Source organism: Saccopteryx bilineata, chromosome 3 (assembly GCF_036850765.1).
Source record: "Saccopteryx bilineata isolate mSacBil1 chromosome 3, mSacBil1_pri_phased_curated, whole genome shotgun sequence".
NCBI classification, from domain to species: Eukaryota; Metazoa; Chordata; class Mammalia; order Chiroptera; family Emballonuridae; genus Saccopteryx; species Saccopteryx bilineata.
In genome coordinates this window covers 254,610,804-254,678,536 of record NC_089492.1, presented here as the reverse complement: position 1 = coordinate 254,678,536, position 67,733 = coordinate 254,610,804, and the positions used below count along the sequence as shown (strand labels likewise).

At 49.9% G+C, this 67,733-nt stretch overlaps 2 protein-coding genes and 1 long non-coding RNA gene across 3 annotated transcripts; 2 read left to right on the top strand and 1 right to left on the bottom strand.

Moving 5' to 3' along the window:
- Positions 1 to 12,739: 12,739 nt before the first annotated feature.
- On the bottom strand, positions 12,740 to 42,416 carry LOC136329069 (uncharacterized). The gene is made up of 4 exons (XR_010730150.1): positions 42,079 to 42,416; positions 33,524 to 33,593; positions 20,215 to 20,347; positions 12,740 to 13,519 (listed from the first exon to the last, which is right to left on the bottom strand). It is a non-coding gene; the product is annotated as an uncharacterized lncRNA (long non-coding RNA).
- On the top strand, positions 26,247 to 27,848 carry FOXE3 (forkhead box E3). The gene has a single exon (XM_066265018.1). It carries the CDS (start codon positions 26,256 to 26,258, stop codon positions 27,171 to 27,173), a length of 918 nt encoding a protein of 305 aa, XP_066121115.1. The 5' UTR covers positions 26,247 to 26,255; the 3' UTR covers positions 27,174 to 27,848.
- A 502-nt stretch (positions 42,417 to 42,918) lies between the features above and the next one.
- Positions 42,919 to 45,501, top strand: FOXD2 (forkhead box D2). Its single transcript, XM_066265017.1, has one exon. The coding sequence runs from the start codon at positions 42,958 to 42,960 to the stop codon at positions 44,470 to 44,472; it is 1,515 nt and encodes a 504-aa protein (XP_066121114.1). The 5' UTR covers positions 42,919 to 42,957; the 3' UTR covers positions 44,473 to 45,501.
- Positions 45,502 to 67,733: the final 22,232 nt, after the last annotated feature.

The following is a 67,733-nucleotide window of genomic DNA, read 5'->3' as shown; positions in this document are numbered from 1 at the left end:
ACTCAGTGTGGCCACCAAGGGGCGCCCAGAATCCATCCTGCATCCACCTTTCACCGCTTCTGCCAGAGCAAGGATTGTTTCTGTACACACAAGCGAGTACTTTCCTGTCTCAGATCCCTGCGTAGAACTGGAAGGCTCTTTGCTCCCAACCTTCTAGGATCCGCTGTACTCATTCTCACCTTTTCCCTCCCCCAAACTACTGAAACCACAATTTCCCATCTCTCCTCCCTCCTACCTGAGTGCATACTTTAGAGCCCCTGCTCAGTCCCGGGACTGCTCCTTGGAGAACTGGATCTGTCAGGTCTTGGTTATAATATGGCCTCTACAGGAAACTTCTCTTCCAGGAGCAGCTGTCAAAATCCTACCTATTTTTTAAAGTCTGTATCAGCACCTCCCAATGATGGAATGTGAAAGTTAATGTTAAAATTATTGAATGAATGAGTTAATGCCCAGTGGAGCATTTGACTCTGCCTTCCTCGCTAACCCCAGCTGGAGAGAGCTCTCGCCCTTCAGCACCTGCCTCCCAGCTTTTCCGTGTGTGGTTCTATGAAACAAATCCTGCTTTCAAACACAAACTAGGGTAGAAAGACCCAAGATGTCAGGAAGTCAATCCATTTCAGCATCCCTAGGAACAGACAACTCACCCTCCCTGAGCAGTCCTCACTGGGTGGCTCAGACTTCTAGAAAGTTCCTCTATATTCCTTCTTTATAAACATTCTCAGAGCTCCTTCTTCATAATGGGCCGTGGAAGGCTCTGAACAGACTTTTGCCCTTCAACAAGCTAACAGCCTGGGGTGGGCATTTAACTAGCACGGCATGTAGTACACATGCAACAAGTACAAAGCGCAGGGGAGGGTGTAACAAACTTTGCAGAGGAGTAAGGCAGGCAGGAAAACATAGAGGGAGTGAGAGCTGAGCAGAGACTCGGTGAATAAGAACAATAATTACAGTTCTGTTTGTTGGATGTTTACTATGCTTGAGACTGCTAATCCTTACGGAAGAAAAATTCTAAGCCAGGTCTGCTTGTGTGCAGTTGAGAGCTTAACCACTGGGCCAAGACGCCTCTTAGGACATAAAAAAATAAGAGATTGGGGCACACTGGGAGGGTAAAAACATACCAGGTGTATCAGTTTTCTATGGTATAACAAGTGATCGCAAACTTTGCAACTTTAAACAACATCCACATGATAGTTACGTCACAGTTGTGTAGGTCAGAAGTCTGGGTTCTCTGTTCCCAGTATCACAAAGTTGAAATCAAAATATCGTCTGGGGCCCTGGCCAGTGGCTCAGTGGATAGAGCATCAGCCCAGCATGTGGATGTCCCAGGTTCAATCCCGGTCAGGACACACAGGAGAAGTGACTATCTACTTCAACCCCCTTTCCCTCCCCCTTCTCTCCCTCTTCTCCTCCTGCAGCCAGTGCCTCAATTGGTTCAAGCATGGCCCCGGACCCTAAGGATAGCTCAGTTGCTCCAAGCACGGCAGCCTCGGGTGCTAAAAATAGCTTGGTGCTCCAGCATTGGCCCCAGATGGGTTTGCAGGGTGGATCCCCATTAGGGTGCATGCAGGAGTCTACCTCACTATCTTCCCTCCTCTCCTCTACAAAAAAGAGAAAAAAGAAAGAAAGGATATCATCTGGGCCTATTCTTACCTGGTACTTAGGAAAGAATCCACTTCCAACATCATCCACACTGTTGGCAGAATTCTGTTCCTTGGGATTATAGGACCAGTCATGCTTCTTTGGCCATGCTGCTAGTGCTCAGGGGTGCCTGGTTTGCACTGAGGAGAGGAATGGTATATACCAAGCCACTAGAGTTAGTGGGGCACTCTTGGCACTAGACACTTGCTCAGGTCCTTTCCATGTGCACCCTCCACTTTTCAGATAACAAAGGTGAATAGAGTCTTCCTCATGCTTGGAATCTCTGATTTCCCTTCTGTCACCAGCTGGACAATCGAGTCTTCTGTGCTTTGTTTACAGATGCACCCAAAAAGTTAGAAACTAATTGTTGGGGTTTTTTTTGTGTGTAATTGTGTTAGAATTCACAGCAGAGCTAGTAGTTACTAAATTGCATGCCCTTAATTTTTTTTTTTTTTTTTGCAAGAGAGAGACAGACAAGAAGGGGGAGAGCTGAGAAGAATCAACTCATAGTTGTGGCACCTTAGTTGTTCTTTGCTTCTCATATGTGCCTTGGCACGGGGGACTCCAGCCAAGTGAATGACCCCTTGCTCAAGCCAGTAATCTTGGACTTCAAGCCAGTGACCTTTGAACTCAAGCTAGCCACCATGGGATTACCTCTATGATCCCATGCCCAACCTAGTGACCACGTGCTCAAGCTAGGGAGCCTGCACTCAAGCCAGCAACCTTGGGGTTTTGAACCTGGGACCTCAGCATCCCAGGTTGACACTCTATCCACTGCACCACAACCTTGTCAGATGCATTTCCTTAATTCTTTTTTTTTTTTTTTCTTTTACAAAGACACAGAGAGAGAGGGATAGATAGGGACAGACAGACAGGAACGGAGAGAGATGAGAAGCATCAATCATTAGTTTTTCATTGTGACACCTTAGTTGTTCATCGATTGCTTTCTTATATGTGCCTTGACCGTGGGCCTTCAGCAGACTGAGTAACCCTTTGCTCGAGCCAGTGACCTTGGGTCCAAGCTGGTGAGCTTTGCTCAAACCAGATGAGCCCGCGCTCAAGCTGGCGACCTTGGGGTCTTGAACCTGGGTCCTCCGCATCTCAGTCCAACGCTCTATCCACTGCGCCACTACCTAGTAAGGTTCCTTAATTCTTATATCACTTTTTTCTTTCCTCAGTTCCTAACTGCCTTTATCTTTCCCTCATATTTATCCAGTCTCTCTTTCATCCAGGCTCCCTCTCTCCCCAGAGACCTCCTTCCAAGGCCTCTGTTCTACTCCAGCCTGGTCTGCTAGTGTCCAAGCCTGCTGGACATCTGTCAGCCTGACCTCATTTCACATCTTTCTGCACAGGCTCCTCTCTTTTCTGAAACTCATGTTTTTCTCTTTCCTGGTTCATTTCTGTTTGTCTAGAGCACACCCTCCAAGTTACCACCTAAGGGTGCATGGGACATAAGTATTCTCATTCCTTATATGTCTCCGCATGTCTTTATTATTTCTATATTATAATTGATGGTTCAGCTTATGTGGACTTCTAGGTGGAAAACTATGTTCTGTCAGCACTTTGAAGCATTTCTCCAGTGACTTAGCATCTAGTGTTGCTGCTGAGAATTCTGAGGGCATTCCAATTACCATCCCTTTGCGACCTTTTTTTCTTTATTTTCATTTTTCTCCCCTCTGAAAGCCTTTAGATCTTTTCTTTATCCCTGTGTTCAAAAATGTCATGAGTTGACTTCTTTAATACAGAGACTTTATTAATTTTGTTAATGGAGAATTTTGCTATGTAACACTTAAATAATTATTTCAATCTGCTTTTGCTGGAATTTCAATTTGTTGGATTTTTAACTTCCTTTATGTCTCATATTTTCTATCTCCTAATCTTTTTACTTTATTCTCTGAGAAATTTTCCTAACTTGAAAACATTCTATTATCTATTAATTTTTAAAGCATATTTGTATATTAAACTTAAATTTTCAAGAGCTCTCTTGTTCTCTGGTTGTTTCTTTTTAAGTCATACCATCCAATTTTTTTTTCAGAGACAGAGAGTCAGAGAGAGGGAAAGATAGGAACAAACAGACAGGAACAGAGAGAGATGAGAAGCATCAATCATCAGTTTTTTGTTGCAACACCTTAGTTGTTCATTGATTGCTTTCTCATATGTGCCTTGACCGCAGGCCTTCAGCATACCGAGTAACCCCTTGCTCGAGCCAGCGACCTTGGGTCCAAGCTGGTGAGCTTTTGCTCAAACCAGATAAGCCCACACTCAAGCTGGTGACCTTGGGGTCTTGAACCTGGGTCCTCCGCATTCCAATCCGATGCTCTATCCACTGTGCCATCACCTGGTCAGGCCATATCATCCAATTTTTGTGGATACAATACCTCCTTGAATGTCTTGAGGATTTTAACAGAATGTAAAAATTTATTGTTTTCTGTTTGTTTGTGTTTTTTTGGGCATTATTTCCATTTCCTCTGAGGTCATTTTATTTGTTTATCTTACTGTTCCAATTGGAGGCTTTCCTCACATGTTTGGCAATCTTTGTCCATTTATATCTAAGAATGAAGAACTAAAAAGCTTTCTGATTAGCTAGTATGCCTCAGATTGACAAGGCTTCGCTATAGCATGGGACTTCCTTCCCCCTCCCGCCCCAATGCCAGAACATGAAGGTCTTTTTTCAGGGGACACTAGATTTCTCCAGACACCCCTTGATCTCTCTCTTGGAGAGCATATCCTGGTCTCTTGGTATTCTGTGCCCAGGAGTGGGGAGAGACTGTCCAAGGTACAGATTTGCAGTTATCCCTGTTTTTAAGCTCTTTGTCTTGCTGGTTCTTCCAGGGCTTCCTTCTCTGTACCTGCTACATGTGGGCTTTCTCTGCTTGCTGCCTCAGTTACCACTCCTCCATCTGCTTTCTTTCTTTCTTTCTTTTTTAAAGACTTTATCATTTTAGAGAGTTGAGAGAGAGAGAAGGGGGGGGGCAGGAAGCATCAACTCCCATATGTACCTGGACCAGGCAAGCCCAGGGTTTTGAACCGGCAACTTCAGTGTTTCAGGTCCACGCTTTATCCACTGTGCCACCACAGGTCAGGCTGCCCCATCTGCTTTCTATTGTCCTGAAATTTGATGTAACATTTTGTCTACTGGTGTTATTTCACCCATTGTCTTTATTGTTCTGGGTTTATATCCCTTTCATTCCTCAACAGTCACTTTAGAGAGAGGGATGAAACCAGCAGTGCATTTATCATCCCCCAGTGACACGTCAGCCTGAGCTTTTTCCTCTAGCCTTCCCATTACCATGCTGGCCCTATCGATCCCAACATCCTCAAAGTGTGCCTCAGGACTACTGTGTTTACTCCCTCCTCCCCTAGCCCCAGGCACCTCTTTCTCATCCTTCAAGGCTCTCTCCTCCTCTGGAAAGGACTGGAGACTCCTTTACTCTGAGGGTGCATGCGATGTGAGGACTTCTGGGAACACAGTCCTTGTTGGTTCAAACCTAAGAAATGAAGAATGAATAGTGAGATTTCAGCTCTAGGACTTGCTTTGGGGAAGCTATATCTTATACAGTTCTTATATGTTTTAAGCCCTTAAAATGATCCCATGTTACTCATTCATGATAATAGCACAAAAGTGACTCTCTTGGCTGAGACAGGCCAGCTATGGCTGGAGTGAGGTGCTGCTATCCCATACTACACCCTCTGTCCCCAGGCCTGGACATGATGAAGCTTGTGATTGCTGAGGGGCTGTTGCTGTCCCTGACCTATGAGACTGTAAATACTGTTTGCCCTGGAGTTGGCTCTGCAGCCCAGGCCTCCATGGGACAGACCTGCTGGACCTGGGTGATATCCCTAAGACTGGCTCACCTGGTGTCCCAGAGTCCAAGAGGGCTCCAATAGGATCCCCAGCCAATAGAATATGACCAACTATCCTGTTTTGGTCACTGCTGAGGGTATCCCTGGGATGTGAGATTTTCAGTGCTAAAACTGGAAAGCCCTGGGGAAAATGGGAAGAATTACCCTACCTGCTGAGTACTGTTGTCCCCGCCCCCTCCCCCATCGTCTACTCCAACCTTAGGCAGGTTTCCAGAGGAAGGTTTGGGGCCTCACTGATTGTTCTAAGCTGATTGGTCAGGATCCCATCTAGGATCCTCCCACCAGCTCCCAAATTACAGGCTCGCTTCTACCACTCCTCACTGTGAAGGACGGTCCATCTTCTCCCAGGAAAGAAGCTCCTCTGCAGCCTCTCTCAGGGGGCCCCTCAGCTCACTTGTGCCCCCAGAAATGAAAGCTGGGTGCATCTGGAGACAGCTATGTCCCTCACAAAGTGCTTTCCTGTCATTTTTCCTCAACGGTCCCAACCATGACCTTGGGAATTACACAAATCAAGTTGGGCTCCCCTTCCTCATCTCAATAACATGATAAAATAATGAGGTTAAGTAATGCTTACAGGCCATTTATTATGTGTTAGGTCTTATGTTAAGCTCTTACTATGTATCATCTCATTTTATCTTCAGAATGACATTAGAGACAGGTGTGAAAATCCTATCTTATAAATGAGGAAATTGAAGTTCAGAGAGGCTAACTTCCTCAGAGCCACACAGTTGAACTAGAACTCTGTGGGTGGAGCACAGAGCGCATTCCTAACAGCTCTGGCTGATGCAATGCTGTGAGAATACTCCAGCTCCCAGAAGCCTCCTGGGCATACCCAGGAAGAAGCTCGCCCCCCTATAAGGAAGTGACTTAGCGTCAACCACACAGCTCCCTGATCTTTTCAGCCATTGGCTATGAAGGACATGCTGTAACATCCTATTGGCTGAACCCATGTATATAAGCTAGTTTACTACCTGAATAAAATGGATCTGCGTCACTGAACCTGGTCCCTGGAGTCAGGTCTTTGCGTCTCCGTTGTCTTCACCCCCGGCAGGACTTGTCCACAGAACTCCAACTTAGGAGCATCTGATGCCACAGTCTTAAGAATTTTAAATGGTCTTGAATTGTCCTGTTTAAGTCCCACCTCCTCTAGAAAGTCTTTGACCGAAAATCCCAGCTTATAATGGTTTAACCCTTTAGGACACCTTGTGTTTATTTAAGAAATCCGGAGTGTGTAGTGCCAGGACTGGTGCAGTGGCTCACGGATAACGAGGACCACGACTCTTGACACCTAACCTAATCAACATCCTCAGGGTGCGGGTATGGTGGGTTACATCTTCCAAAGATGAATAGGACAGTATCTCCCATGCTGTTAGCTTTCTGCAGTGCAATCTTACCCTTCAGTCATCAAGAGGTAGAGTTCAATTTTATTCCCCTTGAATCTCAGAGGGCCTTAGTGACTTGCATAACCAATTAAATGTGGTGAAAATGACTGAACTTTCAAGGTTACATCATCAGATTTGTAATATCTGTCTGGGTCTTTTAAAATGTTTAGTGCTTAAAAACTTGCCCTGAAAAATCAGTTACCGTGCTGTGGACACTCAAGACACACGGAGAGGTCACATGCAGGTATCCTGGTGAGCCCAGCTGATTTCCCACTGGACGTCCAGCATCAACTGCCAGCTATGTGAGTGTGCCATGCAGGACACTCAGCACACTCAAGCCTTTAGATGACTCCTGCTCCAGCCTCCATCAGACTACAACCATATAAAAGCCCTTCACTGAGAATAATCTAGTTGAGCTCAGTCAACCCACAAAACACCGAGAGACAATAACAAATTATTGTTTTATGATACTGAATTATGGGGGTGATTTGTTACACAGCAATAGATAACTAGAATAGTTAGCTTCCTTCCCCAAGCACGTTGCCTCAGGTTACAAGATGGCTGCTGTAGCTCCAAGCATCGTTCCAAACAACCTCACTTCTAAAAGCAAAAGAGAGGGAGTGAGCATGAGCAAAGGCTCTCTCCTTGAGTGACTTGAAAGGGGAGGAAAATCTTACCCAGAAGTCCCCCAGCAGAATCTCCTATGTATTTCATTGGCCAGAACTGGATCATGTAGCCTCTCCTTCCCACTAGAGAGGCTGGGTACAGTCTTCTTAGTGAAAAGTAGAAAAAAAAAAAAAAAGAGGCTGGGGATGACTATTGAGTGGACAACTAACAACGTCTGCTATACTTGATGTGGTTGTTGTTCTAGGAGAAGGAAGAATTAAGTGGAAAAATGACCCCACGCTAAAGAAGGAGCTTTCACTGCTCCTTCCAGAAGCGAAGCTGCCTCCGTGGGAACAACTTGATTGAAAGCTCCTTCTTCCCATAAGAAGCATTGTGTAATGGCTGGAGGCTTGCTCTGGGAGGTGGAACCTGGCGCTCCCGCTTGCTAATGATGCAATATTGGCGAGTCAGATCCCCATTCTGTGCCTTAGTTTCATTATCTGTACAAGGAAAGGATTCCATCCAACTCCTTCCGGTTAGGAAAAGCCAGGGAAGAACAGAAGTGTTGGATGCTTATGTGCATAAAGGCTATGCATTGCCCAAGTCAAACTCTGCAGAGCCCGCCTCTAGCCACACATGTTGGGATTTGCCAAACAAACCCTAATCACTTAATGAGAAATGAAAATGGTGTCTGGTTCCTCCACTTAATTGCCCCTTTGAAAACAACATATAGTAATCACCATAATCGCCTCATAAAACCCGAGAATTTGATGACTGACATGGCTCATTTCTGGGAGGAATTATAGGCAAAATAGAAGTGAGGAATTCCTGGCCTTCCTTGGCCTTGACTCTGTGGAATCCAGGCCTTTGCCCACAGAGAGCCTGCCACCCTGGGCAGCCTCCTGGCCCCAGACGAGCAGCACTCCGAAAGCCCCACTGCCAGTTTCCTAGCAGGCCTGCTCCCTGGGCCTCTTCTGTCATTGGTACTGCCTAAGGAAGAAGACCAGACATATCAGGACAGCCGGCCATGCCCAAGGGTTGGATGGAGGACCTGCAGAAGACACGGGAACCTTGATGAATCTACTTGCAACATCTGAGCTCGAGTACAGGAGAGACAGGTGACACAGGCTGTCCCTGGCCTACAGAAGCTCATCAGTTCTGAAGCCATCAAGGTTTGGGCTACAAGAGGTGTTCTGACCTCTGGAACATTTACTAAGATACCCCGACAGCAAAAAGGTTCACACTCGGCTCAGCAGACATCTGTTCCCTTTCACTCCCTCACAACTGGACTCAGAATCACCGAGGGCAAGGTGAGGAGGGTCCTCCAGGCTTGCCTCTCCAGCTCCTCCCCGTGATGGTGACCCCTGTGTCTCCTCCCTCTCACTCTCCTCTTCATTCGAAAATATCTCTTAAACCCCTAATGTGTGTCAGAAACATCGGTTCTCACCACAGTAGCCAGAATTATCCTTTTCAAACCTAAATCGGATAGAGTTGCTCCATCACTCTCCAGCTGCCTCCCCAATCAAAGGGAAGGCCGAGCCTCTCCGGTATGCTGCCTGACTCTGGGCCCTGCCCTTTGCTCACTCTACCTCCTTGCTGTTCCCACAGGATGTCAGGGACTCTTCTGCCTCAGCACTTCTTCTTTATTTTTTTTTTTTTTCATTTTTCCGAAGCTGGAAACGGGGAGGCAGTCAGACAGACTCCCGTATGCGCCCGACCGGGATCCACCCGGCATGCCCACCAGGGGGCGATGCTCTGCCCATCTGGGGTGTCGCTCTGTTGCATCCAGAGCCATTCTAGCGCCTGAGGCAGAGGCCACAGAGCCATCCCTAGCGCCCCGGCCATCTTTGCTCCAATGGAGCCTCGCTGTGGGAGGGGAAGAGAGAGACAGAGAGGAAGGAGAGGGGGAGGGGTGGAGAAGCAAATGGGCGCCTCTCCTGTGTGCCCTGGCCGGGAATCAAACCCGGGACTCCTGTATGCCAGGCCAACGCTCTACCGCTGAGCCAACTAGCCAGGGCCAGCATTTCTTTAAAAATGTTTATTTTATTGATTTTAGAGAGAGAATAAGGGAGAGAGAGACAGGGTCATGGATCTGTTCCTGTATGTGCCCTGACTGGGGATCAAACCAGCAACTTCTGTACTTCCAGATGATGCTCTAACTAATTGAGCTATCTGGCCAGGGCCTGCCTCAGCACTTTTGTACTCGCTGTTCCCTCTGCCTGGAATGCCCTTCCCCCGTGCACCCAAATGCTTCCCTCCCTTACTTACTTCTAGGACCCTCCTGACTGCCTTATATAAAATTGCAACCCAACCTTCTTTATTACCCTCCCCTATTTGTTTCTGTTCATCATGCTTATTACTTTAAAAGACTATAAGATTTTCTTATTGCCTTTCTTTCTTTACTAGGACATAAGCTCCAAAGAGCAGGATTTTTTGTCATTCTTATTCTCTTTGTATCCCTAACATCTACTAGTGGCTGTCACATAGAGGACACTCAGTAAATATTTGTTGAGTGAGTGAACAACTGGGGATAGAACAGTGAAAAAGATAAAGCCCCTGCCCTTGTGGAACTTCTGGTGGAGGCAGACGTTAGGGAGACAGTCACCCACAGGACTAAGAACTACACCACATCAGCACTGAGGGGAAAGTGCAGGTGAGTGAGGGCGGTCAGACCGTGGAGCCCAGGAGACCTGTTCGAGAGGATGGGACATGTCGCGTGATGAGAGTTCGGGACCATGAAGTTTGGGGAGGAAGAGTTGCTGGAGAAGCTAAGGATGCCACCCCTAGATCCTCTACAGACAATGGGACTCCATGATGAGAGGGCAGTCATCTGCACACCAGGTTCAAGTCCCTGCTCTGCTACTTCCCAGCCATCCACCCTGGGCAAGCCACCTCAGTGCTGGAGTCCTTGTTTCCTTATCTACATGATGGAGAAGGAATACGTAGCTCTTAGGCTATTGGGAGAAACAGGTGAAATATTTGTTAGAGGTGGAACCTCTAGGGGCTCAGTAAGTGATAATTAACATCCTGTTCCGTTTTCTTTTGTCAAACCTTTTAACATCCAGTCTCTCTTCATCTGGCCCCATATGAGCTGTGGGGAGTGGTATGAGGAACACATGCAAAATCAACCTAAATGTAAAACCCAGGGGAGGAGGTACCTCCCCACCTCTATCTCTGCCTCTTTGTTCTATCTCTTCCCAGACTGGCTCCTTTGCCCCAGTGATCAGATGGGGGAAGACATGAGTGGACTCACTGCCTGACAGGTCCTAAAAAGAATTTCTAAATTCCAAGAGAAGGGGATTGGCCCAACTGAAGCAGATGTTCTACTCTGGCCCAATCAGCTTTGAGAAGAGGAGTGGGGTCTCATAGTACTAACATGGCTGCAAGGCTATGTCACTGGGGGTCATTCACTATAATCATGGGGATTGATTGGGGGAGGGATGTTCTGAGAAAGAGAAATTGTCATGAGCAGAGCAGGTACCCCAAAGATGCCTCTTACATATCTATAATCAGAGGCGGATTAAGGTTGGTTGAGGTCCCTGGAGCAGAAGAAAATATAGGGCCCTTACATTAGAAAAAAGTGTAAAGTTGGGGTTTTATGGGGTCCTTCAGAAGTCGGGGCCCAGGGCATGTGCCTGGTGTGCCCACCATTAAGTCCACCTCTGTCTATAATGTTATGTGGCTAAATGCTCTTAAATTCCAGCTCCAAGCTATCCTACTGACCTACTCTGTGACCTCAGGTAAGTCCCTACCTGCTTGGGGCTGCAGTTTCTTAATTTGTACACAGAGGAGAGTGGGACCAAGTGTTCTGTTGGGCTCCTTAACTCTCTGGGACTTTGCCGCAATTACTTATATGTAAATGGGAACAATGATTTCTACCTCACAGAGTTATTGTAAGACAGAAGGCATGAGAATATCTAACACTGGTTGGGTGCAGAGATGCTCAAGAAATGCTAGTGATTTTAGTAGATTTAAATTGGGGTTCCCAGCTCACCAAGATCTCCCCCCAAGAGTCCTGGCCGTGATACTCCCAAGTGCCTGGGAGTGCTTGTTCCTCCTCTAATCAGGAGCTGTCCTCCTCTGACAGCGGTTTTTCAAGGGGTGAGCATGGGTCTCAAATTGGATCACTCAGAGCGCTTTCCTGGAGCTTCTGTCCTCCTGCAGCTCTTCTGTCTCCATTTGCAGCACTGTAGGGATGGGAGCACGAAGCTGCCAACACCCAGGGTCCCCAGCCTCGTGGAGAAAGTGGTCTGTGAAAGTGAATCTGATATGAAGAGGCTGCATGAACACTTGCTTCCAGATTTTTCTAAATCCAATTTCATCCTTGCCATGATTTATGAGCCAATATCCTCCCTCATTTTTCTTACGTTAGTTTGAGTTGGTATTCTGTCATTTGCAGCCAATGACTCTTGATAATACCCTCTCCCTCTACTTACTAAGTCTCTGTAACCTGCCCCCTTCATCTCTGATCGCTTTATTACTGGAGTCATCAATTTATTCTTTCCATAAAGTAATCGGCAACCATTGTGCACCTATTCTGTTCCTGGCCCTAACTTGGCCACTGGGACTCTTGCTTGAGAAATAATTCACATTCCCATGTCTCAAGGCTAACAGAGTTCGACTGGGGTGGGAGCTAAGCAAGCCTTCGGTACTAAGTGTGGTAAATGGCTGTGACTGAGGAAGGCACAGGAGCTGTGTGTAAGTCAGAGGAGGAGTTGTATCCCTGTTTGGAAGGCTTCTTGGAGGAGGTGGCCCAAGCTGAGTTTTTCAGAAGGGGGTGGGTGGATGAAGGGCCTTTCAGGCAGAAGAACCTTTGGAAGGGCCCAAAGGAGAATGAGAGAAAGCGGCAGCCTGGAGCCAGAGGAGGGGGACAGAAGAAATGAACTTATTTGTATTTTCCACCCATTTAACTTCTGGAGAAAAAAGAAAGAAAATAAAAAAGAAAGAAAGGAAGGAAGGAAGGAAGGAAGGAAGGAAGGAAGGAAGGAAGGAAAGAAAGAAGGAAGGAAGGAAGGAAGGAAGGAAGGAAGGAAAGAAGAAAAGAAAGAGAGAGAGAAAGAAAGAAAGAAAGAAAGAAAGAGAGGAAAAGAAAGAAAAGAAAGAAAGAAAATAAAACCAAAGTGCTCCATTTTTTAAGCTTGGAAAGACCTCAGGGTGGAGTCTTTGAACAGGGATGAAAATAAGGGACTCCTGGCCACAGTAAAGCACTGGAGCAAATGATCCCCCCCACCCCACCCCCTGCTGTCGGTTGTCCCACTCGTCTTCAGTCCCATCAGAAAGCCATGCTCACAGTCGCATCCAGCAGCTGGTCCCATGTCTGTTGGACTCATCTAAAAATAGGAAGGCCGGGAGTCTATCACCAAGCAGACAGCAGAAAAGCAGCCCAGGCAGGCCCGGGAGGAGCACAGATACCCCCCCTATGTAGGAAACTTACTCATTACATTCTGAGCAAAGGCGGTTCACAATGCACCCTGGAGAAAATATGCAGTTATTGCCCCCAAACATGCCAAAGTCCTACTAATGACTGCACGCCTGCTCTGAAGGCTTAAACTCTTCCAGATGCTGCTTATTGCCTTTGGGAGAGCTCTTCCTTCTTCCCGTCTGAAGAGTTCAGGACTCGTCTTTGGGATCTAGTCCTTTGGGGGAACATATGGTCAGCTTGGGGTAGTAATTGACCTTCTGGGCTTCATAGGGGCAGTCAGAGCATCTCTGCCTTATCTGACTGTTGTGGAGACTGGGCCTGCCTGCCTGCAGGGGTGGCACGAGGAGGGTGGCAGGCAGGAAGTCGGGGCTTTAGGTGACTTGTGAGGGAGTGGGCTCTAAACTTGAGTGTTTTCAGTTGCTGCATCTATCAAAGGGTAATAAGTCTGTAGGGAAGCAGTAATTCACAAACTCAAAGCTCCAAAACACACTCAGGTATTGGACACATGCTGGAGCTTGGGACTGTCTTCTGGCTGGGTGACTGGGACTGTCTTCTGGCTGGGTGACTGGGCAGCCTCCTCCACCTCTGTGAAGCTCCAGTCTCTCATCTGTAAATTGGGAATAATTTCTGAAATTAGCACTTTTCCCCACTGATTAAAGAACTCATGTATGCTTATCGCCTATTCTTAACAGTTTAATCAACCCATCTTTGAATAGGTGATATACTCATACAATTCCAAGTTCAAACGTTATAAACAGTACAAATTTAAAGTCTCCCTCTCACTCTTGTTCCATAACCAAACTGTTTTCTTCCACTGAGTCAGCCATTGTTGTTGGTTCCTGGTATATCAAATATGTATAAAATTAAACAAAAAATACATTCATTTTAACACATATGTACACAGCAAAGTGCAAATATCTCAAGAGCATAACTCAGTGAATAATGTTCATAGTTATAATTCCTATAAAAAATAAGAAAAAAGAAAAATCACCCCAAATCCATCCCCTAGAGATAAAAGCTATTGGTATTTTAGTGATTTTCTTCCTGTTCTTTACATATATATACACATTGACATCATCTGTGTAATTTTGTACCTTGTTTTTTTTGTGTGTGTGTGTTTTTTTTTTGTATTTTCTGAAGCTGGAAATGGGGAGAGACAGTCAGACAGACTCCCGCATGCGCCCGACCGGGATCCACCCGGGACGCCCACCAGGGGGCGACGCTCTGCCCCTCCGGGGCGTCGCTCTGTTGCGACCAGAGCCACTCTAGCGCCTGGGTCAGAGGCCAAGGAGCCATCCCCAGCGCCCGGGCCATCTTTGCTCCAATGGAGCCTTGGCTGCAGGAGGGGAAGAGAGAGACAGAGAGGAAGGAGAGGGGGAGGGGTGGAGAAGCAGATGGGCACTTCTCCTGTGTGCCCTGGCCGGGAATTGAACCCGGGACTTCTGCACACCAGGCCAACGCTCTACCACTGAGCCAACCGGCCAGGGCCTGTACCTTGTTTTTTATATTTATTTATTTATTTATTTATTTTTCATTTTTCTGAAGCTGGAAACAGGGAGAGACAGTCAGACAGACTCCCGCATGCGCCCGACCGGGATCCACCCGGCACGCCCACCAGGGGCGATGCTCTGCTCACCAGGGGGCGATGCTCTGCCCATCCTGGGCGTCGCCATGTTGCGACCAGAGCCACTCTAGCGCCTGAGGCAGAGGCCACAGAGCCATCCCCAGCGCCCGGGCCATCTTTGCTCCAATGGAGCCTTGGCTGCGGGAGGGGAAGGGAGAGACAGAGAGGAAAGCGCGGTGGAGGGGTGGAGAAGCAAATGAGCGCTTCTCCTGTGTGCCCTGGCCGGGAATCGAACCCGGGTCCTCCGCATGCTAGGCCGACGCTCTACCGCTGAGCCAACCGGCCAGGGCTGTTTTTTATATTTAAATTTAACATAAATATTTCCTTGTCATTAAAAATTCCTTTAAAAAATTCTTATTTCAATGTTTTCCTAATGTTTCAAGGAATGGACCCAACCCATTATAGGATATTATGATCCATTTTTCCCCTGTTATAAATGGCACAGTTGGCCCTAGCTAGTTGGCTTTGTAGAAGAGTATCAGCCCAGCGTGTAGATGTCCAGGGTTCAATTCCCGGTCAGGGCACACAGGAGAAGCAACCATCTGTTTCTCTACCCCCATTCCCCCTTCTCTCTCTCTCTCTTTCTTCCCCTCTTGCAGCCATGATTTGATTGGTTCCAGCGCATAACCCTGGGTGCTGAGGATAGCTCCATGGAGCCTCTGCCTTAGGCGCTAAAAATAGCTCAGCTACAAGCATGAACCTAGATGGGCAGAACATAGGCTTCAGACCAGGGTTGCCAGGTGGATCCCAGTCAGGACGTATGCGGGAGTCTGTCTCTGTCTCCCGCCTGTCACTTAGAAAAGAAGAATGAATGAATAAATAAATAAATAAGTGGCACAATGGTGAGCATCTTTTTTTTTTTTTTTTACAGAGGCAGAGATAGACAGGGACAGACAGACAGGAACGGAGAGAGATGAGAAGCATCAATCATCAGTTTCTCGTTGCGCGTTGCGACTTCTTAGTTGTTCATTGATTGCTTTCTCACATGTGCCTTGACCGTGGGCCTTCAGCAGACCGAGTAACCCCTTGCTTGAGCCAGCGACCTTGGGTCCAAGCTGGTGAGCTCTTTGCTCAAGCCAGATGAGCCCGCGCTCAAGCTGGCGACCTCGGGGTCTCGAACCTGGGTCCTTCCGCATCCCAGTCCGACGCTCTATCCACTGCACCACCACCTGGTCAGGCGTGAGCATCCTTGAACATGTATCATTGAGCATATCTGGCAAGATGAATTCCTAGTGTGGGAATTATTGAATCAAATACTGTGAACTATAGTCATGCACTGCATAACAATGTTTCAATCAGTGACAGACCACATATATGACAGTGGCCCCATAAGATTATAATGGAACTGTAAGAAATGGAAGAATATGTAGTTGAGGAGGAATATTTTGTCTGATGGGAGCAGTAAAGGCAGTAGATTCCCTCTCACTCGCAGCACCTCAATTCTCAGTGCACACATTACAGCCCAACCTGCCAGCCACTGAGCTGTTCCGCACAGAGGCGCCGTCCCCCCAGTGCACCGTGTCCAGAGGGCGCCACAGCCCTCCCAGACCCAGCTTCCTGGTCTTCAGAGAACATTGCTGTCCACTCTTTGCTGAGGAACTAACATCCTGTACAAGGACACAGGTCCACAGGAGCTGCCTTAACAGGTATTAAGGGTCACTGCCACTTTGGTGAGAGCTTTCTGTGGCAGTGTGGAGCCAGCCTGTCCCTGTCCTTTGGAAACAGTTTCGGGTTGTAATGATGTAAAGCACAGATACGTTTTACTTCTTCCATAATGTCAGAGAGCACTCTGTGCCAGATAGGATCAATGGAAGCAATAACAAACTCTCAAAGTCAAATATTGAGTCATCAGTTCTATACCCTCTTCATGTTCAATGCCCCTCCCCCATTTTTAAACAAATACAACAAAGTTCCTTAATCCCACAACTGTTCCAACATGTAATGGCTAAAACCACATTGCCATGATAATCCCCCACGTTCCTCTATCCTTGATCTCTCCATCATCCTGATGTCTTATTCCTCCTGGGCCTCAAGCCACCTTTCACTCCCTCCTGACAGTGGCTATATGGTGATCTATGTCCTACCTAGCCAGTTTCTCCTTGATATTTCCAATCAGTCTAGCCCACATCCCTGCTCACGAAGCAGCACTGACAGCTTCGATGTTCCATTTCTGATCCTGTCAAACGTAGGGAGGGGCTTGTGAGGCAGTGTTTATTAAATCTGTAGTACTGTACGGTAAGTAACATCCTTGGCATTCACATTATCACTCCAGTCACTCACCAACTCACCCGGAGTAACTTCCAGTCCTACAAACACCATTCATCTTGTGCCCTATATAGGTGTACCATTTTTTATATTTTATACCATATTTTACTGTACCTTTTCTATGTTGAGATTTATTTAGATACACAGATATCATTGTTTTAAAATTGCCTACAGTATTCAGTACAGTAACATGCTATATAGGTTTGTAGTCTAAGAGCAATAGGCTATACCATACAGCCTGGCTGTGTAGTAGGTTGTGCCATGCAGATTTGTGTAAGTGCACTCTGAGATGTTCATGCAATGATGAAATCACCTAATGATGCATTTCTCAGGATGCATCTCTGTCTTTAAGAGGACAGCTATATACCTGCTGCCCCTCCCTCTAAAGGCCCTGTCCTCTAGGCCCTCCCTCCCTGGAGTCTCTTGATAGCCAGAAAGAAGAGTCTTAGACTTGTCTGAGCTTAATTACTTTAATCATTGGAGTCTTGTCAAGTGGTGGCTGGTGAATGTTTAACAGCTGGGTATGGGGGGAGGAGGGTTAGGTTCTGATTTGTAGTGTTTGCCAATTTCTGTGGTGTAAAAACTTCCACCATGGCTGATTTCAACTATCAACATGTCTCCAAAAGCAGAGTTGGGAGGAGATGCACTTACTCTCACAAGCTGGTCAGAGTTGGCTCCAACACCCCGGCTCCTGTCTTTCAACCTGCCCAGTTCTCCTTCTTCTTAACAGCTCTCCACTAGTCCCTTACCCTGAGACTCATGCTAGGGGACAGAACATACATTGAACATTTTGTGGGAGGTGACTATTCCTAAAGAATGAAAGCATCCTCTCCCAGTTCTCTAAGGGAGAAACTGAGGCTAAAGTTGGTCAAGATGATTGCCCAGGTCACCAATCAGATGACCTCTCACAGGACCATTCCATGGTCCCTGCTTGGGAACTTCTCATATGGAAACCTATGCTTCCCACTGTGGAAATACACTGTCTTGGCTAACCACTCTTCTACTTCCTTGGGGACTCCTGTGCCCGGATCCACACATGACGAGTTCCAGGCCTTGTCCTCAAGAAGGTGAGAGAGAGCCCAGTGAGGTGGTAGATGCCTAGGAGAAGTTTTTACAAGGCAGAGAGGTGAGTGCTCTACAGAAGCTGCCCTGTTTAGTAGCCTCCAGTCTGGGCTGCCGGCCTCCTCTCTTCTCTCTTTAGAGCAGACATTGCTGGGGATCCTTTTCCTCCTCTCTAAGGGAACTCATTTCCCCCAGTATCCACTCTCTTCCACAAAGCAACCTGTGAACTGAGAAAGTGACCCACAGCCAGTTCCTGGAGTAAGTAAGTTCTGATTGGTTCTGGTCAAACCTGTAATACTTTCCTCCTTGCCAGCGATTGGGTTAGGAACAAGGAAATGACCCAACTCTGGCCAATGAGAGCTGAGGAGACATTGGGGAAGGCGAGCTTTCCTCTTCTAAGAGATGTAGGCACAGAAAAAGACACCTGTCTTCTGGACACTTGGAACTCAGGTGTTGTAGTTCTGGGTGCTGCCAGTATCTTGTCTCCAGCCTGAAGATGAAGCCAACCCGTGAGGGACAGCACAGACCAGAGAATCACACAAACAAGGAGCTGGAGCCCTGACCTAATCCTGCCTCTGACCTTCTTGTTAGGGAGAAAATATATATATTTCCCTACATCCTAACTTATTTTGAGTTGAGGTTTTCTGTTACTTGAAGCCAAAAACAGCCTGAATATTAAAACCCTTCTGGTTCATTGTCCACATTGCTGATGCAGTGGTTATTATACCACAGGAATCTTATCACATCACTTCCTCATTCCAGTCCTTCAATGGCTACTTTTTAGCAGTAAGGATAAAGGTTTTGTTCAATGTCTTCCCTCTCTGCATAATACCTACACCGTCCTAGACAAATGTCAGCTCCTGAGAGTATGATGCTTGGTTTTCATCACTGGTCCCTGGTGCTGAGCATATATAGTCTGCCACAAAGCAGGTACTTAGAAATATTGTGGAATAAATGCAGAGAAAAAGGAGCTGAGGGGTGAAGCCCTACACTCCCCTTTTGGCTTTGCACTGACTTGCTTGGGGACTTCAGGCAAGTCACTACCCTTTCTGGACCTCAATATTCAAAACTGTAAGAAAGGGCCCTGGCCGGTTGGCTCAGTGGTAGAGCATCGGCCTGGCGTGCGGGAGTCCTGGGTTCAATTCCCAGCCAGGGCACACAGGAGAAGTGCCCATCTGCTTCTCCACGCCTCCCTCCTTCCTCTCTGTCTCTCTCTTCCCCTCCCGCAGCAAGGCTCCATTGGAGAAAGGATGGCCCGGGCGCTGGGGATGACTCCTTGGCCTCTGCCCCAGGCGCTAGAGTGGCTCTGGTCGCGACAGAGCGACGCCCCTGGTGGGCAGAGCATCGCCCTCTGGTGGGCGTGCCGGGTGGATCCCGGGCGGGCGCATGCGGGAGTCTGTCTGACTGTCTCTCCCCGTTTCCAGCTTCAGAAAAATACAAAAAGAAAAAAAAAACTGTAAGAAGGCATATTGGACTAAAGCAGTAGTAAAAAACGGGATTAAAAATACCTCTCAGCTCCTCTGTGTGATCCTAGTTGAGTTTTTGGTATCCACTAATGAGTTCAAAATAAAAATGACTGCAAAGTGTTTAAATTAAATGTGGGCACTTACCAGTCACAGTATCATCAACTATTTGAAAGACATTCATACTTGTGTGAGAGAGACACACTGCATCTTTTTACTAACAGCCCTGGGTGCCACGTGGTGTCCAGATGCCTGGATTTTGCTAAGGGAACCCATCGTTAGGATTCACTGGCCTAGATCATCTCGGAGTTCTTCAGGCACTGAAGACTGATGTGTCTAACAAGGGCCACAGGAGTTGTACAACTTGCTCAAGATCTCACAGCAAATGAGTGGCAGATCCCAATGCACTGTCTTCCAGCGTGGGCGCCCTCAGCTCAGCCTGCCTGGCTGGCAGCACCATTCCCCCCCCCAACCTCCCTGGAAATGAGTAGCAGGGAAGCCCAACAGCCCTGAGATTGCTTAGAGTGCAGGCAGAGGTAGATGGCAGAATGCAGTACGCTGACAGCCCAAAATGACATGGAACATGTTTCAGATGCCTGTGTGTGGTTTAAGAGTGGCTGGAATTACACCCTCGGGCTGAGCCAACGTTGTCTGAGTCTGAGCCTAAGCTGAGTCAGGGCCTTGCTGAGGCAGGGACTGCATGGGACCGTCTCGGGCCCGAGCCACAGAGCTGAGTAGCGATATAGCGAGGGCAGGAGGCAGATTCCCACCTGGAAGTCAGGCAAGGGGACCTTTTGTCTTTCCAGACACGTGTAGGCATTTGTTAGCTCGTTCATTCATTGATTCATTCCTTCATTCATTCAGCAAGGTGGTCAGTTAATCACTTACCAAATGCTCAGAGATATGCAGCTCTACAGTCTGGCACAGGGTCCAAGGATGAACTGTGCACAGAGCGAGGCACCAGAGCATATGCTGAAGTCTCTATGTATGGTTGGGCCAGGGGCACTCGCCGGCCTTTTGCCTGGAGAAGGAGAAAGGAAGGAAGTGTTTTTTAAAGAATAAAGTGGTTATTGCTGTGGGTGGTTTTCATAGGACAAGGAGAAGTACACCAGGTAGATCAGAAAAGACTGGAGCCCCTGGCAGAGGGGCAGGTGGGAGAAGCAGTGAGTTCCTTCTCTGCATCTGGATGCGAAACCCTCAGGGTTTTTGTTCACCTGTTTATTTAACAATGTGAAGGCGCAGTCTTTCAGAGGGACAGATAGGCTTCTTGTGAAGTGAGTATCTTAGGAGATCAAGGGGTTGGTAGGAAAAATAACTGTGACTGTATTTTTATGGAGAGCTGGCAAAGCGCGTTGTGCTCATTTGGATTTGCAAAGGCTCAGAGTGGAAGAGGACTTGGCATTTGGCTGAAAGTAGCTCTGTATAGACAGTGTGTGTGTTTCAGGGAAAGCAAGGCACAGGGGGTAGTGAGAAATGAGGCAGGTCAGGTTGTGTGACAACTGCCAGCTGTGTTAATGAGTGGGTCTGACTCCTGAGATAATGAAGTGTCACTGTGGGTGTTTAAGTGTCCGTAACATCCTGGTAGCTGCTGAGTAGAGAAAAAAATCAGAGGGGGAGGCCATGAGCCAATGAGAAGGTGGCTGCAGTTGGCAGTGGGTATGGATATTAGGCTGAACAAGGACTGAGGCACGGGACAAGAGAAGAGAATGGAGGTGGCTGGAGAGAGAGAAAGGAGTAGAGAGCGGTGGCCAGTTAGATCCTGGACTGGTGACAAAGTTGGTTTTAATCCATTCTCTGAAATGGATGGCTAGGGGTTCTCTCTCTTTTCTGGTCTGGAGTGAATGGAATAAAGGGTCTGGCGCCCCCCCCCCCCAGAAACAGAGCCTCAGTTCACACCTCATCACATGCTCAGCCTCCCGTCTTCTCTCTCTAACCTATCTGCTGCCCCACTGATCTCAACAAGGGATGTGAGATCATGTCATTCCCCTGCTGAAGAATTTTCAAAGGCCCCCGGTTGTTTCTAGAGAAAGATCTGAGCTGCATAGGCTGGCAAATAAAGTCAGCTACAGTCTGACCTAATCTACCTTCTTCATTTTGGTTCCTTGACCCTCTCTGTTAGCCACAGTGAATAATAATGGTAAGAACAACAACAAAAATAATGGCCTACTCGTACACAGCATTGTTACATGCCTGGCAGTGTCCTAAGATCGTTAAACACCAAAAGTCTTACCCTTTCCAGTGTAAGACTGGACCATATTCTCTTTTGCCTTCAGATCTTACATCCCCAGTTCCCTTGTCTTGGTATCCAACTTTCAGCCATCTCATACATATTTATTGACCATCAACTTGTGTTAGGTACTATACTGAGTGAACCATAGTACCTGAGTCTAGGGCAGGAGACAGACACATGAAGAGCCAATTAGGTTAAGTGTAACTGTGGAGATATCATAAGAGCAATGAGAAGGAACCTCAAATGCAGCCTGGCATCTGTCCCACCTGGCCAGCTGGAGCTTTACTCCTCCAAGAAACTTTCCTGACTTCACCAGACTAAAGATCCCTCTTCTGTGCCTCTCTGCAAGTTCCTTCTCTGCCCATATTACACAATGAGCACCCTGTATGAGGAGTGACTGTGCGGCTGCCTGGCTCAGGTCCCCCATCCCAGAGGGTGCTCCCTCCACAGGAATCAGGTCCTGCCGGTAAGGCTGGGGTTGCTGCTTCAGGAGCAGCCTGGTTAGGAAAGGCCACACCAGAATGGGGCCCAGCCTGCCCACCCCCCACCAGCCAGGCTGGATCTGTCTACCCCAGGCTTCTGAGGAAGGAGCAGTATCTCAGGCAGCTCTAGTTGTGGGGGTCGTGCAGCAGCCCTCAGGGTCCCTGGATGGCAGGGGGTGAGGAGGGGGTGTCTCTGTAATTTCCTTTGGTTCCTGAGCCCCTTCTGCAGCCTTTGTGCTATGGGATAAGTGGGATTTACAATGGGAGGGGCGCTTTTAGGAATAAATGTGTATGGAGCAGTCTCAAACTAGAAGTATTTGAGGAATAGCCCAGAAAGCCTTATGGGGTCTGGCGACAGCTGAGGCTGGCCTCTTGGACCCTTATTGAGTTAACATAGCTCTTTCTCTCCAGAGCTTTGGAGGGGAAATCACAGAGCTCTCCTAGAAGGGCTGCAAATCTCAGGGTAAAGACCTGAACCAACTCTCAGCCTAAGCCCCTCTCCCAGTCAGGGTGCTTGGGAAGCCCTGGCCCTCAGGCTCTACTTCTGGCCTGGTAGTGCATCCTGGCTGTGGTGCTTTTGTTCAGGTGGGGCTAGGGGCAGGGAGCCTTGGGGCTAATGCTAACAGCTTTGCACAGGGTGGGAATTTCCACTCCTATCTAGGGAGCCATCTATGCTGTGTGCCCTGACCTGGGCCTTTGGCCTCTAAAGGGCAGTGGGAAGGCCGGCCCCAGGGCCAATCCCTGGCCATTAATCCCTCCTGCCAGTCCGAATATCCACCCAGCATGGTCAGACAAAGGACTGTGCAGCCCAGCCACTGTGTTCCTCCCGCCCCAGGGGCTCCACTCAGACGCTAGGCCGCCTGGAATCCAGGCCCATGAGAAAGAGGCCGCCTTCACTGGCCGTCTTATGCCCGGATGCTCAGCCGCATCCCGTCTGGCCCAGGTCCTGTGAAAAGAGGGCCCAGCCACGCTGAAAACATGGATTAGCCCTTGGGCTACCCCCGACCACTGGCCTGCTCGGCTCTGGGAAGCAGGCCCAATGGAGGGGGCCAGGCAGGCACAGAGAAATGGTAAAGTCTGGGTTCTCACCCCTTTGGCCCAGCTCCCTGCACCTCTCCCTGCCCAGGATTAGTGCAGCCAACCACACATGCAGTATCATTTACTGAACATATACTGTGTTCCAGGCTCTGCACATGAACTAGGAAATTGAAAGTACAAGAAAACTGCAGTCTGCCATGGGACATAATAAGAGCCATTCTCTCTACCCCTCTGGTCCCACCACATTAAAGGTGTGAGACAGAGGGCGTGGTAGGGGTCTTCAGCGGGGCTTCAGCCCCAGGGAATACGGGAAAGATGGTAGCTCTCATTCTGAGCCGGAGTCTAACTGCAGCATTATGCTGCACTTGGCTGAAAACATACAGGCTCTGGAATCACTTCTCTGGCTTTGCCTCTCTCCTTTCCCTCCTGGTTTAACTCTGGCTCTCCTATTACCAAGTGACAGTGTGGGCCAGCCCTTTCATACATGACCTCATTTAAATCTCATAACAATGCCGAGGGTTCATTATGGTCCCCATTATGGTTCCTCCATTGGCAGAGGAGGAAACTGAGGCTCATATGAGCAACTGGCCCCAGGTCACTCAGCTCTAAGAGCAGGATCCCACTGCTGCAGTTGCTTGTCTTGCCTTCTTTGGTGAGCTGTTTGTTGTGACAACACTGCCTTGCGTTCCCTATGGCCTGCGCTCAGGCAGTAGAACGCAAGGTGGAGAGAGTATGAGGTGGGACCTGTCCCTGTATAAACTGGCTGACTCTTCAGTGTCATAGGGTGGAAAATTGTCTTTAGATCTCCAACTGCCATCTCCTTCCTCTCTCCTTCTACAGCCCCCTCTGCCCACCATTCTCATAGTTGTAATTGGGTCCCACTCCCCACCAGACTGAGAGTCTCTTCTTCTCTGTCTTTCCTGAGTGCTGGCACAGGAGTGCTCAGGGAATGATGTGGGCTAAGCTGAGGCAGGAGAACTGAAGGAGGGATGGATTTGGAATCCATGTGGAATTGACAGGACTTGCTTGGGCATAGGGGAGGGGAGCCAAAGATGATGTCCATATTTCTGATCTGGGTAGTGAGGGGCAAGGAGTCCATTTGCTGAGATCCAATGCAGGAAGGAAAGCAGGTTGAGGCTGCTGGGAACACTAGGTTGAGGGTGATGTGCAGCGGAAACTTGGAATATGCTGACTAGGGGGTCAGGACAGTGGCTAGGCAGCTAAAGTTTTGAGGGCTGAAAGAACGCTAGTAAATTATTTCTACAGTCTCAGCTTCAAAATATGGTGTTCTTAGAAGGGTCATGGTGCTGGTGCTCTGAACTTGGGGTTTAATTCCAGCTCTGCCATTAGCCGTGTGAAGTCAGGTAAGTCACTCAGCCTCTCAGAGCCTTAGTTTCCTCATATGCAAAACAGGGATAACAGTGCCTACTGGCACAAGGTGTTCATACTTAAGTGGGTGATGGGATAACATGTTTACCTCATTCAAATGCTCAGTAATGATAGCTATTATCGCTGAGACTGAAGCTCAGAGAGAGGGGCCCTTGAGCCTTCAGTACGAATTTTGGGCCACAGGGGCATTCCACATCAGGGTCAGAACTGGGGAGAAGCACTTAGGAGCCCGAATTTAAGGAGACCCTGACTCTCAAGTATTGACCCTGCACTTGCACCACCCTGAGATTGTGTCCCCTTAAATTTAGGCCTTGGGGATGCCACGTATCTGTCCTACCCCAAGCCCTACACTTTGATCGCGCCTGTACCCAAGACAAGGCTCCTTTACCCTTTGTCTCCAAGCCAGGGCTGGCTCTCCCATTACTTTTAAGAGTTTTCCTGAAATAGGCTCAGGATAGCATCACCTCTGGATAGTGGTGATAGGTGGCACTTTCCAGAGTGAGTTTTTTCTTTTGAATTCTTTTAAATCTATTGAATTTAGAGAGAGAAGAGAGGAAGAGAAAGAGGGAAAAAACCCCCACACAGATTTCTTGTTCCACTATTTATGCATTCATTGGTTGATTATTTTATGTGCCCTGAGCAGGGATGAACCTTTGTATATAGGGATGACACTCTAACCAATCGATCTACCTGGCCAGGGCCCCAGAGTGAGTTTTTAATAAAATCTGCTAAGATCTCACCCCCCACCCCAGCCCCACTGAGATGTGAGTGTGGCATTTGTGTCAGTAAGCAGCTCTCTCAGACATCTGGTCTGTAGAAGCACTTGGGGTCTCTCTCTGACCAGTAATGGCTCCTTGGAACTTTGGGCTGTGCAGGTGTGTGTTCTGTGGCCCTCTCAGTGTGCATATTGTGTGTGTGTGTGTGTGTGTGTGTGTGTGAGAGCAAGGGAGCCCCTTTTCTAAAACAGAAAGGATATAGAGAAGAGGCAGCCAGAAAGCCAACTCCAAGTTTTTTACTTTTCAGGGCTCCTGATTTAAAGCAGTCAGTCTTCTGCCACTTTTCAAAGGATGCTCACAAGTGTTCTGGATGGGACAGGCTTGTGGGGCAGATAGGAGAGAGATGGTGACTGTGCAGCCACCAAACAACTTGCCGCTAGACAAAGTCAACTTCCTTACTTCCCACCCTACCGTCTCTATTGCCCAGTTTCTGAGTGTGGTCCAACACTTCCCTGCCCAGCACAGCGTTAGGTCGTTGAAGGCTGGCGAGGCAGCCCTGGGTGGCTCTCATTTCTGTCCCAGCTGGGGTTGGGTGGACAGGGAGGAGGCTGGGAGAGAAGGATGGAGGGGACCAGACTCAGCTGGGAGAAGCATATTGGGAGGGAGCCCAGAGAGTGCGCTGAATGGGTGGATTTGTGATTGGCATTGACCCAAAAGTAGGAGGTTGAGGGAGATCTGAAAGTAAAGGGAGCTGATGAATTCGGTGGGACTGATGAATCCGCCAGGGGCCAGGCACTGACCCAATGGAGATGGGGCAGAGATGAGGCTGAAAAAGACTGACCGAAAGGGAGGAGGGGCAAAATGTAGGGCAGGGGGCTGGAAGCATGGTAAGGGGATAGGGAAATCACGAAGGGTGGAGGCGCTGGCCAGTGGGAAAGGTCCGAGCCTTCTGCCCTGGTCAGGGGGCGGAGAAGGGAGCTGTGCCCATATAAGGCAGGTCAGCGACCCCTGCCTTCTCCCAGCAGCGCAGCGCGGGCAGGGGGCCGCCGCCTCCCCTCGGCTGGGCGCAGCGACATGGAACCCCCCGTCGCCTTCTCGGGCTTCCAGGCCCTGCCCTCGGTCGCGCCGTCGAGGCCGCCGCCGCCTACGCCGCTCGCGGGAGCCGAGCCCGGGCAGGAGCCCGAGGAGGCGGCTGCGGGCCGCGGGGAGCCGGAGCCCGCACCCGGCCCAGGCCGGCGCCGGCGGCGGCCCCTGCAGCGCGGGAAGCCGCCCTACTCGTACATCGCGCTCATCGCCATGGCGCTGGCGCACGCCCCGGGCCGCCGCCTCACGCTGGCCGCCATCTACCGCTTCATCACCGAGCGCTTCGCCTTCTACCGCGACAGCCCGCGCAAGTGGCAGAACAGCATCCGCCACAACCTCACGCTCAACGACTGCTTCGTCAAGGTGCCCCGCGAGCCGGGCAACCCGGGGAAAGGCAACTACTGGACGCTGGACCCGGCGGCCGCCGACATGTTCGACAACGGCAGCTTCCTGCGGCGCCGCAAGCGCTTCAAGCGCGCCGAGCTGCCTGCGCCCGCGCCCAGCGCCGCCGGCCCGCCGCCCTGCCCCTACGCGCCCTGCCAGCCCGTCCCCGCGCTGCTCGCGCCGCCCCCCGCCGCCCCGGGGCCCGCGCCGCCCGCGCGCCTCTTCAGCGTCGACAGCCTGGTGAGCCTGCCGCCGGAGCTGGCGGGGCTGGGCGCGCCCGAGCCGCCCTGCTGCGCCGCGCTCGACGCCGCCTTCCCGCCCTGCGCGGCCGCCGTCTCCCCGCAGCTCTACGCGCCGGCTCCGGACCGCCTGGGGCTGCCGCCGGCGCGCCCTGGCCCCGGCCCGCTCCCCGCCGAGCCGCTGCTGGCCTTGGCGGGGCCGCCAGGCGCGCTCAGCCCGCTTGGCCCGGGGGAGGCCTACCTGAAGCAGCCGGGCTATGCGCCGGGACTGGAGCGCTACCTGTGAGCCCTTCCCCCACGGGCAGGAACCGCCTGGGGGTCCCCTCGCCTCCAGGACTGGGGCGCTGCCTGCGAGAGCCCCCACCTCTTCTCGTGGCTTGGGCCCACCTCCGAGCTCCCCATCGTCGCCTCTTGGACTGGGCACGCCTGTTATCTCTTTCTGTGTCTCCCATCCATGGGGAGAATCCCACCATCTCTCCACTGGCTTGAACCTCCTCCCCCAATATGTGACTCCTCATTTCTTCCCTTTCCACTGTGAGCCCCCATCTCTGCGCTTCCACAGCGCTGTTTTGGGTTCCATGTACCCGACCTTGATCACCACCCAGGAGCCTTCACCCCAGGGTTTCGGTGAATTCCAAGCCTTGAGAAGCCAGGCCTTTGCTCTCAAGCCACCTCCCCAACTGTATCCTTATTTCTTCAACCTTCCCTCGGGCTTTTAAAACACATTAGAGGTCAGACTCCTGGGTTGATGATTCCCTCACTCTCTTCCCTTCCTGTCCCATAAGTTTGATCTCCACCCCCACTTACTTGTCTGTCCTCAGTTTCTTCTCCCCCCTTCCACACAGACACGCCTGGCTGCGCTGTTCCAGGCCCCACGACAGTTCTTCAAAATTTCTGAGACAAGCAGCACCAGGGGCTCCTGATTGAAAGGGGAGTTAGTGAGCTACCCACCATCTGGAAGATTTAGGACTGACTCATTAGGTTATTATTTTTAAATTAAAAATGGTTTGATTAAAAAGAAAGAAGAAAGCTTTCTCTGGGCTCAGTGTGCTGGCTGTTGACTTGGGGGAGTGGCCCGGGAAGATAGTGAGTGAGCTTTGTTTAGGATCTTTGATTGTCACATAGCATGAGCCCTTTGTGAATTATCAGGCAGAGAGGTTCATGACCTAGGATTAGGATGGGACTAACCATAGCTGTACACACAGTAGGTCTAGTAAACTGCATCACCTGCAGCATCCCAGAGGCTGGTAGAGATGAGATGGATGTGCACATGAGTGTATTTGGCCAGTGGGTATGTCTGCTATGTGTGATTACTCCCAGCTTCCATGCATAAGAAAGCATTAGCCACTCCTCCAAGTACTTACTGAATGTGCCAAGTGCTGTGCTAGGCTTTGGGAATAAATACACCACTAAACAAATAGCCAAGATCCCTGCCACATAGTGCTTAGGAACCAGTGGGGAAGAGACATTGCCATTCACTCCTCAGAGAATTAAGTGCTCTGTAGCCTTGGCCTCAAAGTGCAGTCCATGGACTTTCATCAGCTCCCAGGATGAAACGCATCATCTTGTTAGAAATGCAGACTCTCAGGCTTCACTGAATCATTAGATTCTGCATCTTAACAAAATTTTCCTGTGATTAGTATGCACAGTATTCTGAAGAAAAGGCACTAGGCTAAAGCTGAATATTCAGTTTAAAAGGCTAAAGCTTCCTATTTAAAGAGTGGTACCAGGCTGCAGAATCACAGTCCACCCCCCACCCCCCACCCCACACACATGCACACTTCTGGAGTTAGGGCCCTGCAACATCAGCTAGCTATGCCCCTTGTCTTCTTTTACTAAATTGGGAGCTGGGGTTGCAGGGACCTGCGCCAATTCAGGATTGTCCGCAGCACCAAGGACAGGGCGACACCGAGCTGACTCAGAGGGTGCTATATGAGGGAGGGAGTTGGCCTTTGACCCTGTCCTGCTCTCTGGTACTGATCCAACTGCTAAGCATCAGACTTCCCCAAGCTCTTCTGGGGAAGAAATTGTCTAATAGGGTTGAAATTGGTTGTGGGGAAAGCTGAGGAGGGGATCAGTGTGTCTTGAACCCCAGGTGAGCATGATTTGCATGTTGGACATTCCTGATGCACCTCTCTTAAATACAAGCTTTTAAAGCTCTGGGGTGGTGATGCAGGGTAAGGCTGGAAAGTGGGCAGCTCGTGGAGGAGGATGGTGCAGGAAATCTGAGAAGGCAGGAAAGGCCGTCTTTGGAGGTAGGGCAGTAGGTCTGCACAGTCTGGTATGAAACACCCTGGTTAGACTTCCTCCCCAGCTGTTAATCTGTTAATCCCTTTGAGCAAGAGTCAGATTGCATTTGCCTGATGCATAGCAGCTCTTCACTTAATATTTGTTGAATGACTGGCTGACTGATTGAATCCCTAGTGTCTATTGTGCCTGACTGACTGAATAATGACTGGGTTGACAGTACTTTGGCACATTCTTACATAGTCTCACTTGCAATCCTCACAGTGACCTGCAAAAGAGGTGGAGGTGGAGGTGGAGGCTATTTCCCCATTTGTCCAATGAGAAAATTGCCCCTCCTGGGGCCCAGCAGGTAGCAAAGATTCAACCTGGTTCTCTAAAGAGTACAGCTCCACAAAGATCAAAATGCAAATATTTTTCTGCTCCAAATGGTATCACAGCCTCTCCTCCTGCCTCAAAACACCTTTTGATAAATTCTTTCCAAATTCAAGAACTTTCCAGGGAAGGAGAGGACCCTTCTCAATCCGCTAAAGCCAGGAAGTGCTTCTTGAGCTCTGAATTTCATTCTTGCCACTAACATGCATGTGGGTCTCTGTTCCTGGGATCCTGGAGCAATGAGAACAAGGTGGGAAGTGTCTGAATGGAAATACTAAAAGGGTCACGGCTGAACTAGAAAGTCAAAAAGATTTCCATTTAAATACCTCTTTATTCATTCATTCAACAGTATGGAGGGCTCACCATGTGCCAAGCCCTGTGCCAGACTCTGAGGCCCATGCAGACACAAATACGAGACTGCCAATGCCATCAGAGTTCATTATCTGGGAACCTATGTGTCACAGAATGCCCTAAGAATTCTGACTCTTGGGTAGATGTTGAGGACACAAAACAAAGCTTTACTCCAACTCCGTCTTTACAAAGCAGTAAGCACTTTTTATCTAGAAGCAAGATTTCAATATGGAGGTATTCTTTTCTCCTACCTCTCTTTTTTTTTGGGGGGGGAGAAGAAAATACTCTGAATGGAAACTTCAGAATCATTAAGCAAATACTTATCCCTTCATTCTTATAGAAACCTGGAAGTCATCTTTAATCTGAAGACACATTTTTTTAACACCTAATTATTGTTTTTATTGAATTGAAACAAGCATAAAATCTAACAGGTCAAATAGCAATGACAGGGTTTAAATGGTGCCGTGTCCCATTCTCAGGGCCCTGCTTTGTTTCCTAGAAGCATCTACTTTCAATTCATATCTGTCTCTATTGGAATATACTTTCATATTTCCATGCTTATACTCCTCTCTCAAAATAGTAATGATTAACCTCCTATATTATGATAGATTACCATTTATTTACCTTTAAAATCTCCATCTCTTTCCCAAATTACCAACTCTTGGTTAAATTAGTTTTTAGCATTTGCATACTATTTCTATATGAAAATCTGTTCTCTGGTAGCTACTAATGCACCATGACTACAATTTTGGGGGGAGAGGAGTGCAACTTTTAATATTTCCTGGAGTTTAATGCCTTAGTTTTTTCTTTTGCTTACCCTTCTTTGTGTCCATGGCTAAATCTACCCTAATTTTCACGAGGTTGGACTTATCAGGAAATCTATCGTTGCTTTTGGTTGTTGTGTTTTTCTTTCCTGGGGGCACCTCTCCCCTCGCCCTCCGTCCTCCTGCGCCAGTCTGGGCTGATTACTCTCCATGTCTGCTGCACAGATGTGGACCTGTTTCCCTTCACTGTTTTCCTTGGAATTCCCTCCATCTCTATCCTGTGTTGGATTCTCTGCTTCCTGGATTCTATATCTTCCGTTTCTTGGTTTATTTCCTCGTTTTAGTCAAGGTCAGTTTGGGGGGATATTTTGCACATCTGAAATTAAGATGATTATTTTAGCAGGAGAAGCTAAGTGTGCACTTTGACAATGAAATGGTTCAGTTAAAGCTGTGTTTTTGTAGCCTTTTATTCTTTGGGTGGGGTGGGAGCCAAGGAAGAGGGAATGAGAGTTTGTTTCTCAGGTTCAGTATGCGCTGACTCCTAGGAAGGTGGGAAGGTGACTTGTGTTATGGAAATGAGGGGTTCATGTTTTTGGTTAGAGGGTAAAGGCAGAATTCTGAGTTCCTTATAGGAGTAAGTGAGGTGAGGGGTATGCTTCCTGATTTAGGGGGACTTGGAGCACAGGAAGAATGACTTTGGGCCCAGAATGGTGCTGAGCTGGTTAGAGGGCCTGATGGAAAGAGGCCAACATCACCCTGGCACATGAAAAATTACATAGGAAAGTGACAGCCTTGGCAGGGACACTGGACACATAACAACAGAGAGGCTCCATTAGGGGATTTGGGGAACTGTGGGCTTCACCTGGGAAGGCAGAAGTAAAAATAAGCAATGTGGAGAACTCACCGCTATAGTGACTGGGTCTTTTTTTTTTTTTTTTTTTTTTTTTTACAGAGACAGAGAGAGAGAGAGTCAGAGAGAGGGATAGACAGGGACAGACAGACAGGAATGGAGAGATGAGAAGCATCAATCATCAGTATTTTTTTGTTGTTGCACATTGCGACACCTTAGTTGTTCATTGATTGCTTTCTCATATGTGCCTTGACCTCAGGCCTTCAGCAGACCGAGTAACCCCTTGCTCGAGCCAGCGACCTTGGGTCCAAGCTGGTGAGCTTTTGCTCAAACCAGATGAGCTCATGCTGGCGACCTTGGGGTCTCGAACCTGGGTACTCAGCATCCCAGTCCGTTCTATCCACTGCGCCACCGCCTGCTCAGGTGTGACTGGGTCATTTTTAAGCCCACGTGAAGTAACTCTTTGGGAGATCCTAGACCTATGAGGTGGGGGTGGGGGGGTGACTTTTCAAGATACAGAAGGCTAAAATAATCACCTTTTTAAAGGAAAAAAAATCTGTGGACCTCCAGTATTGTCTTTAATTTTTTAAAATTATAATGTCATGTAGTATGGCTAGCTATAAATTCTTAATTAGGCTTGTATCTCTTATGCAACTATAAAACAAAATTTTAATAAATTAAATTCAAACAGCTATAAAATAAAAATTCAAACTCACAATGTTAATAAAATGTGAAATATTGTTTTACTGAAACCACGTCACTTGCACCTTGAATGTGACCCAGACTGCGCCTTCTCAGGCTTTTGGGTTTGGTATGCCTTGAGCCATGTGATGAGTAAAGTCACCCACCTTTTTTTTTTCTTTTGAATGTACTGCCAATATTCCTTCAGATAGCAAGCCATGCCACCAACTGGCCCAAATATAGCAGTTACTTACAAAGTTCACATTGTTTTTTTTGCCTTATCTCAAGATTAAAATAGCATTACTTGATAACAAATGCAAGTGGAGACTTTATAAATATTTTTTTCTCTGATATTTATGATATCAGGTGGTCATCTAAGTGATCCAGAATGTGCTTATGTGAATATGTTTTAAGATTATTATTGCAGTGAACACACAACATTAAAAAAAGTGGTCATAAATTCCTACATGTATAAGAATATGTTCTTGGGCCACATTTTGAACGAAGCACTTGGAAATTTTAAAACACTTTAACTCTTATGTTAGAGGAAAGTTGAAATTATAGACTATTTATAAATTAATAAAGGTGAAAACAGTACATATTAAAATCCATAGAATGTGCTCAGAGGGAATTTTATAGCTCTAAATACTCCAGTAGAGAGAAACTTGGGTAGGGTGGGGAAGCCAATTAAAAGGCTACTGCAGTGTGACCAGAAGTGGCACAGTGGATAAAGCGTCCTCCCAGAACACGGAGGTCGCAAGTTCTAAACCCCGAGTTGCTGGCTTGAGCAGGGGATCGTCTATATGATCCCCAAACTCTCCACCATGAGCCCAAAGGTCGCTGGCTTGAGCAAGGAGATACTGGCTCGGCCCCAGTCAAGGCATATCTGAGAAGCAATCAATGCACAACTAAAGTGAAAGCAACTATGAGTTGATGCTTCTCCCCCAACTCTCTTACTGCCTCTCTCTCTTACTCTCAAAAAACATTTATATGTATATAGCTATATATATATTTAATTTATAAAAATATATATATGAAAGATGACTGCAGTATCCAAACAGGAAGGGATGGTGGCTTGGTAGAGGTAGCAGTGGCGATACACAAAAGTACATGTCCAATGTCCAAAGGTAAGGAAACAGTCAGCCATCGGCTAAAACTTTCCTAATTCCATGGACATTGCAAACTTTTCCACTTAATCATAGCCTCATGTCACTGACCCTGAAAGCTTGGGAGTGGTTATTTGGCTGGTAGGTACCCTGGCCTGGCTTGACTGATTTAAGGAGTAACTAATCTTAAAAGACCTATTATTACAGAGCAAACAGAAAACACTGTCTAGAGACCACAGGGGCTCATAAAGGCTATGTGACTTACCCAGGTTAAGCTTCAAAATGATGATTCAGAACTCTATCCATGTCCACCTGACTCCAGTCATTCTTCTTCTCTAAGAAAGAGGACAATGGAGGTAGAAACTTGGTGGAGAGCTCCAGGCACCAATCAATTTCCTCAGTTCATTCCAATACATATTCCCCACCTCTCACACCCACAGTCTGGAGCAGGAAAGGTTTCCAAGCCAAGTGACAGGTTTTGGTTTCCTTTATCTTTCTGCTTTCCTTTCCTCCCTCTTCCAGGCTTCCTTTCTCCTTTCCCTTTCCTGGTACTGTTGTCCTCTTTCTTCTCCCTTCACCAATTTTGTGGAGACAAAAGCGCCACCTGTTGGCCACCTTGTGTGCACCTGATCAAATGATCAGGAAATCAGTGGAATGAAGCCAGAATCCATTTTGATGGTATGTGGGGTTGAGGGCGACTTCTGGTGACTGAAAGGCACTTGCTCCAGTGGGAAACCCAAATGTTTGGTGTGTGAGAGAAAAACTGGCTGTAGTTACCACCTCCTCTGGGAAATCCTCCCAGATCTTTGATCCTCCTCCCAGCTGCCACCCCATTCTTCTTGGAAGCCCTTGGTAGCCTTCCCCTGTAAAGGGGCTGCAAATGGGAGTGGGGTGGGTGATTCTAGGTGCAAAGATCTACTCTGTAAGAGGAAAACAGAGGAAAGCATGATGGGCTGAGGTCATTAAACCAGAGGTCTAGTCCCTGGTCAAGCACTTAGGCAAGGGCTTCCCTTTCTCTGCCCTTCACAGGAATTCACAACTTTCTCTCCCTCTGAGAACTCAGAGATGAATCAGATACTGCCCCTGATCAGAGGAGTCAAATATTGGTGGATGACAATATAGTGTGCAGAGTGCTGACAAGATGAGGCAGCTACAGGTTACCTTAGTCATTTGCCAAATGGGGCCTCTGCTGCAGGCTCCTCTGGAACAGAATATGCCCTGTCCTCTCTGCCTGGGTGGAATGGCCTTTGTAACTGCTATCCTGCCCTGCCCAGCTGGGGGTCTCCCAGGACAGAGCTTGTGTCTTCTCTGTCCACTGTTCCCCTCACTGGGCAGCCTGGCTAGGGCTTGGCCTGCCAGGCTTTGGCCTGAGCTACCCCTTGTCTAGAGGCTGGACTTGAGGTTTGGGAGGTGGAGTAGAATAGTCTGTGCAGGTAGTTCAGGGTGGAACGGCACCTCAGTGATCTCAGGAACCCAGGACTCTTCTCTCTTGTAACTTTGTTGTTTGTGAAATTCAACTCAAACTAGTTTAAGCAAAAAGGGGAATATCTTTGAATGTCTGGAAAGTCTAAGGGTTTTAGTTTTAGGCAAAGCTGGGAGACTCAACACTCTTATTATTATGCTCTGTCTCTCTCTTTAGGCTGTTTTCCTCTGCATGACAGGGAGGATGGCCGCTGACAGTTAAGCCTATGTGCTTATCTTCTAATTCCAAATGAGAAGCATCCCTCCAAGATCCATATGTCCCAAAGCCCCAGAGTCCATATCTCCTAGAGTCCCAGAGTCCATATATCAAACCTTGTAGAAGCAGTGATTGGCTCAGCTTAGGTCACTTACTGCTGCCTGGACCAATCACTGGGCCTGGGACTTGCAATGCTATGTTGGATCCAACTGAGTTGCCCGTCTTCTCTTGGAGGGAAGTGTGAGAGGGATAGAAATTGAATAGTACCATCAGGACCACATAGAATATGGGAGAGGAGGTCTTAACCAACAGAGAAGTGGGACACCCAAAAATCGTAAACATGTTCAGCTCACCATGCTAAGGCGATTGAGTTTTACATTATAAGCAATGGGGAGCCTCTAGAAGATTTTGGCAGGGTTTGGCTGGTATGATTGGTCACAAACATTTTATTTTTAAAATTTTGCTATTCATTTATTTTAAATTATATAATAATTGAAATACAGTATATTAGTTCTTAGTGTACAACATAGTGATTCAACATTTACATACCTTACAGAGTGATCACAATAAGTCTAGTAACCATCTGTCACCATTATAGTTACTACAGATGTTATCAACTCTGTTCCCTATGCTGCACTGTATATTACATCCTCATGACTTAGTTTATAACTAGAAGTTTGTTGCAATAATTTCAAAGAAGGAAACTGAGGCAGAGAGCACAAAAGAGAAATCCAATGACTGTTGGGGTCAGGGACCATGAAAAATTTCTCTGTGATAGGGAAATATGATATGTTTTCCTCCCCTCAGGGATGGAGTCTGGAGGGGGGAGAAACAATGTCAGTCCTCAGAACACCTATTTCTACTGAACACTTATATAAGACAACAGAAAGAGATGTCACTCCATTCATTCTTCATTCATTCATTCATTCATTCATTCATTCATGTGTCCATATAACTAACATTAATTACCTACTATGTGCTAGGTTTTGTGGCTGGCAGAAAGTAGAGGGATTAATAACAATGATAATGATGAGAAATAGTTATTGAGTTCTCTCAAAGTATCAAGCACTGGGCTAAGTGCTTTATATGCATTATTTCATTTAATCCTCACAACAATTCAATGTGGTAGGTACTACTTTTATCCCCATTTGGAGGAAGACAGATGAGGATAAAAACAATATAATGTTTGTTTTTCAAGAAGCTTTCAATGGACAAAGGATGTTTGGAAAACAAATCATGACAACAGAGGGAGTTAAGTCTTTGGGAGCACAGAGGCAGGGGTCCCTCACAGCCTGGCCAATGTGAGGTGTTGTTGAGGGGAAGCTCCTTATAAAGCTTGACATTTGAAATGGATGAAGGATTAGGAATGAGCCAGGCAGGAGTGAGCCTGAGTGAAAAGGTGAGAAAGAGCAAATCAGTTATGAGTAGAGTGTAAGGGTTAGAGGCGAAGCTGGACATGGAGGCAGTGGCCAGGCTGCCTGGTAGCCCATGCAGACCAGCACCAACAGCATCTCTGAGAAGGCCTCAAATTGCATGGCCAGTATCATTGGGGCCTTATGCAAATTATATGCAAACCAACCTCCCAGCTTCTGCCTTAACTTTATCATTTCAAGCTCTGGAAGGACTTGTACTGCTGACTAAAGGCTCAGCAGCACCCTCCGGGTGTGTATTAGCCACAGAAGTTTCTCAGCCCCTCCCTCCCTTCCCAGGGCAGAGATGAGGATGATATTTGCCTGAATTGAGACTGTTCCCACCCTCCAGCTGACCTGCTTATTGAGACATTTAGCCCACTCCTGAAATTTGGAGCCCTTCAAAGTAGCTTAATCTGAAGCTGGGGTTGGGGGAAGGAAGAGTCTGACCTCCCAATGAAGCTTTGTCCTCCTTTCTTCCTTAATGCCCCATCCTGAAGCACTGACTCATCCCACCAAGTGCCCTCTGCACTTTCCCTCTTTCATGTCAAAACTCTTCCAGCCAGTCCTTTCCCCTTAAAATGAGCCCCCCACACACACACACATCACCTGTTCCCCATCCAGGTGACTAGAGAGAGCTTTGGTCTGGGGAAAAGGACTAGTGATCTAGTTTTACCTCTGCTACCAATTTGCTCTATGACTTTGGACAAGTTAGCCCACTCTCTAGGTCTCAGTTTCCCCATATGGGAAGCAGACCTTGAAAACCTACAGTCCAATTTTGGAATAAATGACTTTAGTCTTACTTTACTGGGCAAGGAGGAGCAGGAAGAAAAACAGCACACCCAGCATGCAATGAAAAGGGTGAGTGGTGTGGATGGATTAAAGGTCTCTCTGTAGAAAGGCGAGGCTGGAAGCAGGTGGGTGTGCTGTGTTGGGTGCTAGCGCTGGAGTAGAGGGTTCAGCTTTTAGGTTCCGTGGAGCTCAAAGCCGAAAAAAAGGAAGATACATTGGGCTTTTGCAAGAGGCGAGAATTCAGCAGGGTTTTGGAGCATAGGTACAGATTGGGGAAGGAACCAAGCATGCTCAAGGAGGTCCGGAGGTTCTCAGTCTCGGGATGAATTTGTCAAAGGGGTGGGGTGGGGAAGGAAAGCTCTGGCTCCAGACCTCCTCGTCCAATTCCTGACTGTGTGGATGTTCGGTTCCTCCAGAGGGCGCTGTTCCCCAGGAATCCGTAACCAGCGTCTTCAAATCAAGGCCAGGACTCCCGCAGATCCCTAGCCCTATTTGAGTGGGACTTCCGCGGCTTGACATCCCCTCCAGAGGAGGCGAACCTAACCTTACGGCTTCCACCTCTGCTTAGGGATCGGAAAGGCTAAACGCGTGCTCGTGTGGTTGCCTAAGTTGCCAAGTTCAGACGGCTCAGTACCCTCTCCCTCCGGCCTGCTGCCCCAATTCAGGGCCCCGGAGGGGCGTCGGGCTCCCGAGGTTGACTGCTCCAGCCGCGTGTAATCGGAAGGAGGCTGGTCCCCCTGGCTGTCTCCCCCCTCCGCCTGCCGTCCTCTCAGACACCTGCTCAGGCTCGCACCCTCACACGGCCTCTTCCCTGCCAGGTTCTCGCTGCGGGCTCGGAGGGGGGTTACAGTCCCCTAACCGGGTCGCGCGGCTTCAGGCCCCGGAGACAGGGCAAGGCCTCCAGGGCAGGACCCGGCACGGCTCCGCGTTCCGGAAGGGAAGACTCGGGACAGGCGCCGGGGGCTCGGCGAAGTATTCGGGCACGCAGAGTCACTGTTACTGCAGGGGCACGCCGACGATACACGCGTGGACAAAAAATTGGACCCTCTGACCCAGAAATTCAGGACGCACTTAGACATCAGGGGCACTAGACCTGAGGCTCAGCTCCGACAGATCTGGACGCGTCCCCTCATCCCCGTCGGGTCTTCCGGGCGCGTGGAGCCTGCCCTCCCGCGGTCGCTGCGAAGCTGGCCGCCAGGTCGGGGGGTTTGGGAGCCGCGCTGTTCTCAGCATTTCCTGATCTCGCAACTCTCTTCCCACGAACAGGCCCCGCAGCTCGCCCTAGTCTCACCCGCCGCCCAGGTCTCCAGTCATAGGGCACTCCAGTGAGCCCCACCACCACGTAGTCCTGGGTAGACAGGGCTGGGGAGGGACTGTGGCCAGGCGTAATGGAAGGAAAACATTTCTTCCTAGAAGTGGAGGGTACAGAGGTGTGGGGGGTGCCGGAGAAGCCCTGGACTCGTGAGGGGTGGACAGCTGGGCTTCGGCCGTGAAGGCGCACACTCTGCAGGCCCTTTCAGTGCTGGTGCTTGGAGAAGGGTCCTTAGCCGGACTCCCCCTGAACTCCGATCCAGCATCCTGCTCCTGGGCGTAGGGAGCCCCGCCGTCTAAGGTTCGCCCAGCCGGTCACAGATCTGGAGTCTCTTGTCTCCCAGCCCAGCCAAGGGCGCCGATTGCTCTGGAGCAGGGGAAGATCTGGGCTCAGGGGATGTAATGGCTGCGCCCAAACACTGTCCAGAGCTTCAGCCCCGTGGAGGGGCGGGAATAGGGGGGCGGCTGCGTGAGTCTTGCTATTTTCCCCGAGGCTGGCCAGGTATGTAAATAAAAAGAGAGAAGTGTATAGGCGTTGTATTTCCTATCCCAGCTAATGCCGCGCTTTGCAGCGGGCCATACGAAGGGACGGATCTCTGCATTCGCGGAACTCGAATCCGGGGAAGGCCGTGGCCCATCGGTCCACGCAGCCACCCGCCTCTAGGTAGCTCAGCTCAGCTCTTCGCCAGTTTCGCGATGGGCTTAATTATATTTTCATAATCAGCTGAGATTCTTTTGAGCTCGAATAGCGTGTCTACGTGGACCACAAGAAGAGAAAGGAGGAGCCACACGGGAGAGAGCGATCCGCCCACTGATAGCAACACATCTCAACAAACACAACAACTTCTCCATGTTATCCAAACATTTTGGAATGGAAAACTTTCGAAAGGGTGCCCCCGAAACTCTTCCTCCCAGTTGTTTCTGGGCTGCTCAAGGGAGGTGGCCAAATAGTGAAGCAGAGGAAGAAAGAGCCTGGGCATGACTTCTTGTAACCAAATCCCGCAGATCCTGTTGCCTCCTGCTTCTTGAAGGCTGCAGGCAGAGGTGCTGGAGCCCAGACCCTGGAAAAGCGCCCAGTGTTTCCCAGAAGGGAGTGACAGACTAACAGGGGGGTCACAGAGGAAAGAAAGGCCAGTCACGGGAGAAGGGGAGAAACTAAAGGAATCCTGAGTTCCAGGTCGCCCTTTTTCCAGCAACCAAGTGCACTTACTCCTGGCATTTCTCAAAACAAATGGGCCCAGAACCTTGGGATGGATGAGAAGCTCCCAGAAACACCTCTCTTCAAGCATGAGTGGATCCGGGTCAGAGGCTTAGCAGTCATTTGGATAAACAGATCAGGACTGGACTAGGTGTCCAGACACTTGGGTCTAACCTAGCTAGGAGTAAGGAGAGCTTCAGAATCTGGCAAGTCACGTGATCTCCTGGGCCTCGATTTCCACTGCTGAAAAAGTGTGTGTGCGGGAAGGGGGTCCAGATGATTCCTTAAAATCACGCACAACTTCCACTTTGCAGAACAAGGTCTGGGAGCCTGCATCCCCTTTCCCTAACCTGAGTCTCAACAGCAGGGTGAGGAGCAGAGCCAGGCAGAGGCAGGGGCCAGCAGCTGCAGCTGCTCTGCAGAGCTCTGCCTGTAGCATTAGAACCAGGGTATCTGGGCAGCAAATGCCTCAGCAAGTCTTTCCTGAGTTTGGGCAGGGGCTGGAGCTTATGGAACCAGGAGAGCTCTGGCAAGGAAAGAAATGAAGACATTTAGGTGAGATGGAGCAGGATGGTACCAGTCTTGTTTTTCAATTAGACACTAGCAGAGCTGAGCTGCGTTGGAGTTGTTGGGTGGTAGATAATGAAATCGTCTGTGAGGTGAGAGAGACCTAGCAAGCTGGGTGTATGTGTAGAGTTGCCAGATAAGGTTAATTTGCTAAATCTAGCACCCTAGGTATGTGAGTTGATCTGGACTCATAGAAGAAACTTTTCTCCAGAGCGCCCCACCACCACACCCTGGATAGGCTTATCACCTAGGAAAATCCAAATCCAAGTCTCTGCTCAATTTCCTGCCCATGGCTTAAGGAATGGACCTCTTCTCTTTTTCTCAAGAATAGTGTTTATGCAGGTCCAGCACATAGGTGGATCCTCTTGGTTTGAGGATCCAGAATGGAGCCCAGAGGAGTTGTGCTCACAAGTTACATGCAGCCAGATATGCCTTTTATCCTCCTGGCTCAGGAGGATGAAGAACTCTATCATGAGGAGTCTACAAGAGTTGCATCCAGCCCTAGTCTTGTTGGAGCTGTGGAACTTAAGAGTTACGTTTACACTAGGTTATTCGGTATATTGGAGGCTGCTGTTGGTGAAAGGAAGAATTCATCCACTCTCACATCAACCCTGCTGAGATAAGCCTGCAGCGGCTGCAAATTCCCTCCTGCTCTCCTCCCAGCACTTATCTACAGGGGACCTAATTCAGCACAGCGCCTGGAGACCGAAGCGGTAACCCAGCCAGTCAGGGGGCTGGACCAGGTAGGAGACTACACCACCTCCAACTCCTTTCTTTCTCCCTAAGAGTTTCCAAAGTGCTTTCAATACCATCTCCAAAAGTAGCCCAGAACGATTTGGTTACTTTTGCGTATTAGTCACGACCAAGGTGTTTTTCATCTCATTTTAAGAGAAAGAAACACAGGCACAAAGAGTTATAAAACTTATCCAAGGTGGTAAAGCTGGTAAGTACAGGATTGGGACTCCTGAAGCCTGGCTCCAGGCTTCCTGCTCTTAACTACCAGGCAAAGAAAGAAACTAAGGCTGGGAAGGGTAAGTAACCTGCTGACTGTCAGCGCTGTGACTGTGAAGAGCAGCTGGGTCTAAGGCCTCGCGTGTCCGAGCCTTGGCCACTGCGCGGCGCTGTCGGGGCAGCAGCCCGTCCGCCCGCTCAGTTCCTGCCCACCTCCAGTGCCCTTCTCCCCTTTCACCTCTCAGTTGTTGAGATGGGCCCAGCCTGAGCTGGTGCGACTCGTTGCTGGGTTCCCGAAGGGAGAGTAAAGGGAGAAAGAGGCCGAATGAACCCAGAGGTAAAGGAACCCAGCTGGAGAGGAAAAGGGCACAGGACCAACCTGTGTGCACAAGATTCTGAGAGATGAATGCAACACCGGCCCGCGGCTGCCGTCAGGGTTCGTTGAGGGAGGTCTCCGTAGGAGTCCCGCTGCCGGTCTGTAGAGCCTACCCGTCCAGCCAGAAGGGGGGGGGGGGCAGCATTTCAGTGCGACTCGAAGTAGGGGTGGAAGGAAAACTGAGCGAGGGATTCCCAGACCCACAGACAGACCTCGAGGCAAATCCAGGGTTTCCACAGGAAACGGAGACAAGGATTGACCAAAGGCAAGAAAGGCACAGAATCACAGAGCCTGAGACAAACGGATACTGAGACACAAAACCGCCCGAGTGCAAGCAAACCCAGAGTGATGGCCGGGACCGCGCTCCCGGACTGCGGGCGCCGCGAAGAAGCTTCGGGGAGGGAGCGACGCGCGGGCAGCGCACTCCCCGGGTCTCCCACGCAAACCCCTGCCTCCGGAGTCCAGTGCGGCGGCCAGGGGGACGGTGGAGGGGTCCCTGCCGTGTCGGACAGAGAGGGGAGCAGTCGGAATCCCTCACCTCTCCGAGGCCCGAGCCTGAGAGCTCTTCGCGATTACTCAAGTGCGTCCCCCCTTGGGCCGGAAGCCGCCCCGGCTCCCGCCGCGTTGGTCTCGGGGTCTCAGGCCCCCGCTAGCACTCCAGCTGGGTTTCGGCCTCAGTGGTCCCGGCGCTGCCGTGGGGAGAGGTGATGGGTGGGGGCTGTCTCTACTTCTCCCGGCTTTGGCTGGGAGCCCGCGGGAACCTTACCCTCCAGGGTCTGAGCGCACAGAAGGCAGCGGTTCCAGGAGGACTGGGGGATCTTCGGGGAAGAGGAGGACCCGCCTCCCGCCTGAGCCGAGCTCCCGCCTGAGCCGAGCTCCCGCCTGAGCCGAGCTCCCGCCTGAGCCGAGCTCCCGCCTGAGCCGAGCTCCCGCCTGAGCCGAGCTCCCGCCGCGGCGGCTGTGGGTTCCCGCCGGGCCCCTCCACCGAGCCACTCCGCCCGCCCCCTCCCGCCCCGCCCCGCACGGCTCAGGGAGCTCCGCCCCGGGCTCGAGCTCTTCCGCCTTAAGCAGCCGCTAGGCGAGGGACGAATTCCCCGGCCCCCCATCCCCGGGGGACCGGGGGCCAAGACTAGTCAGGGTGAGAGGAGGCCTCAGCTCCTTCCGGGTGCAGGCCCCGGCGCGGGTTCCCGGGGCAGCCGAGAGGGCCACCAGCCGAGCGCTCCCCGAGAGGCGAGAGCGGCGAGTTCGGCCACGAGGGGGCGCTGCGGAGCCGGGGTACACCCCTCCCTGCCCGCCTCAGTCCCCCGCCCCCTCCCCGCCCGCGCGCAAAACACACTCGCCCCAGAGGCAGCGCGGCGGAGCCGGAGCCGCGGCCGAAGCGAAGCCGGAGAACGGCGGCGGCGGCGGCGGCGGCACCATGACCCTGGGCAGCTGCTGCTGCGAGATCATGTCCTCCGAGAGCTCCCCGGCCGCGCTATCCGAGGCGGACGCAGACATAGACGTGGTGGGCGGCGGCGGCGGCGGCGGCAGCGGCGGGGGGGACCTCCTTGCCCGCTCCGGGCCCCGGGTCCCCCGGGACGTGCTCCCTCACGGCCCCGAGCCTCCCTCGGAGGAAGCCGAGGCGGACGCGGCTGAGGAAGAGGAGTCGGGCGGCTGTTCGGACGGCGAGCCCCGCGCACTAGCGCCCCGGGGGGCGGCGGCCGCGGAAGGAAGCCCCGGGCCAGGCGCGGCGGCGGCGGCCCGAGGCGCGGCGGGGCCTGGGCCGGGACCGCCGTCGGGGGGCGCGGCGACGCGGAGCCCGCTGGTGAAGCCGCCCTACTCGTACATCGCGCTCATCACCATGGCCATCCTGCAGAGCCCCAAGAAGCGCCTGACGCTGAGCGAGATCTGCGAGTTCATCAGCGGCCGCTTCCCCTACTACCGGGAGAAGTTCCCCGCCTGGCAGAACAGCATCCGCCACAACCTCTCCCTCAACGACTGCTTCGTCAAGATCCCCCGCGAGCCGGGCAACCCGGGCAAGGGCAACTACTGGACGCTGGACCCGGAGTCGGCCGACATGTTCGACAACGGCAGCTTCCTGCGGCGCCGCAAGCGCTTCAAGCGGCAGCCCCTGCCGCCGCCGCACCCGCACACGCACCCTCACCCGGAGCTGCTGTTGCGCGGCGGGGCGGCGGCGGCGGCGGGGGACCCCGGCGCCTTCCTGCCGGGCTTCGCCGCTTACGGCGCCTACGGCTACGGCTACGGGCTGGCACTCCCCGCCTACGGCGCCCCTCCTCCGGGCCCGGCTCCGCACCCGCACCCGCACCCGCACGCCTTCGCTTTCGCCGCCGCCGCCGCCGCCGCCGCGCCTTGCCAGCTGTCGGTCCCCCCGGGGCGCGCGGCTGTGCCTCCCCCCGGACCTCCGACGGCCTCGGTGTTCGCGGGCGCGGCCTCGGCTCCGGCCCCCGCGCCCGCCCCAGGCACAGGGTCGGGCCCGGGCTCGGGCCCCGCAGGCCTGCCCGCCTTCCTGGGCGCAGAGCTGGGCTGCGCCAAAGCTTTCTACCCCGCGTCCCTGAGCCCGCCCGCGGCCGGCACCGCGGCCGGCCTGCCCACCGCACTCCTGCGCCAGGGCCTCAAGACGGACAGCGGCGGCGGCGGCGCAGGTGGCGGGGCCGGCGGGGCCGGGCAGAGGCCTTCCTTCTCCATAGACCACATCATGGGCCACGGCGGCGGCGGGGCGGCGCCCCCGGGCGGAGGCGAGGGCTCGCCGGGGTCGCCCTTCGCGGCGGCGGCGGGCCCCGGGGGTCAGGCCCAGGTCCTGGCCATGCTGACTGCCCCAGCGCTGGCCCCGGTGGCGGGCCACGTCCGCCTCTCGCACCCCGGGGACGCCCTCCTGTCCTCGGGGCCCCCGTTCGCCGGCAAGGTCGCGGGTCTCAGTGGCTGCCACTTCTGACCGCGCCGGGCCCGGGGCCGCGTAGGCCCGCGCTGCTCAGCCTCCTCCCCCGGGAGCGCCTCGGCCCCAGCGGAACTCAGGGAGTCTATTTATGCAGAGTCTGCAGACCGTGGGCCGGCGCGGGGCCTGGCTCCCGCTCAGGATCGCGGCGGCAGTTGGGACGAAGCGGGCTCCGCCGCTCAGGGAGAGGCCCGAGTCGGCGCGACGAGGTCGCAGGCCGCGATGCCACCCAGTGTGCGCAGAAAGAGGGAGCGGGGGCGCCTCCTCCGTCCCCGGCCTCGGCGCCCCGGGCGGCCCCGGAAGAGCGCTCTGCCCGCTGCCCTCCCAGGCCCTGCGGATCCCGCCGGAATCACCGACCACGCAGAGAGGTCCTCCTCTCTGTCTCTCCTTCACTCCTTCCCCATCTTTGAGGCCCTGCTTGTCCGATAATATAATTTAAAGACACCTATTATCTGCTTCGTGCTTACAAGAAAAATTCAACTTGTTTTCCAAGGAAGTTCGTTCTCTCTGAAACCCAAAGCTGTGTCTACGCAGGTGAAGCTGAAGGGAGCGGTGCAGCGAGGGGTCTCCGCGTTCCCTGCGGAAACCCCGGATCCCACTCCACTGGGGGGGACAGCCTTCCTCTTTTGTGTTGGGGTGCTTTTGAAGGAACTTTTCCCCTTTCCTGTGGCCGGCTGGGTCCAGCCAACCAGGGCCAGCAGCCCTGCCAGCGTTCTGCTCTGTCCCAGGCCCTCGGATATTTATTGTAGCTAAAGGCGATGAGTTTGGGGTGGGAGAGGAGGTCTGGGTCAAGGACTGGAGAGATGGGGGGTGGGGTGGGCAAGGGCACATCCTGTGGCAGGGGGTCCTGTAATTATGTGTAAATATCTGTACAGCGGGCTGCTATCTGCGTTCTGTGTCCACTGGGTGTGCATTGATCTAGACTTCTCCACTCTGAGGAGACTGTGAAATCGTCTGATGGTTTGTGTGGAAGAAAAGAAAAATCTGTTTCCCACCCACTCCCCGTTGGTGTCAATTGAATAAATGTTTGTGAACTCCAGCAGTCACCAGCTCTGTCTGCTTACCTGAACTCCCCTTTTTACCTAGGGGGGCTCTCACAGAAGAACCCCGTTTTCAGGCAGAAGTGGATTGAGGAAGGGCCATGGACAGCCCAGGCTGTCAGAGAAAGGCTTGGGTTTATCAGGTCTGAAGGAAACAATGGCCTTGGTCTTCGCTGTTAATGGGCCAGGACTCAGGGAGGCCTGTGCCCCCTCCAGCACTTTCAGTTTTGCTCTGGTCCAGGAAAGTTTCTGGGGTCCTGCAGTTTCAAATGCACCTGGGGAGACTCATCTCCCTTGAGTTCAGACTTTAGGTGGGCCGGGCAGATCTGGGTGTCCAGTGCTCATGAATACTACACCCATTAAGTACAATTTGAATGTCTGTCCCTTGATGCGTTTTCTGTGTGCTTCCATGTGCGGGGTCTTTTATGGAGCTTGTGATTTGTGTATGTCTGGGTTGTCACGTATCTGTGCCTTGTCCTTTTGGGGGGAGTGAGTTGTATTTCAGAATATCTGTGTTTTAATTTATATGGGTGTCCATGAATGTGTATCTCTGTGATTCTGTCACTATCTCTTTCCGTGTCCCTAAAAAGAGAGAGGTTTCTGTTGTCACTGTAGTCTCCATTGATCCCCCCCCCATCCACGAGCAGTTGAAGTAAAAGGCTTGAATTGGGGACAATGAACCCCCTCTCTTTTCCAGTGTGAGGGGGTTAGAGGCGTGCTGTGTGCTAAGAGAGAGTGTCAATGTGGTCCTGCTCTGTTAGGGGAAACTTCCTCAACCCTTGAGCCATGCTCACGTCCAGAACCTATTGCTGGAGTGCAAAGCCATTGGGCTGTCTAGTGTCTTCCATAAGCCGTTTGAGTCTCCCAGCTGGCTGCGTTATCTGTACCTGGGATTCCCAGTGGCCAGACTTGGAACTATGTTGGTTTGGCAATGGTTTGGGTGAAACAAAAATGTTACTTTGTAGCTCTTTTCTCTACATTTGACTGAGGTCATAGCAGAGGAGTATTATGGAGGTGCAAAAGGGAATTCAGCCTTCACAGGAAGTAGGACACATGCAGAGGATGAAGATTGGGAGACAAATGAGACAGAGAAGGAAGAAGACAGATGTAGAGAACTTGAGCGGGGCAGGCAGGAAGAAGTCATACAGGTCTCTTAAATCAGATTCCCAGGCGTTAGGAAAGGAGGAGGAAGAGGACAGAGTGCCCTATAAGAAGAGGGTCAGAATCAGGATCGAGTGGGAAGACTGCACTAAGGGAGAGTGATGGGGGATGCTAAGGCTCCCAGCCCCCTTCCCCAGTGGAGAAGGGACAGGGTTCCAGTTGCATATGGTAAATGCAGCCCTTCTGTCAGAGGTGAGGTACCCTCTCCTCCATCTTGTTGAGAGATTGAGAAGTGGAAGGAGAATGAATGCAGTGGGCTTTCCCCCCATGGTTTTATCAAACAATCCAATAGATGTAAGGTTAAATTCAATGGTAAAGAGGGAATGGCTGTTAATACTGTGATTATGGTCTCTGGCTGGCTGCTTGGTTGCTGAATTTGATTTCACTTGTTTTCACTTGAGAAAGGTTGAACGTGACTGTATGTTTGCCTGCAGTAAAACACATTGTGGCTTAGATGATCTCATTAACCATGAATATGTCACTCCCAGCTATTGAGCTTCAAGTAAAAGTTTTGTCTATTAGTTTTTCCTCTCTAGAAGAGAAAAATTAAGTCAACCAGAATTCAGATATGATGATGGATAGATGAGCTACTTCCACAACTGCTACTTCAAGGAGAAGGAGCAAATCCTGGATTTTTCTGTTTGTCTTTGTGAAAGTATTTATGTGAATTTATCTGAGTGTGTTGCTTGGTGTTTATATACATGTTAGAGGGTCCTTCCATATCAAGAAAAGGTAGAAATAAGAGGACTGGGGAGATGTGAAACACACCCTTTCAGGGGCTTCTAGGGAGCTTGGGACCTCAGACCCCTGACTTAGAGTTTCCCTGGGAGACAAGAAGGCCAGATATATGCTAGATATAATGGTGGCCAAGTACTGGCATCCAGAAAAAAGCCAGCTAGCCTTGAAAATGATCAGAAAAAGATTTGCTGAGAGATCTATGGGATGAAAGCAGGGGTGAAAGAAGATTTTTGGAATTTGGGACCCCTTTAGGTTGTATGGGCCAGGAACTTGTTAATTAGGAGCTGGCATGGACCCACCAGGGACCTGGACTGCAGGGAGGGGCAAGGAGAAAAATGAGAGAATTGCAGATTTGTCTGGTAGGGTCAGTTCTCAGGCTCCCACCCCCTGCAGACTAGAGGGGCTCTGTATGTGGCTCCCTCCGCACAGGTTGTGCCCAGTGAAGGCGGGTTAGTTAGTAGGCTAGCATTCCGTGAAGAGAAATAGGCCATCCCATCTCCAGCGTCTCCTGTGGGTCCTACCGCTGTCTGGGTGGAGATAGCTGTGCCTTGGTCATCGTAGGCCCCAACAATCGATGACAATAATAAGAAGATATCCAGGGCACACCTTCATCTCTTGAGGTGAGAAAAAAAAAATGCTAACAAATCGGCTTGGGGTTCACAGAGTGCTGGCGAGAGCCGGCAGTTTAAAGGGGAAGAAAATTGGCGAATTTCTCTGGTCAATTTCACTTTATTTCGTTCAATTTCGTTCAATTTCTTTCCGTTTCATCCTGCGCCGGGAAGCCCCAGGCCATAAGGAGGGGGAGGAGGGACCTTTCCGGGCAGAATATCCCCCATCTTTCAGATTTACTTTCTATAGCTGAGGATTCTCGTCTAACTGGTATTCTTTCAGCTACAGCTAAGGGCAGTTATTTTATTTTATTCAAGGATATTTGGTTTGGGTGATCGAGGCACATCGATGAGCCTCTTCTTCCTATGTCTCTCTTGCAGCCCAATTAAAGCAGTTAATTCTTTTCACCGCCGATTCTTCCCCATCTTTCTTTCTCCTGGGGCACCCCAGACCACCCAGGAGCGGGAGTTGAGGTGGGGGCGGACACTTCCCCTCCATATCCAATTTGTTCTCTCCACAGCAGGCGCGTCTTCGTGGTTACAAAGCGCTTTTCCCCTGATGACTTTTTTCCCCTTTTCAAAAACACTTCACTCTCTCCCCTTCAACTAGCAACCCTCCCCAGGCCCACCCCTCCTCCTCCTCCTCTTCTCGGGTTTATTTAAACTTCGCCTGCTCCAGCACCGCCGCAGCGCGCACTTTAATGAAGTTGAAGGCTCGGTGAGCCCGGCTGAAGAGGGTTTGGAATCTGTTGAAAGGGGCGTTTTGTGACACTGATTGCGGCGGGGGTGGGGAGCGGTCGCGGACCAGACAATGACCGATCAGTCCGGTTTTCCTCCGCATCGGGTCAGGCGAATAAAGGCGCCGACGCTGTTTAAACGAGAGACCTTGCAGAAGAAAGGGATAAAAGATTCTGAGTGTGGAGCGTGCCTCGTTGGATTTCTAGCTTAGGGGCGAAGGGAGGAGGCAGCTCGCAGACGGTCTTAATGGACGCGGTTCAGAATTTAATTCAAACCCTGCGCATCCGGCCAAAAAGAAGCAGGAGAGTTTGGGTTTGCACCTAAATTATTCGAATACGTGATTCAAAAGGGGGTGTGTAGGCTGGGACCTGGAGATGTGTCCAGGAAGACCATCCAGAATGATGAGAATCAGCTCAGATTTCTGGAGAAACGGTGAAAGAAAACTAAAGATGTGCTGCGGTCGTACAGTATAATTAAGTCTCCTAAGCTTTTTGTCTATCAGGGCACTTGAGAGCAACACAAATGTTCACTGGAGCTTGGACGCGGAATTATTCCCTGTTCTTTAAGGTCGGCACAGACACGTATCAACATAGAAAGCTGGAGACGGAGGTTCCCAGCTCTGGTTTCTGTAACGCATTTTTCCGCGAGCTGGTGGGCGCGGCGCGGGGCGGAGCGGGCACCGCCTCCTTTCGTGGCCGAGCGAGCCGAGCAGCTGGAAGCCGCGGCTGCTTCAGAGGCCGGTGGCTACAAACTGCTGCGGAAGGCGAGCGCGCCTCTGTGCTGTCCGCGCCTCGGGGGCGGACTGGGCGCCGATTACCTCGGGGTTGTTTCCGACCTTCGCTGGGCTCCCAGCTCCGAATCCCGGCTCTCTGCGGAGCGCTCTCTTTTCGCTCCATACGGACTCGGAGCGGAGGTCGCTCGCAGTCCGCGCCTTTGCCTTCTCCGGTGCGGCAGGGATCTGCGCGGAGAGTCCTCCTCACGGCCATGCCAGCCTCCTGGCGGCAACTTCGTTCTCCTGGACGTGGTCGACAGGCTCTCGGTCTTGAGAGGTCGCATCTTGCCCGACCCCTCGCCGGCCCCAGCCCAGCTATTCCGCCGAACGCTGCTCCGGACCCGTGCGCGTCAGGCCCCGCACGCGCGGGCGCCGGGCGAGAAGCGCAGAGCAGTCACCACCCGGGGCCTGCGCGTTTTGATGTGGGAAGCCTGGGCCTTGGTGCTCTCTGCTTGTTTCCCTGAAGTTGGAAATCGCCCGCAACTGGTCCCACCTCCGGGTCATTTCTGTCTATGCAATTAGAAATACCTTTGGAATTGCAGTTGCAGGGATTTTAGGACTAAAAAGGATGAATTATTTGGGGATGGGGGGAGGACAAAACATTTATATTTGTCTCTTTCATCCGTAAAAATCACCGCGGCCCTGAAAAGCGTATTTCAAATAATGTGTATTAACACTGCTCGTGTGTGTGTGTGTGTGTGTGTGTGTGTGTGTGTGTCTTGGGGTGGAGGTCGCAGAGGGTACGAGAGTGGGGCTTATTGTCCAAGTTAATTCGCGGGGCCTCTCCCACAAGGGGCCTCGCTTTTCTCCCTTCTCTCCCAGCAGGTGTCGGTACCTTCAGTACTCCTCGCTTAGATGCCCCATCCCATTCAGATATTGACGGGCCGGGTCCCCGCTGGGTTTGCGGAGACTACTGCCACCCTACACCCACCCCGACTCATTCTTTCCTTTCCTTCGGGTTGCTTCTTCTCTTGGGCCCAGTGGGTTCTCATTTCAGTGGCGAGTTCAATGCAAATGTCCCGTCTTTTTTTTTTTTTTTTTTTTAGTTATTTCCACTTGCCCTGAGTCACCCCAGTCTAAGAAGGCAGTTGGTGAGATTATTGCTTCAATTAGCTCCAGAGCCAGCTGGAAGAGCCTTAGAGGGGTTTGAAGACCAACGGCTCTACTTTCTGCTTTGGAGCGGAAGGTACCAGGTTAAGATCACACAGAGATTCTGTTGCAAAGCCCAGAGTGCATTCAACGACCTACCATTAGCTTGTAAGCATCATCACAAACAGTTTAACTCTGGTAGTTGATAAAGCTGATAACGGAAGCAAAGGAAAAACAAGTGATTACTACTATATTTGAGGTAAAAATGTGTTTGTTGTTTTAAGAGTTAAAGGTGGTAGATTTCCCTTTTATGATGATGGTTCCAGGTACAAGGAGTTGATTCCGGGAGCTGGAAGCACCGGTGGGCGGGCTTAGTACTCAGCTCCCCAAGTCCCGGCCGTGCCAGCCAGGCGTACTTCACGGAGGCCAAGGCAGGCTAGAGGATAGTGACCCCTCTAAGTGTCCTTTTGCAAACCCATGGGTCTTCCATATAGCAATGTGAGGGCAGGTGGACTGCAGGGCCCCTTCCTGGTTCTGATGTGCCCCAGGCAGTTACTCGGGCCTCAGATCCACATCTCCCAACTTGATCCTTCAGTTTCTCTTTTAACCACTTGAAGAGTGTGAGGCCAGCATCAGGGCTGTCCCTGTCAAAGAACAGTTTCCCGTATGGGGAATTACCTAGTAAGGGCCATACACAGGTGAGTTCATCTGCCTCTAGCCCTGGAAAACTCTTTACTCTGACTCCTTCCTTCCATCCACAAATATTTATTGAGAACATGTTGTGTGCTGCATGGTATACTTGAGGTGCAAGCAGCAGATATCTGCCTAGCGTCATTACAAGCCCTTTAACTCTGGTGGTTGATAAAACTGATAATGGAAGCAAAGGAAAAACAAATGATTACCACCATATTTGAGATAAAAAGTGTTTGTTGTTTTAAGAGTTAATGGTAGTAGATTTCCACTTCATGATGGTGGGCCCAGGTATCACAGACCGTAGGTGTGTAAGTGCGTTTTGGGTATCTGAGGATCCACGGCTGTGTATATGTTTGTGTTTGAGAGGCGACTAGTAAGTGTCAGTGTGTGGGTGACTGTGCTTGCGGGTGAATATTTGTGAATGACCGTGTGTGCTAACATGTATATTTGTGACTGTATCAGTGTGAATCCCAGAATGTGGTGGCCCCTCTTCCTGAGTTGGCTGGGGCAGAAGCTGGAGGGCTATGGGTGTGGAGGACTGGGGGTAAAGCATTAGAAAAGGATCTCTGCAGAGGTGGGAGGAGGAGGACTGATTTCTGAACCTCTTCCATTATTCTTCTTGCAAAGACTGGGACCTGCCCACCTTCTATCTACTTCCCTTCCCACTGTAGACGAAACTGGGAATTCAGAGTACCCAGTGAAGTCACTGAGGGGCCCAGTGACTTGGCCCGCAGGAGCAGGCTGGCTTCCTACCAAAGCTCCCATATTTCCCATTCCTGCTGTTGTCCAGTCCCGTTAGCCTGCCTTGGGTTCAGGATGGATCCAGGTTGTGCCAGAATGGCTAAGACGCTCTATTATCTTGACTGTGACCTGCTCTCCTGACAGGTGCTGTGAGCATCCTCTCTTCTAGACTGCACAGTCATACTTGGTCATGGTCCTAGAGGGCTTTGGAGCCTTTCTTTCCATTCCCAGTTAACTATTCTCCTGCAGTGAGAGGGTGGGTGCAGTTTGTATCACTTGCAAGGTTCCAAGTCTGATATTGAACTGATGGGAAACAGGTCTGGAGGAGGGGTGAGGATGGGGCTTGCCTGAAGTTGCTCAGCAGGATGCAGATGGGAAGTGAGAGTCTGCAGCCTCTATGTACAAGCATTGATCATTGAAGCTTTTTGGCTAGATATTTTGAGGAAAATAAAAACCTAGCATCTCTCCTTGTACTCTAGGGAAACCTCAAGTGTCTGAGCTATAGATGCTTCTGAATCCACCCTCCTTTCTAGTGGCAGGAAAGTTGATGCAGGTGTGGAAGAGTAGACAATTATCTGAATAAATCAGGGCATGAGATAGGTTTCCCTTAGGCAGTTGGGTCATGGGTAGGGAGACATTGTGGGTGAGCAATAGAAGCTGATTGTGCTCCACCCTACTCTGCATTCTCAATCTTTCCCCTCAGCCCCAGGCCAAAGGAGGTTGGCAACCAGCTTGACTTAGAGCAGGGGTCCCCAAACTTGTTACACAGGGGGCCAGTTCACTGTCCCTCAGACCGTTGGAGGGCCGGACTATAAAAAAAACTATGAACAAATCCCTATGCACAGTGCACATATCTTATTTTAAAGTAAAAAAACAAAACAGGAACAAATACAATATTTAAAATAAAGAACAAGTAAATTTAAATCAACAAAATGACCAGTATTTCAATGGGAACTATGCTCCTCTCACTGACCACCAATGAAAGAGGTGCCCCTTCCGGAAGTGTGGCAGGGGCCGGATAAATGGCCTCAGGGGGCCGCATGTGGCCCAAAGGCTGTAGTTTGGGGACTCCTGGCTTAGAGAAAGAGGTCTGAGGAATGGCCATAGTTTGGGACTAAATAGACTCCAGTTGTCCCAGGCAGTAGCACCCTTCCCTCCCTGCTTCTAAGAGTTTGCTGTAGGCAAATATGTCGGCCAATCTGCTCACCTGGCTACTCCAAGCGTTGCTTCCTGTGCACCATCTGACTCCAGGACTTTCACACAGTGGAGAAAAAACGAAGAACATCCTGGCTATCTAAGCCTAAGACTGTCCTGGTGGAACCATTCCTTCCTGTGTCCAGATGTGCTGGCCAAACTTCTGGGATCTGAGGGATGGGGGTGTAGGCCAGTGTGTGTGTGTGTCTTTGTGTGTGTGTGATGTGCTTGTGTGTAGCACAGGAATTCTGAATTATACTTACCCCTGGAATGTACCAGAGCTTTGATAACTCTTTCCTCTTCTGTCTTGGTTTTCATTTTAGCACCTACCTTGAAGATGATTAATTATCCAATACTTGGTGCATAGGAGGGGAGAGGATTCCTGAATCTAGCCAGGCTGCTGGCTCTCTGTGACTGGACCAGTACCTCCCACAGTCACTGAGCCTCGGTTTCTCTATCTGAGAAATGAAGCTGGAATATGTTAGCCTGGACTTGCCTTCTAGGTCTTGGTCAGTGACTTCTCCCAGCTTCTTCCTTTAGTCTGCTGAAGAGTTCTCATTCCTTCCTCAGCTCCTCTGAGAGAGGGTGCAGGATAAGACAGTGGCTGGCCTGCCTGTGACAGGCTGTTCTGAAACTCTGGAGACAGCCCAGGTGAACGCTCAGTGCTTCTACTGCACACAAGGGTGGTGGGGTGGCTTGGTTCCTTCCTTTCTGGACCCAAGGGGCTTCCACTCTAGACTGGTATTTTTCCTCCCTTGGCAAGGCTACAAAGGGGTGGCCAACTCTCCATGGATGCCTTAGTCCCTCAGTTCTGAGTGGACTTGCCCCCTTTGTGAAAGATGGGGAATGTGGGTAAGTGTGAAGGCGAGTTGCCACCTGGCAGCCTGCTGAACTCTTGCGTGGCTCATGGTGTCTCTATATGGGCACTAGGATAAGGTGACATGGGGGAGGAAGCTGGCCAGAAATATGAAAGGGAGCCTCTACCCAGCTCTGTTCCTCCTGGCCCTGTCCTTTCCTTTCTGGTGAGCCCTTGGGAGCGTTTGACTGACTGTTTGGGGGGAGGTGAGGGAGGCCAGACACTTCATGGGAGTTGGAGAACTCGAACTTGTGTAGGTGGTGGGCCTGGTGTGGGAAGAACAGTCCTTTCCCAAGCAGCATGGGGAAGAGGCTGTGACTCTGCCCCCTTCCCCAATGTCCCCGTCTGAGGACAAACAGAACTTCAGGTTTTGTAGGGTTGTATCAGGAAGTACTCAAAGCCTGGGGCCTGGGAAGGGAAGAGCCATAGCTCTCAGAATGGGTGTTCACAGAGAGGGGACCTGGGGAATGGTAAGAGCAGGAGGGAAAGGGCCACCGGGCTGTGTCTTCGCTTCCCCAGGGCCTGGGGCTGGAGTTTCCCCGTGACTTGTCTCCTCTCTGCTTGCATCTCTGAGTCTTGCTTTCAGATGCGCTCACGCACCAAATTACATTCTCTGAACAGAAAGAACCTCAAACAGGAGTACAAAGAAAATTCAGAAGCAGAAGAATTCTGGATAGCGGAGGTCCGGGAGCTGAGTCCGGGCTGCTTCCCCTGTGCAGGGAGCGTGAGAGGAGAGAGATTCTTGAAACCCTCCAGTTGCAGATCCTGGGCGCTGGCAGAACCCAGCCACCTGGGGGCGCCGCTGGACCCAAAGTACTCGTAGAGCACTGGCGCCAACTGAGGTGACCCCGCCCCGCCCAGCCGGATCTGACCCTTCGTTAGAGACGACTCTCTAACCCAGCACACTCGGTGTTGCAACGCTGCTCACCTAGCGCTAAAAGGAGGTGACCCTGTGCTAACGCGGCGACCCAGCCCTGAGCAGGTCTGACCCTGCGCTAACAGGTGTGCCCCTAAACTGACTGGGGAAGATCAGTCCTAACCTTATGTGCGTGGGCTAAACAGGTTCTTATTATGCTCTCGCTTTCAGTGCTTACTGCATAGATTAGGAGCTGAGGCTGTTCAGTCCTTGTGGAAACATAACTCTCTACACCCCACTCTCACACTGGTCGCTGCTCCATCCGTCTCTCATCTGGCCTTTTAAGCCAATTCTGGGGCTTCCCTTTGAAGAGAAGCCTGGACATGCCCTGCAGCCCTGGGACAAGCAGTTCACAATGTGTGGAAAGTGGCTGAAGGTGGGGAAAGAGAATTCCCAAAGGGAACTGATTCTGTGGAGGCTGGGCATCCTGGACACCAGGGCTCTGAGTGTCTTCCTGTGTCTGAAATCTTTTGACCCAGCATGGGATTTGGTACAACAAATAGTTATTCATTAAAAGAAAAATTCTAGGAGTCCAGTCAACCCTTTGATGAGCCCAAGAATCAATGATCCTATGGTTCATGAATCTGATTGTCCCTCTCTGACCCCAACTTCCCAAGCTTGAGATTAGAGCCTCTCCCCTGTGCTCCTACAACATCTGACTTTTTTTTTTAAAATTAAGTGAGAGGTAGAGAGGCAGAGACAGACTTACACATGTGCCCCGACTGGGATCCTCCCTTCAAGCCCCCTACTGGGCAATGCTTTGACCACCTGGGCCCACTGTTCCATTGCTCAGCAACTGAGCTATTTTAGCGCCTGAGGTGAGGCCATGGAGCCATCCTTGGTGCCCCGGGCCAACTTGCTTGAACCTCGAGCCATGGCTGTGGGAGGGGAAAGGGAAGTGTGAAAAAGCAGATGGTCTCTTCTCCTGTGTGCCCTGACTAGGAATTGAACCCAGCACCTCTATTCACCGGGTGGGTTCTCTACTGCTGAGCCAACTGGCCAGGGCCTACCTGGCACTTTTAAAGAACTGATTATGGTGTTATTTTCTGCTTACTGCTCCATTCACCTCAGTAGACTGGGAGCTCCTTGAGGGTAAGAGTTGAATATATCAATTACTCTGTCCCAGTGCATGGCACAAGGCCTGGCATGTGAGTGAATAAGTCAACCACGAATTAAAGTGAGATTGCCCAAAGACAAGTGGAGTAAATGTGATTCAGAAGTGTGACTTTTTTTTTTTAGATTTTATTTATTAATTTAGAGAGAGAGAGAGAGAGAGAGAGAGAGAGAGAGAGAGAGAGAATGGGAGGGCTGGGGGAAGAGGAGGAAGCATCAATTCCCTTATGTGCCTTGGCCAAACAAGCCCAGGGTTTTGAATAGGCAACCTCAGTGTTTCGGGTCGATACTTTATCCACTGTACCAGCACAGGTCAGGCAGAAATGTGACCCTTAATAAAATAATAACAATCTCTGGTGCCAGGTGTGGTGGGGCAGAGGGAGTGATCACAGCAGTATCCAAGCCAGGGACTAGGGGACCTGATTGAGCCCAGTATAGCAAGATAACCTGAAGGGAGAGGAGGCCCTTACTCAAGCTCAGCTATCTCAATTCTCATCTCTATTCTGGAAGGAGCATGGACGGACAGACACCCTCTGAAGGAGGGGGCCAGAGAACCATCTTCCCTCCATCCCCACTTTCCCATGATGCTGTCCTGGGTTTCCATAGCTGCACAGAGAAGATGAGCACCCCCTGCCCAAGAGCAGGAGCTCCAAGTGCTTGTTGGAGGTGGCGCAGGGTGGGAGAGGAAGGGGGTTTGGGCGGAGGAAGCGGCTTTCAAGGGTATGGGACAAAGAGACTGACTCAGCTGGGACCCAAAGGAGGCATCTTTCACTGGGATTGGAGAGGATTCATATTGTTTTTAACTCCTTTGTGACTTCCAATCTCCTTGGCTACCCAAACTACAGAGACCTAGTACATATTGGTTGGAAAACCAGACTGAGGCAGAATAATCTCAGAGAATGAAATTTAGGCTCCAGTGTGGGAAAGCAGTAGTCTCTTCCTTCCCTGTTAATATACACGGGTGGGAAAACATACGTTAATAGTAATAATAAAAAATATAATACGTCAGTAATACAAAAGTAGAATGTGTTTCATCTACTCACAACTGTAAAACTACTTTTGCCCGCCTTTGTATTTTCCTTAAACATGCATACTCTGTGTGGACCTGGAACAGGCTTGAGAAGGTAAGATAGCTCTGAATCAGATAATTCCCTGAGCACCCACCTGCCTCCCATCTAGCAAACTTTTACTGCCCCTTCCAGGCTTAGTCCACCAGAGAAGTGGGGTGGAGGGTACAGGACCAGAAGGGAATTTATCCAACTTCTTAACCCTGGGGAAACTCATGGTCATGTTGCTAGCTAGCTCTTAGTACTTTAGGTTGGGGCAATAAGTCCTGTGAAGGGGGATGAGGCACAGGAGACTTCCTGCAGGAAGTAGCATTAGAGCTGGGCCTTGAAGGTTGGGGAGAGTTCTGACAGTAGAAGGGTGAGTGTGGGCATCCAGGGCATTCCACTCTTGATGAGCAAGGGCATTTAGGAGAGCTGAAAGGGAGTCCAAAGTTAAGCTGGAAGGTGTACCCTGCGTTCCTCCTGTAATTTAATACATTAAGATTGTTTTTCATCCGTTTCATAAACCAAAGGCTCAATGGTGGTGGTAGTCAGGGTGGGGCACTTTGCTCCACCCAGTTGTTCAGAGACCCAGGACCTTCTAGCTCGGGGCTTCATCATTCTCTAGGGGAGGAGTATTTATGGGTTGTGTGTGTGTATGTGTGTGTGTGTGTGTGTGTGTTGTGGACCCCTTGGGCAGATTAATGAAGCCTGAGGACCCCTAAAAATAAAGATTTTTTTAATGCGTAAAATCCAGTTCACAGAACTGCAAACAAAATCAATTGTATTGAAATTCAAGTATCAAAATATTAAAATTTTAATGCATGTAAAAACAATAGAATAAATTTGTGATATAATAACAAGTTAAATAAGAAAATAGCAATAGGATTAACAGTACAATTACAGTTCACATAAATGGCCTTTAGATATTTCTGCAATGACTTCACACGATACAGAAAAATACCTGTAATTTCTATGGGTGACAAAATTATAGGTATAGGGAATACTGCTGTGCTTTTTTGCATCCCTTATAATTGAATAAAATACCGAATTTTAGTTTAGAGGTTGTAAAAGTAAAGATGAAAAAATTTTTCATCCAAATTTATGGAGCACTCATTCAACAGATTCTCTCCATTGCCCCCTTGGGGGTTGTGGACCCCAGTTCTAGGCCCTTGGCATCCTCCACTGGGTCTTCCTAACTCAGTTATCAAAGGAGGAGAGAGAACAGAAGGTTCTTGAAGAGTTGTTGTACTTTTTTAATAGCCAGGTCTGCAGATGGGAAATATCACTTCTTGACCACTTTCCTTGGCAGAACTCAGTCATATGGCTCCACCTCACTGCGAGGGAGATGGGGAAATTTCATCCCTTTGTGTGTGCGGGAGGAAAAGAGACAGGGCTTGGTGACCACACCGCATTGCCTCTGCCATGCCTCTTTCTAGAGTGTTCTCTGTCCCATTTTCTGTTTTAAAGATCCATAAGAGGCTGTGACTGGCTTTGTTGAAAAATACAGAGTGTGGCCCTGGCTGGCTGGCTCAGTGGATAGAGTGTTGGCCTGGAGTGTGGAAGTCCTGGGTTCAGTTGCCATTCAGGGCGCACAAGAGAAGTGACCATCTGCTTCTCTTCTCATCCTTCTCCTTCTTCTCTCTTTCTTCCCCTCTTGGAGCCAGTGGCTCAATTGGTTTGGGCATGGCCCTGGGCACTGAGGATAGCTCAATTTGATTGAGTGTGTCAGCCTCAAGCACTAAAAATAGCTTGGTTGATTGTAGCATTGGCCCAAGACAGGGTTTGCCAGAAGGATCCCAGTCAGGGCACATGAAGGAGTCTGTCTCACTATCTTATCTCTTCACTTAAAAAATAAAAATAAAAGGGAGGAAAATACAGAGGACATCATCTCTTTACCTTGAAAAGGAAAGAAAGGAAAACAGAGAAAGAGAGAGATATTCCTTAATTCCAAGTCTAGTAAGCCCTGTTCAGTAGGCACAGAGACCTCTGACTCCAGTCTGTGCTGGGTGGGCCCTCTCCTCCCTACTCTCACCTCGGTCCCACCATGTTCCACCCTGTGCAGAGAGGTGACTCAGAACAGTCTTGGCTCCCAGCAGGCTGTGGCATGCCCAGATGGAGGCCCACCCGTGGACCAACCCTGTTCCATCTGCTCCTCTTTCTCTTCACCAGGATTCGTTGGGACTGGTCCACCTTTCGGAATGTGGCTCACTGTGCATGAAAGAGGCCCCTGTGAGTATGTGTGGTAGGGAGAGGAATAAACTAACATTAGCCATACCATTGTCCCTAGGAAAAGTCACCTGAAACCAAACCTGGTAGATGCTTAGTAAGTAAATGTTGATTCGAAGATCTATCTGAATGAATTACTTTCTTTCCCTGGAGGTCTTATGCTTCCTTATCACCTGCATCTTCATTCTTCTGCTTACCCACTTATATTGCAGTAGGTCTGCCAGTGATTTTCCCTTCAGCCAACTCAGATCCTTTGTGGAATGAGGCAGGCCACATAAGCACACGTACATATTAACAATAAAATCTCCACGTGGGCGGATAGCTGCTCCCTGTCATCTTACCCGAATCTCCTGACTTCTCCCCTACTGGCGATCTCCATCAATGAGATGGCTCAAAGATCTCACCAGAAAGCATTTCCACACTCATTGTCTTATTTAGTCCCCACAGGGCCCTTGAGATGGGCATGGGAGTCACTGTTTTCCAGATGAGACGCTGCAGTTCCGTGCCTGGTCACACCGTAAATAGCATCAGGACTTGAACTCAGATCCTCTGACTCCATGGCTCCTCATGCTTTCCCACCCTTACTCTAAGGTGTTCTTTTTCTTCTCCCCACCAGCTTCCTGTTTCTCCTTGGGCCTCCAGTCTGGTCCCTGGCAGGGTGGCTGAGGGAGGTATGTTCACCCCTTCACTGCTCTGCCCATTCAAGGCCCCAGGGAGGTTTCCTTGCGGACTCAGCAGCTTAGACCCTCAGGGCAGGACTGCTTCTCATCAGTGACTCGCTAAGTGACAGGAGGGACCCTGGTCCTGCTGCAGGAGCATTCTAGTGGCCTATCGCTCAGTGCAGCCCTGGGGCTCGTTTGGGCCTCAGTCTCCACATCCACCCTACTAACATTCTTTCTCCCCTCTCATTCTCCTCTCTCCCTTGTCCCCCTCCCCCTGCCCCATTTGGCTTGCTGACCTATCTCTGTGCCCAGTCTGACTCTCCTGGTCACAGGAGGCCTGGACCTCCATCAGCCGCTCAGGTCCTTCTGCTGCCTCCACCCCACAGAACCAGCTCGGCACCCTGCTCAGCACCTCCCGGAAGGGGACTGGGGCTGATCCCTGTCCTCACAGACCAGGCAATGCAGAGGGTTCAAGACAAGCTGTAAACCCATTTCCTCCAGGCTCTCAACCTGCCAGCTTCCAGTCTTGGGCCATCCCCTCGGTGATTATGGATGTTCCTGAATGGATTCTCCTCTGGGCTGATGGGCCCCCGTTCTATCTGCTGCCCTCACGGCACTAGCCCATTCTCATTCCTCTCCCTTACCCCCTGCTCCTTCACCTCTTTCAGAACTGCCTTCCTCGTTGCTCCATTAATAGGGAGGTCTGTGGGGACCTGGTTTCTGTGTGTTTGCTCTCCTTTAGTTATGCAGGGGCAGCCCCACTCTGCAAAAACTCCCTGAGGAGAGGGCCTTCGACAGAGCCTGAATGCTGGGTTTCCTCGTACAGACAGTCACAGAGAGGCGGCTGTGCTTGTGCATGATCACAGGCACAGCCACCCGCCCCACAACTCCCACAGGCACAGCCACCACCCCACAACTCCCACAGGCACAGCCACCCGCCCCACAACTCCCACAGGCACTGACACCCACCCCACAACTCCCACAGGCACAGCCACCCGCCCCACAACTCCCACAGGCACAGCCACCCACCCCACAACTCCCACAGGCACAGCCACCCACCCCACAACTCCCACAGGCACAGCCACCCACCCCACAACTCCCACAGGCACTGACACCCACCCCACAACTCCCACAGGCACTGACACCCACCCCACAACTCCCACAGGCACTGACACCAGAGGTAGAGTCGGGTTCGGGTACGTACACCAGGATGAACATTTTCCAACATACGTAGATGTGTTGCAAATGAACTCTCTAAAAATCTACCACTTAGATAAAACAATGATCAGATACAGGTACATCCAAGTGACAGATGCATTTAATACAACTAAGTGAAAACATATGTTTAGTATTTTTCTGATTTCACTATTGCAGAAACGAGCATGTGGGTAACTTTCCCATAAATCATTACGTGGGGAGAGCATATTTTGTGGAAATATACGTGGGATGAGCATTACTAGCAACCACTCCCTTGTGCAATCTCCCATATACAGAGCATCCTCAGCTGTTCCTTGTGTCACGTCTTGTATGTTGATGACAAGAGCCATGTGGACTGGGTGGGTTGGAAGTCTGTGATACATGGCATGTGTATTGGTGGGTATGTCCCAGAACAGGGAACTCGGATCATTCTATGATGGTAATTGTGAAGAGGTGTTTGTGTGATGGGGTATTTGGCATGTCTGCCCATGTGTGCACTCCTGGGGCCAGCAGGAGAGCTGTGCAAGCTTCAGGAGCAGCAGAGAAAGCAGCCAGCCTGGCTCTCGGGAGAGACACTCATGTGTGAAGAGCTCAGCGCTCAAAAGCGGCTGTTTAACAACTTGAGCATCAAATTATAGCCCACGTGGACAGAGGTGTCAGAGGCCGCTGGTTGCTGTAAATACTTCAGTGCAATTGACAACAGCTTGTGGAGGGCTAAGTGAGATGAGGAGGGGGCACAGGGATAGGCAATGCCTCCAGCAGGGAGCCTCTGGCCCACAGTCCTCTCTCTGCTGGATCTACTGGTGGTGGGAGGGGGTATAGGTGGGCCTCAGACTGGTTCTGATAATCCATCACTGACAGCTGGGTGACCTTTGGTAAAAGGCTTACCTACTCCGTGCCTCAGTTTCTCTATCTGAAGAAAAAGCAACCAACAGAAATCATAATATCCTGTGAGATCTTTGTGAGGAATTATAGGAACTTCTTTTACCTGAAAGCACTTGTTGTGTTCCTACAGACACTAGTTTTGTTGCCTGTGCGGATAATGCACGAGAATTAACACAGCGCCTCTCACATAGGAAACCCTCAAACATGTTAGCTAATGTTGTCAGCCTATTGCTATTGTCTTCGTAAAGCTGGACCCATAGCTGAAGATACCACAGCTCTTCCAAATATGAGTGGAAGAAAGGCTTCACAGAGGGCAGCCAGTGGACCTTTGGGGTTTGCAGAGATGTTTTTAGTCTCTAGTCTTTCAGAGAATCCTGCTGGACAGGATCTGAGAGAGTCTGCCCAGGGAGCTCTCTCTGTAGATCTGCCTGTCTTCATTATTGCGTTGGCTGCTGCATTCTTAAAAGTCATGTGTACATGTACCACATCTTCTTTATCCAGTCCTCTATTGAAGGGCACTTTGGTCGTTTCCATGTCTTGGCCACTGTGAATAATGCTGTGATGAACATGGGGGTGCATATGTCTTTACGTACCAATGGAATACTTCTCAGTCATAAGAAATGATGACATAGTATCATTTATGACAACATGGATGGACCTTGACAACATTATACTGAGTGAAATAATTAAACCAGAAAAAGCTAAGAACTGTATGGTTCCATACATAGGTGGGACACAAAATTGAGACTCATGGACATAAATAGGAATGCAGTGGTTACCAGGGGGTAAGAAGTGGGGAGAGGGAGGAGTATGGGGGACAGAGAGGGACATTGAGGGACAAATATAAGGTGACGGAGGATGATTTGACTTTGGGTGATGGCTATACAACATAATTGACTGTCCAAATGACGTGGAGATGTTTGCCCAAAATCTATGTACTCTAGTTGACCAATGTCACACTGTTAAATTTAATCGTCTAAATAAAAAGAAAAAAAAAAAGGGAGGGGGAAAAAGTCATGTGTAAATGGGTTTTTCCAAACTCAATCCCAGTTAAAATGCACTAGCAGATCTGAGGGTTTAAGTGTCCCTGTGGTGAATTCTTTTGTAAAGCAAAGAATCTTGTGAATGTATCTATTTTGTAAAATACAGATATTTATAAAATAGTAATAGTCAGGATGTCTTGAGTGCCTACTATGTGCCAACATCTATTGTTTAATTGTAAACTTCACAACAAGCCTGTGAGGGTCAATGTCCCAATTTCCAGAAGAAGATGCACAGAGAGGACCACACCCTTGCTCACTGTCACACAGCTAGAATGTGGTTGAATTGCGATGGGAATTTGGTCCAGCTCATATGAAAGCAGTGCTTCTTCTACTGTGTCCTCCTCTGCATGTCCCTGTCCTCCCCTCTCGGCTCCCCTCCTCCCTTCCATTTTTTACAATTACACAAGAATCATTGTTTGGAATTTATTATAAAGAGGGTAGTTCTTAGCCTGGTGTAATAAATGTTTACCTAAACCACAAAGACTTTATCAGTGTTTAAAAGCAGAAGCAATGACTGTATCAGGTCTCTTGAGCTTGTAAGACTTCTTGTTAAAATTGTTTTCTTATGAACATTTTCAAATATACACAGAAGTAGTATAATACAATGAATTACATATAGACTCGCCATTTAGATTTACTACTGTAAAATTTTAGCTTCATCTATTCTCTACTACTTTTTAGATCCCATTTTAATTTTTTTAAAATTCTTTTATTTACAGAGACAGAGACAGAGTCAGAGAGAGGGATAGATAGGGACAGACAGACAGGAATGGAGAGAGATGAGAAGCATCAATCATTAGTTTTTAGTTGCGACACCTTAGTTGTTCATTGATTGTCCTCTCATATGTGCCTTGACACCGCGGGCCTTCAGCAGACCGAGTAACCCCTTGCTCAAGCCAGGGACCTTGGGTCCAAGCTGGTGAGCTCTGCTCAAACCAGATGAGCCCGCGCTCAAGTTGGTGACCTCGGGGTCTCAAACCTGGGTCCTCCGCATCCCAGTCTGATGCTTTATCCACTGCACCACTGCCTGGTCAGGCCTATTTTAATTTTTTGAGAAAAGGATTGTTGTATCATCTACGCTGGTATTATGGTCATTCTTTGAACTGTATATGCCCTTGGAGTTGTTTATATTTATATTTCATTTATTTAAATTATCAGTTTCTGTAAACAGCGTCTTTCCCTACACTGCTATGAATAGTTATTATGTGAGCCTGTAGGTCTTATGATTGTATTGCTTATTGTTGGCTTCTTCCTGTACCATGTTAAATGTTTCCTGATCAGGGCTCTGGCCAGGTAGCTCTGTTGGCTAGAGCTTCCTCCTGATATACCAAGGTTGTGGGTTCAATCCCTGGTCAAAGGACATACAAGAACCAGCCAATGAATACATAAATAAGTGGAACAACAAATTGATGTTTCTCTTTTCCTTTCTTTCTAAAATCAATCAATCAATAAAAATTTTTAAATGTTTCCTGATTAGATTCACTTGAGGAAGGAAGTTCATAGGGAAATGGAAGGGACCATGTTATCCAGGATCCCCATTCCCCACGGCTCAAGTTATTTGATGGTCACCAGATATTAGCTTTTTCTTGTAAGATGCAGTGAATTTCTCTGATCCTCTTCCTCAAGTGAACAATTGTGACAACAGTCAATAATAATAACCATAATCATCTACCACTTTCCATTTTCTCCAAGATTTTTTTTTGAGTGAGAGGAAGGGGTACAGACTCCCACATCGCCCAACCAGGATTCACCCAGCAACCACCATCTGGGTTGGATGCTTGAATCAATTGAGCTATCCTCAGCTCCTGAGGCCAATGCTCAGACTAACTGAGCCACTGGCTACAAGAGGGGAAGAGAGAGAGAAGGGGAGGAGGGAGAGGAAGAGAAGCAGATGATTGCTTTTCATATGTGTCTTGACCAGGAATGGAACCCGGGATGTCTGCAAGCCTGGCCAATGCTCTGTCCACTGAGCTAAATGGCTAGGGCTTAAAGACCTCTTTTTTAATGCCTGTATGAGTGGCCTTGATTCTTTTTCAATTATTGGCTGTCATATATTGAATTCACCCATGAAGAATCCTGCCTATAGTTATGGCATCTTGGATAGGGTGCTGGGTGAAAGCAGCAGGAGGAAGTTCTTCCATCTTAGAGACTTCCAGGACTTCTGCTCCTTCACAACATACGCACCTTTGGCCACAGGTCTGTTGGAAGTATCTTTGCTTGTAGATACAGGTATGGGGTGTTCCAAGCACAAGTCTATAGAGGGAGGTGACTTCTAGACCACGAGACCTGCCCTTCTGATGTGGGATTAAGTGTTTTGACACCTGGGCAGTGGCTTCTAAAGCAATTGGCTGAGTAGAGCAGATCATCCTCAGAGTGGCAGATGGCTGCCCCTGCATACCCCCTGCAGCTGCCTGGGTGGTCATCTCGTGGAATCATCAGAGGATTCCATGAGAATCCAGTCTGGTGGGCTGGCAGCAACACTGTAGCAAAGGCCTCCCTGCTTCACACCAGCTCACATACCCATCCGTTCTGCTCACAAGAGGGCCAGGCAGGAGCCATCTCTGAGGAGCTAATACTCCAGGAAAACTGAACAGTTTCTCTAAGGATCTTGAAACACACTTGCATCCTAGATTGGCTTTTCATTATCTTTACAAGATACTGTCCTCCGGGCCTGTCATAATTACAGAATTTAATTTAGCTTTCACCTCTCTTTTAAATTTACAATGAACACTGTCTTACCATGGCTTGACCTTTTCCTCTCTGACTTTACCTTGTCCTACCAAATTATCTCTGAACAACAGTCATTCATGAAAAATGTTCATCGTTTCAATTTCTGAACAATTTTGGGGCAGTAAATGGCAATTTGATTTTGTACTGGTTGAAGCTATGTCTTTTTGCCACACTGTGTTTTGATTGTCAAGAAACCCACTTACAAATTATTAAAAAGGTATTTAAAAAACTACCCAAGATGATAAAAAGATATAAAAAAAATACCCAAGCTGATGACTTTGAGCAAAATAGGAAAAATTAAAAATGACCAGACTTTGACCATAAGAATGACACTGCTTAGCATAGATTTTGAGATCTATGCAGTTCACATTCAGACATCTAAGCCTTGACCAACAGCACACTGAGACATCAGACAGGCCTTATAAACATCGTCATAGGTTCACTGATGTGCTTCCAAACCTTTCAACAACATGGTGCGCATAGAACATCATGGTCTTTGTTTGGCATCCTGTGGTAAATGGAAGGAGATTGTGGTGAGAGGCCCTGGGACTGTGGAGATCAGGGATTGCACCCACCGTGTAAGCACAAGGATGAGATTGTGCTCACACCGAGGGTCCACCTACCCCAGCAGAGGGAAAGTTCAGAGGCTGAGTGATTGCATCTGGACAGGGGAACTTTGGAAGGCTCCCTGGAGGAGGTAGGCATTGGTTGAAGGCCTTAAAGATTTAAGAGCATCTCCATTAAGTGGAGGAGGTAGGGGAAGGAAGAGGCTGACATTATCATTGAGCACTGCCAGGTGATGGTGGCACTCCCGGGAGAGGGGATATGAACAGAGGTATGTTAGGGAATGCTTTTTAGCATTTCCATTTGCAATTGTGGGATCTCTTTTTAATGCCTTTTGAGAGCAAGGACCCTACCTGCCTATGCATCACTGTATCCTCAGCACCACAGCATGTAGTAGGTACTAGTTTGGTGCTTGTCTCCAGCAGGGCCTTGAAGGATGGTAGATTTGGATACAGAGATGGGACAGTAGATTTAGAGAGGAGAAGGGAGGGCATTCCTGGAGGGGTGGTAATGTGGGCAAAGGCACAGAGGTAGGAAAGCATGAAACATGTGTGGAGATCAATGAGGAGCCTGGTTTGTCTGGAAAAATGGGCTTCTGCCAGGGAATTGTGGTGATGAGGTTGGAAGGTGGGCAGGAATGCTACATTTTCCAGGTTGGCTTTGAGGCTGCAACCGTAATTCCCTGCAGAAGGGAAGGCTTGGGCAGCAGAAGGGTTTGCTGTGTGGCCTATGGTGGATGGGGTGGGTGGACAGGAGGCTGTGGCCACCTCCTTGAGTTTCTGTCCAGCCCCTCGTCTCTTCCGGTGTTATGCAATGGGGAGTTGAGAGAAGGGCCAAAACTGTGATTTTTTTCCTTATAAGCAGACACACACACACACACACACACACACACACACACACACATGAATCCTAAGAGTGATTTTTTTTCCATTTGTCAAGAGCCAGAAAAAGGCTGAAGGTATAAAGTTCAGAACTGGCAGGGCCAGAGGGCCGACAGAAAGGCTAAGGATCTCCGAGTTTCATCGGCTGCAGCCACAGTTGGGAACTGGGGGAAAAAAGGGAAGAATTTCCATGAGGCCTCCGCAGTGGCCTGTGAAAGGCTGTGTGGAGTTTCTGGAGGAGGTGTACACTCTCTCCCTGGAGCCTCCGCTACACTGAAGGTAGGCATCTGAGCCCATCAAACACCTCTGGAGGCCTGGAAGATAAGGCCTTACATGCCAGGGTGGGAAGCACCTGGTCCTGTCAT

Bases quoted from the DNA above. Each gene is read 5' to 3' on its own strand.
- FOXE3 (XM_066265018.1), top strand. From the start codon at position 26,256: ATGGAACCCCCCGTCGCCTTCTCGGGCTTCCAGGCCCTGCCCTCGGTC.
- FOXD2 (XM_066265017.1), top strand. From the start codon at position 42,958: ATGACCCTGGGCAGCTGCTGCTGCGAGATCATGTCCTCCGAGAGCTCC.